General features: G+C 42.5%; 1 non-coding gene across 1 annotated transcript; it reads right to left on the reverse strand.

Annotated features, from left to right (window-relative positions):
- Positions 1-27605: 27605 nt before the first annotated feature.
- Trnat-ugu (transfer RNA threonine (anticodon UGU)) lies at positions 27606-27680 on the reverse strand. The gene has a single exon. It is a non-coding gene; the product is annotated as a tRNA-Thr (tRNA).
- Between the last annotated feature and the right edge of the window lie 44409 nt (positions 27681-72089).

Consider the following 72089-nt stretch of genomic DNA (forward strand, 5'->3'; position numbering starts at 1 on the left):
GCATGTCCTGACTTTGCCCCGCACCCGTTGAGGCTGTTGCCCTTTCTGCACTTGCCCGAGGCCATCTAACCTAAAAAACCGCCCAGCCCACGCCACACAACCCCTGCTACCCGTGTAGCCGCTTGTTGCGTGTAGTGGACTCCTGACCTATCCAGCGGAACCCGAAACCCCACCACCCTATGGCGCAAGTCGAGGAATCTGCAGCCCACATGGTCGCAGAACCGTCTCAACCTCTGATTCAGACCCTCCACTCGGCTCTGTACCAAAGGTCCGCAGTCAGTCCTGTCGACGATGCTGCAGATGGTGAGTTCTGCTTTCATCCCGCTAGCGAGACTGGCTGTCTTCACCAAATCAGATAGCCGCCGGAAGCCAGAGAGGATTTCCTCCGATCCATAGCGACACACATCATTGGTGCCAACATGAGCGACCACCTGCAGATGGGTGCACCCTGTACCCTTCATGGCATCTGGAAGGACCCTTTCCACATCTGGAATGACTCCCCCCGGTATGCACACGGAGTGCACTTTGGTTTTCTTCCCCTCCCTTGCTGCCATATCCCTAAGGGGCCCCATTACGCGCCTGACGTTGGAGCTCCCAACTACCAGTAAGCCCACCCTCTGCGACTGCCCGGATCTTGCAGACTGAGGGGCAACCTCTGGAACAGGACAAGCAGCCATGTCAGGCTGAAGATCAGTATCAGCCTGAGACAGAGCCTGAAACCGGTTCGTCAGACAAACTGGAGAGGCCTTCCGTTCAGCCCTCCGGAATGTCTTTCGCCCCCTGCCACACCTTGAGACGACCTCCCACTCTACCACAGGTGAGGGATCAGCCTCAATGCGGGCAGTATCCCGGGCAACCACAGTCGTAGTCCGATCGGGGGATGCGTGGGACGAGCTGGCCGTCCCCGACAAACCCCCATCCGGACCCCCACAGTGATGCCCATTGGCAACAGCCTCAAGCTGTGTGACCGAAGCCAACACTGCCTGAAGCTGGGAGCGAAGGGATGCCAACTCAGCCTGCATCCGAACACAGCAGTTGCAGTCCCTATCCATGCTAAAAACTGTGCAAAGAACGTCTGAACTAATCTACAGAGAGCGCAAACAAAACGACACAAAATTGAAGCGGTTATTAAAATACAAGATTGCCTAGTAAATGCAGTAATGCTGCCACTTGTGCACTGCTGACACACTGCTCGGCGGCGGAAGGAGACTACGCGATTTAACACTATTCGAGTGTTGAAAAGTAATACCTCAGAATTTCTCATGTCAAACCTCTTAAAGATTTTAAAGTAAAACAAACTTTACTAACATTCCACATTTGTATTTTTCTGCCACATATTTATTTCACAACATAATCATCCTGACGACAAACACATTTCTCACAACGAGAGACTAGTTTCCCTAGCATCACTGTAGAATGTCTGACTTTGTTGACAGGACTACAACCTCACCTCTGCTTCCACTGCTTCATCACTATCAAAGTGAAGTCCTCGGAGATGTACTTTAAGTTTTGGAAACATGAAAATCGCATGGGGCTCAGTGAGAACTCTATAGAGGATGATCGATGACAGTCAGTCCAAGGCGCCAGACTGATGCAGATGTCGCAGCACTCGTGTGTGGTTTGGTATTGTAATACTGAAGGAGAGAATACTCCATGAGTAGACGAAATCTTCGAATTCGTGCTTTCAGAAACTCGATAACAGCACACTGTGTCTAACGCGCTGACATAGTTATGTTACACACCACCAAGCTACACGCAAAATTCAGAGCTCTCTAGTGGCAGAGAATTGCATCTTCTGTCATCGAAGAAGGAGAGATGATCGAGTAATAGACATGACATGTAATACCTCAACCAATATTGGAACAGAATAAAACATTCTGAGGCATTACTTTCAGCATGCACTCATAATTGTTATTTCATGATGATAATTAGAACTTCGTAACTAACCCTCATATATACTTACTACCTTTGAATGACAATTTCTAAATCTGTGTCATTTATCATGTAACAGCAATTCATCGATCTTCACTTAGTACTCATCAGCCTCAACTGCCACTTTTCACAATAGTCATATGTCTCATAAACCATTTTGTAATCCAATGTCATTCTCTGTAGACTTCACTAGACGGTCAGTGACACTTTCACCTGCAACCAGTCAGAGGGATAACACAATGGGTTGTTCACTCCAGATTTAAAGAATGTATATGTCAGTACAATCAAGTGGTGATCTAATACCGTTACGTACACAGATGGAACATGTGCTAGTCAAGAATGACTAATTACGCGTATGTGAGTATGAGGTTAAAGGAATGAAATTAAATTTACTGTTCAACTCAAAATTAATAAGGCTGCGCTCATATATTCGCCCTCTACTTCCTCTCAAGCATGAAGCAAGGAGGATCACAAAAATTGAACAAAAATTATTCTCTGAGATTACATATATTTTCCAGAGCTCTAAAGTACCAATATTTTGAATAATAAGTATGCATGTAATTAGAGATGCACTCAGTCACAGTAAATATAGGATGAGTCAAAAAGAACTCTACAACATTGGAGTGACACAGAAATTTTTTAAGATAACATACAGAATCGATAGATGTGATATTTTGTAGCAAACAACCTCAAGTTTCACATAAAAGTGTAAGTGCCATTTTGATTCGATATGACTAATATTTGTGATGCAGCAAACATCACACTTGTATTCAACTTCTTTCCACATTTGTTGGTGCAAATCAGGCGTAACTTGTGAAAAGGTAGCAAAGTTTCGATTTTTCAGGTCGGCTAAATCGTTTAGTATGTGCGGACATACATACAGCCTTTGACAAAACCCCAGAGAAAGAAATACAGTGGTGTCATGTCTGGAGAGTGAAGTGGCCAAGCGTTTGGCCCTTCGTGGACCGTCCACTGACCTGGGAAGCGATTATCGAGGAAACCCCGAACTTGAGGAAATGAAGTGGTGCACCGTTTTGCTGGTAGGAAACCATCCCATCTCGATCATGTTCATCTATATGTGGAATTAAAAAGTTTTCAAACATATTCAGACACACATTATAGGTGACAGTTTTCTCCACGAAGAAGAAAGGGCCATCCACTTTCAATTTGCTAAGGGCACAAAATAGATTAATTTTGGGGCTGTAACAAACGTGTTCCAGATTTGGATGTAGATTTTTGCTGCCGCGTATTCTGCAGCTGTGGGTGTTCACCACGTCATTGATATCAAAGGTTGACTCATCGCTGAAGATTACAGTGTTCAGGAACGTCTCATAGTCCTCTATTGATGCAACATTTCCGCACAGGATTCCCCATGCCCTGTGCCATTGTGAATCTGTGTGGTTTCATGTGTAAACGTCTTCGTAGTACTCTCATTACAGTCTTTTATGGAATGTCAATTTCACGAGAGGCACGTCATGTTGATTTTTGTGGACTGCACGCAAAGATCCCCCTAACCTGTTCGATCCTATCATCAGAATGCGGGTGATATGGTGATTTATCATGTCACAGTGAACAATCCGCCTCAACAAGGTTCTTATGCCAGGGGTAAATTGAGGGCCAGCTTGGAGGTTCTTTTGCGCAGCGTTTTTCAACCTGTGGGCCGAGACCATTGGGGGTCGCAAAGACTTGCCCAGAGGGTCAAGGTCACATGAGAAAGCAGTTGCAGCATGGTTGGTAACGTATGTTTCATGACAATCATCTGCTGTGGTATAAATGTCACACAGAAGTGACAAAGTTTTGTGAAAGCACCTTTCAAATTCGCTCTCGTTCAGATCTGGTATTCATTTATAATAATGAATATGAATTTAATTTAAACCTGTTGGAGAGTTCAAATATGCAAACACTTGCACCTATGAGAAGCAACGCGATGTCTATCGATCTTTCCCACTTCTGCGGAATGGAACTAGGGCGGCGAGAGTCACTAAGTCTTGAACAGATAATATTTACCTCTGACAGGTTTGCAAGGAGAGGGACAGCACATCAACTTCCGGGCTGGGACGGTGGGGCACTGGCAGCGTCTTGTGTACTGCTGATAACTTAGTTTACGTGACAATAACATGCTGTGATAACAATATGACACGGAACGAGAACAATTTGTGAAAGCGCATTTAAAAGATGCTCACGTTCAAATGTGATACAAAATGGCTGTAACAACACGCACACAGCTCACATGAAAGATTTGGCACCACGGTTACTAGAATGCATTTCAGTAACAAGCTTCGAACCAAACAATGGATCGCTAGGATTGGCAGCAGTGAACAAAGCACGAAATACTGCAATTTCTACCGAGTGGATATAGGATGCCTGAGCTCAGCTCAGACTTTAATTGTGGTGATTGCCGTGAAGTGAATCATTGTTTTTTCGATGCTGCTTTATAAAAGAGTTGAAAAATATCTGACAAAGAACTAGTACCATCATTTGTAAATATAGTACATATTCTCGCAATTAATTAAAAAGAAACGTTGTCTTCTTTTAAAACTGAATGAAAGTAAATGAAATAACCATCGTGCTACATGTCTCAAAACTTGGGGCTCTGTAATACAAAAACATTAGTCTACGGAAAATGGTATTTATTTTTTATTAAAATTATGTAATTACTTGTTTAACATTAATTCTGAATTGAGCATAATGTAGATTGTTTTATAATAAATACACCGCATTACCGATAAATAAACGCAAAACTGGATACTGTTTTCAGGGGCCGACCGATAACTAAACGAAGAAGAGCCAGGAAGCAACAGTGAGAAAGTCGAAAAAAGATCTTGTTTACAAATTGACTATACAGTAGGACCTCGTTTAACGAGGGTTATTCACTTCTGAGCCTTACCTGCAATGCGAAACACTCGTTATGCGAAACATGTTTTTCTGTTGGAATTGGCGGCTGAGGTGACCGAGCGGTTCTAGGCGCTACAGTCTGGAACCGCGCAGGTTCGAATCCTGCCTCGGGCATGGATGTGTGTGATGTCCTTAGGTTAGTTAGGTTTAAGTAGTTCTAAGTTCTGGGGGACTGATGACCTCAGCAGTTAAGTCCCATAGTGCTCAGAGCCATTTGATCCATCTGAATCTGTTGGAATTCACGTAAGAAAGGATAATGCATTCCATTCCGAAAAAATACTAAAACAGCTTAAAAAAGGTACATCCTTTTTTATAAGAAGTCGTCTAAAGACATTTGTTTTTACCTTCTCCTCAAAATGAGTCAAACACAGAAGACAGCTAGTTCCTACGTATTGGTTAATGAGCAACTTTATTGAATTTGTGTTGGTTAACGACGACATATCTGAAATTGAATTCATATAGAGGTATTTCAAGGCCATGAAGTAACATGAGTCTTGATTGCAACACCGTCGCAGAGAATTTGGCAATATAGTCGAGGAGACCCGAGCGGAGGTATCGATTACAATAACTGCAACACAAGGGGTGTCGCTAACAGTACAGCTGAATACTACATTGTCGGCAGCGTTGTCCCTGTCAGAGCGTCTAATGTACTTTGTTCTTCGTAATAATAATAAAAATAATAATGATAATAACACTGATGTAAAACATCATGCTCTTTTTTCCTCCATGTTTTCTGTTATTTCATTGTCATTTCTTTCCCGCGGAGCATAAGCCATACTGTTAAGAGTAAAATTAATAACAATAATGGTACGATCCAGTGATTAAATGCAAATTCACAGCGCTTTATCGGCACAACTGCAATTTGACGCCTAACGACTAATGTCTCTCATTTGCATTATTAAAAAGCATGCTTGACACTTATTAAGATTTAATTGTTTTGAACAGTTTTTATTCATAGGGCGACAGCAGCGATATCTGCCACGGGTGCCACTTAGCCAGATGAAAGTAAGCAAGGGCTATAGGTACTAGACTACAATATAAATACAACAGTTTCAATGAGAAGGCTGTGCCTGTTTATTTATTAATAATTTGTCAAATCGTGGTTCTATTTTTGAGACACAAATCATCAAATCATTTTCTAGTTGAAGTTTATTTCTCTTTGTAGTAGTTTTTATCTTCACGATTGAAGAGAACGCTAACTCACAAAGGTAGGAAGTGGCGAATGACACTAATAATTTCAAAGCTTCCTTTGCTGTCTGCGGATACTCTTCTCTTCATCCTGAAGACGTCAATCTTTTGCGAATTAAGTTCCATTTTAAGCATCCTGTCAGCTGCTAGATCTATAAAATATTTAGGTGGTTAAAAAGCTATGCAAGGAATGCTAATTTTAATAGACAAACAGGGTCACAAAAGTAACTCGTATATCCAGATTTAGAATATTGAAAGAACATTAACAATTCACCTTTTAGTCCCAGAACTCTTGTCAATTTGTCAATACCTTTTCTTTGGAAAGTCACCTGACCTCTGTGTAATACAGGAGGTTTTGATGGAGCGAACTCATGTCTTCACAAATGATCCTAAACAGCCGAGTTTGCAACGCTTTACCATTAACAGAGTTTATAACTTTGGTTACCTCTTTAAGCACATAATTTAGTCAGAAGTTAGAATCGTGGCTGCCAGAGCTTGTCGGAGAAAGCAGTGTGTCCACGAAAAATTTGACATTATTGATTTTAATTTCGCGACGAGCCCACTTTTACTGTCAGTCATAGCTTTAGCACCATCACTACCAATGGCGATACGTTTTGTCCAATTAATCTCTTAGTTGCGAGTGCTTTCTAAAAACATGCCATACAGACACTGGCCAGTAGTGTTCGCAAGGAGTCCTTTGCAAAATAAAATGTGTTCCATGATACTTTCATCTGATTCAAAGCGTACAAATACTATAAATTGAACACATTCTGAAACATCAGTAGATTCATCAAACTGCAAAGCAAAATGTAGATCTTCTTTAATTTTTCGACTGTTCTCGAATGTCACCGGCCATATCGTTTATTCTGCGTTCAATGGTATTATCAGAAAGTGGTATGCTTTTTAGCTTGTTTGCCTCTTGCTGTACCAACATAATTTCAACCATATCCAGGGCTGCTGGCAAATACGATTCTCTGCATCTGTATGCGACTTCCTTGTTTTAGCGACTCGGAATGCGACTCGGTAGCTTGATAGTAACGCTTTCTCGTTGACACTGGATACCTAAAATCAGATAATAAATATTGTTAAATCAGAAAAACGAATAAAAAATGAGAAACATTAACAGTATTTTAAATCAACAAATAACATTACTATTTTATTACCTGAATCATAGTAGTTTTCTGCTGGTTAAGTGTTTTCAGTTTCCTTTCGAAGAAATCCAACCGTTTATCAGCTTTCTTGGAATGTTTAGTTGAGAGGTGACGCAGAAGCTTTGATGTCTTCATACTCTCACGTGACAATACATCGCCGCAAATTACACATTGGTGTTTAATGTTCACGACAGTAAAACCATACTTCAGATAACTGTCTTCAGGAAGTCTATTTTTTTGTTTTTGTTTTGTTTTGATTCGCTTCCTCCACTGCCACTTGTATTAGACGTAGAGGACTGCACATATCTTTTAATAAACTTGTCCATTTTATGCTCGCTCAGAGCGAAGCGCAAAGACAATAATCACGTCCATACTTGGTTCAAATGGCTCTGAGCACTATAGGACTTGACTTCTGATGTCATCAGTCCCCTAGAACTTAGAACTACTTAAACCTAACTAACCTAAGGACATCACACACATCCATGCTGAGGCATACTTGCTGGTGTTCTCGGACAACTGATGTAGTGGCCGGCCGGTGTGGCCGAGCGGTTCTAGGCGCTTCAGTCTGGAACCGCGCGACCGCTACGGTCGCAGGTTCGAATCCTGCCTCGGGCATGGATCTGTGTGATGTCCTTAGGTTAGTTAGGTTTAAGTAGTTCTAAGTTCTAGGGGACTGATGACCTCAGAAGTTAAGTCCCATAGTGCTCAGAGCCATTTGAACCATTTGAACTGATGTAGTGACCGAAAACGCGTGGCTATGCCCCCGCTGACACCTTCTCACCCATACGTCTCTACTGCGCCAAAGAATATAATTATATCTCTGCCCACAGAGGACTGCGACCTCTTTTCACATTGCACTTGACTTATCGATTAGTATAATATCAATAGAAAGAAAATTAAATACGTTGGCTTTGAAATCGCCGACATACTTTTATTATGATTCTGGTGGTCACCACAATATTTTTACTTGGAAAATGGGGTAGCGTATTCAAAAAGGCTTAAAAACACTGCTTGACGTGTGCGGTGCGAAATTTGTTCCAAACAGTTGCTGCAGAGTTCGTTTCTTGAAACCAAAACACACAGAGTGCACACTCCGCACCACTGAAAATAGGCATTTTACCTGTGCGCTGCGCTGGCGCTCCTCATGACGCAATGGGGTACTGATGCACTGCGTGAGTCAAACTTGAGGTTGCTCGCTGCAAAATGACACTATCGATTATGCAAGTTATCTCAATAAATTTCTGTATCATTCCAAAGTTGTAAAGTCCTTTTTGAATAGCTCTGTACACTGTCACGCCCAACCCATGCCACTAGCATGGTATTTATTTAATTTTCCAGCGTTCTTACTCTCGGATGGTATTGTAAACAAACTAGCCGTAAATACACGTACACCAGCTGTCAGATTTGAGTTCGATGACTGCTGCGGTTCTTGACGAATCTGTACAAAGCACATTTTCGACACGTTCGCGTCCTCGCTGTATAATGGCGGTTGGCAGGTCTGCCTACTTCAGAATTCTTTACCACATGGGGAGTCAGAAGCTCCGGAACATACTAAATTCACTGAATGAATATAGGCGGTTATAACAACTATTTTACAAATCAATAGAAAAATTGAATGGAACGATGTTGAATAAACTTTACCTTCATTTGTTAGTACTGTTGCGGTGACAATGCTGTCGGTGTAACGCAGTATTACAATGGATAAACATTTTATTTGTAAGAGGGGAATAGTAGATCATTGTTGTAGTTGAGAGCCTGATTCTATTTAGCAGTCTGTTACCAAAATCTTTGCTTTGGGTGGACCTTTCCTCGTTCTAGAATTCCGAGATGGTGTGGCGAAAATGACGCGCGATGCTTGTGTTTGATGATTCTGCGTTCATAATAATATCTTCAAGTCAGTAAAATATCTGTTCCATGTAATGATACGATTATTACTCTATCACAGCTGTCTTCATGAATTTCATGTCCTTGGCATGCTTTTCAAGAATTTGTACGATTTGAAACACGCGGTACTGAGGTATTTACGTAGTATATTTGTAAACAAGGGCGTCGCCAGGAAGGCTCGGGTCTGGGCGGGGGGGAGCGGGGGGGAATGGAGGAGGACGAGAGGAAGAGAAGAACAAGGGAAGCGAGAAATCCTAGTACAATGATTAAAGCAGAAATTTGTTTAATGACAAGCAATATTATAAAAAATTAAAATGAATTTCACAAATTAGTAAAAGTTAATGAAATTCAGTTAAACCATGAACGCCTCGGATTTTTTATAAATTCTTCGAACGTGCTACCACTCAAATTCTCTTCATTGTCAAGAATAACATTTCTGAGAATATTCACCATGGCTAAACCACTCAGGCAGTTTTCTGATATTGTGCTCCTCAACCAGGTTTTGGTTCTCCTTCAACTGCTGAAAGATCGTTCCTCGGGGATGGAAATGAAAATTTTTCATGCTTTTCGTGTTTCAGGGAAGAAGTTTTCCATTTCTTTCAGGATATCAAGAACAACTGGCTCCCCTGGGTTCTTTTAGTACTGTCACAATTTTCGCCAAACTTTAGTTTCACATTTTACGTTCGATAAATCACAAAATTTGGCGAAGGTTTCACAAATCTTCCATTAAATATCGTTCGACAAGGTCATCATTTACTTATGATTTAATTGAGATAAAGCTAATACTAGCGTATTTTCGCCAGCAAAACGCACTCCAAGAGTTAGTAAATCCTCCCCAGAATTCTGATGGACTTTGTGTTCGGGTTTGCTTCGATCTTGCTCTCTCCCAGCTATGCGTGGCATGGTTTATTTATAGTCCGAACAGAGTTTTTCAGCAATAACAGTAGCATTCTTCTTAATTTCGTTTGTGCCTCTTTTAGGATTATCACGATGAGTCATCAACAATTACAAAATTAATTTGATATGCTGCAGGTCATGGCTTGCGTCCAAGAGCAGTAAAAAAACAAACCCTTGATGTACATTTTGTGCAAGATTGGTTGAACACGATTGTCTTTTCCGGCCATCGTCAAAGAACCGTCAGATCCCAAAACAACGCATTTCACAGGGTCAAGATTTTCTTTTGCCGAAACGTCACCGATGGTTGTTCAATCGATTTACCGTCTAGAGTTTTCATTCAGATAAATTCAACAAATATTTCTTAGATTTTTTCGGATTCTTCATCGGAATACCGGAGCCCAATTGATAATTGTTCAGTTCCATAAACATCAGCTGTTTCATCTGCTAATACGGTTCTACCCTTTTCACTTTCTTTGTAATATCTGCCTTTAGCACATCTCCACAAACCGTAATAACGTCACTTCCGACAACATACTTTCTTTTTCCCACGGTCAGTATGATTCTTCAGAGCCACGTTTCCTGCTTCAGGTCGTTCCTTGTATAATCCTTCCATAATTACTTCTCCATAATGCTTACCTCTCAGAGCTAAGTCGCATGTCCTACAAAATGTAAAGTAAGAAGTAATAGATTTAATAATTTTCCTGTTTTCTTCTAGATTTTTCTGGGAGTATTTATTAATTTGTGCTTCCATTGGAATGTTTGCAAGAAGTTCTCCAGCAGCTTCCAGAGTCATTCTATGGCAGAGGGTTTTTATGTGATTCTTGCAATGCTCGTGTACATCTTTGAACTTCAGAATGGCCTTACGATAAAAAAAATCCTAATAGGCCCCTAACAGAATTACAATTCGGCGGACACAACGTAAAGTATTTACAAGAAGCCAGGAGCATGCCGGGAGTACATCAGCCGCGGCGACTAAATTCCCAATCAGGAATGACTGAATTTTCGATTTAAATGCGTGGTGTCTTTCATGAAGTTATAAGATCCTGGAGTGGTCCAACAACTTTCGAGCAGTTCTTTCTTCCGTTATGTCGATAAGACTGACGCTCGATTAACATATCGACCAATACTAATTACGTAGTAGTCATCGAGTGTAGAATCCGTAACTGGGTCCAATTCTAAACCTGTAAAAGAATACCTGTATTACAGATCGCCGTGGAACAGAACAGGAAAAGGCTAATTCTATCATGAACTATCGCTATCACATTACGGTATGAGAAAACTGGAAGTCAGTGACTGCCAGTGGTTTCCCCAAAACCCTATTGCAAACATATGTTTTGAAGTAATAGATTTTGAGGGGTCATCCACGCAGTCATTAGAAGATAGGGCGCCGCACCAGTGTTTTGAGTTAGTTTTCGAGACAGCATCCCCTGTTGCGAAATCCAGGTTTTCACCGTTCTCTACATCTTCATCCTCCTAGGAGCTGTCAGTGCGAAATTTACTGAAAAATAAAAATGGACAATACACACAAAATAAATGATATTTTATTATAATGTTTCCCAGTTAAGTGTTTTATCTAACATATCACCGGGTCCGCTTCCTAACTTTCTAGCACAAGATATGTTGGAAAGTATTTTTTCCTTGTTTTTGTAGCACTTGGTAAAATAATGTTGAATTTGTTAAGGTAGGGCTAAAAACAGTTTTGAATTTTTAATTGTTCTGTTCTTACCACAATGAAAGATCTGTTAGAGTAGACATTCCGATAATTTCCTAGAGCGAATAAAAAAAACATGACAGCAGTTTATTGTGAATGTGGTATGGATGGACACATACGTGTCCACCACTTTTATTCATATTGAGAAGTTTTTCGGGTTTAAATTAAAAGTGTCAAAGCAGTAGACAAACAATTCCATCCTGCCCCTAAGATCTCTCTCTCGTTGTTACATTTCTACCAACACCTACACCACACACCAACCAACTTCTAAGGTAGAAATGTAGAAATGATACACGGACATAGCGACGTTTACTGAAAGTTCATTCTAGGAACAATCATGTTCAAATATACTGGACTGTTTATTAGTAGTAATGAATACGAAATTAAGTTTGCGATGGTATAACTCAATGAGCTATTCTGAAAGTGCGACAACTTTTAATTTTAAGTGTTCACCTCAGGGAGAGGGACGAGAGGAAAGGATCAAGCCATTTTACACCATTTCGTACAGTACTTACAATGCAGATACGTACAGAGGTCACGTATTGCAGTAGTGTACCTACACCGTGCCAGAGATTGTTATCGCAAGTATTGACAGGAGTGAGAAAAGGCAGGAGAAGAACTGTGGAGGGGTGAGTTCTTTAAAAAGGTACCATACTGTACACGCTGAACACGCAGTTACAGTCCTGGAACTGCTAGCTCGCTGATGTAGTCAGCAGCGGAAAACAAATGTCATAGCTACGAAGTCTTCCGAACCGAATTGTACAGAATACACATACGATACGTGTCTCGAATAGAAATAGGGGGAAAACGCCTGCTCTACAAGCACAGACAATATATATATATATATATACAGGGCGTTTCAAAAAGAAAGAGCAGATTTCAAACATTTATTTCTCAAAAACTACAAATGATAGAAACACAATTCCAACGGTCCTTCACTCAATATGAGTACCAAATGTTACACAACAAATATCAAAACTGTACCTCAATATGAGCACCATTTGTTACACGACAAATATCAAACCGGTATCTCATTTCTTGCCACACACGACGCAACTGGTCTTTAGTTACCGAATTCACGGCCGCAACAATTCGATGTCGTACCTCTTGAAGAGTAGCGGGCATAGGTGGGACATAAACACAGTCCTTTATGTACCCCCACAAATAAAAATCGCAGGGAGTAAGGTCTGGTGACCTGGGAGGCCACAGACGATGACATTGATCTTGTGCTCCTGCTCTTCCAATCCACCGTCCTGGAATGGTGTTATTTAGGTACCGTCGTACAGGTTCAGAGAAGTGTGGTGGGGCGCCATCTTGCATGAAGATGAAGTGATTTGAATCTTCCTGAAGTTGAGGAAATAGCCAGTTTTCTAACATGTCCAGGTAAATGGTTCCTGTGATAGTTTTCTCCATGAAAAAGAAAGGTCCATAAACTTTGTTTACCGAAATTGCACAAAAGACGTTAACCTTTGGTGAGTCTCTTTCATGTTGAATAACGTCCCTCGGAGTTTCACTCGCCCAAATTCGTACGTTATGCCGATTAACTTTACCAGAAATGTGAAACGTTGATTCATCTGAAAAAATTAATCGTTCGGCAAAATTGTCCTCTTCCATGTCCTGTAGAATTGCAGTTGAAAATTCGAACCTTTTGTTGTGGTCGTCAGGACGCAATGCTTGCAATAACTGCAGTTTGTACGGCTTCATGTGCAGACGGTTACTCAGAACGCGCCATACCGTTGTTTTAGACATGTTTAGTTCGTGACTTGCCCGTGTCGTGGATTTTCTAGGGCTCCTTTCGTAAGCTGTATGGCGGCTGTTTGTTGAATTGACGGCGGAATGCACGTTGCACACCAACAATGGACTCTAACTTTGCAAATTGCAGCACACAAAATGATCGTTCCTGTGGTGTCGTCGCCATTTTCCTACAAACAAACGCCAGCGCCACTGCGGATTTGCATGGAACTTCTGCGCGGACCATTGAAAAACTTTGAACCTTTCTCTGACAAGAAACGTTTGAATTGTGTTTCTATCATTTGTAGTTTTTGAGAAATAAATGTTTGAAATCTGCTCTTTCTTTTTGAAACGCCCTGTATACATATATATATATATATATATATATATATATATATATATATATATATATATATATATATATATACTCCTGGAAATGGAAAAAAGAACACATTGACACCAGTGTGTCAGACCCACCATACTTGCTCCGGACACTGCGAGAGGGCTGTACAAGCAATGATCACACTCACGGCACAGCGGACACACCAGGAACCGCGGTGTTGGCCGTCGAATGGCGCTAGCTGCGCAGCATTTGTGCACCGCCGCCGTCAGTGTCAGCCAGTTTGCCGTGGCATACGGAGCTCCATCGCAGTCTTTAACACTGGTAGCATGCAGCGACAGCGTGGACGTGAACCGTATGTGCAGTTGACGGACTTTGAGCGAGGGCGTATAGTGGGCATGCGGGAGGCCGGGTGGACGTACCGCCGAATTGCTCAACACGTGGGGCGTGAGGTCTCCACAGTACATCGATGTTGTCGCCAGTGGTCGGCGGAAGGTGCACGTGCCCGTCGACCTGGGACCGGACCGCAGCGACGCACGGATGCACGCCAAGACCGTAGGATCCTACGCAGTGCCGTAGGGGACCGCACCGCCACTTCCCAGCAAATTAGGGACACTGTTGCTCCTGGGGTATCGGCGAGGACCATTCGCAACCGTCTCCATGAAGCTGGGCTACGGTCCCGCACACCGTTACGCCGTCTTCCGCTCACGCCCCAACATCGTGCAGCCCGCCTCCAGTGGTGTCGCGACAGGCGTGAATGGAGGGGCGAATGGAGACGTGTCGTCTTCAGCGATGAGAGTCGCTTCTGCCTTGGTGCCAATGATGGTCGTATGCGTGTTTGGCGCCGTGCAGGTGAGCGCCACAATCAGGACTGCATACGACCGAGGCACACAGGGCCAACACCCGGCATCATGGTGTGGGGAGCGATCTCCTACACTGGCCGTACACCACTGGTGATCGTCGAGGGGACACTGAATAGTGCACGGTACATCCAAACCGTCATCGAACCCATCGTTCTACCATTCCTAGACCGGCAAGGGAACTTGCTGTTCCAACAGGACAATGCACGTCCGCATGTATCCCGTGCCACGTGCCACCCAACGTGCTCTAGAAGGTGCAAGTCAACTACCCTGGCCAGCAAGATCTCCGGATCTGTCCCCCATTGAGCATGTTTGGGACTGGATGAAGCGTCGTCTCACGCGGTCTGCACGTCCAGCACGAACGCTGGTCCAACTGAGGCGCCAAGTGGAAATGGCATGGCAAGCCGTTCCACAGGACTACATCCAGCATCTCTACGATCGTCTCCATGGGAGAATAGCAGCCTGCATTGCTGCGAAAGGTGGATATACACTGTACTAGTGCCGACATTGTGCATGCTCTGTTGCCTGTGTCTATGTGCCTGTGGTTCTGTGATGTATCTGACCCCAGGAATGTGTCAATAAAGTTTCCCCTTCCTGGGACAATGAATTCACGGTGTTCTTATTTCAATTTCCAGGAGTGTATATCGGGGCGGTTAGTAGACCCGCAACCGAGCGCCTCCCCAGGTGGCGGATAGGGGAATGCCTCCTAGATATAGGTGGTACCGAGGAAATGAAATACTCGGGGCGGACCAAAACTACTAGTAGCGTCTGTTCCCACAGTGGGCGGCTACAAAAGGCGTCTGCTCCACATGTCAGTGGCGGCCTCAACCAATCTTCTGATCTAGAAAGTCAGGTTGTAGTCGGCAGCATGCCATACATCCAACTACTAAACATCATGATGGTACAACGAGAAAAATCTCATTACCCCGGGCCCCAGTAAATAGACTGGGATCGTCGTGAGCATCGGATTCCGGGGGCTCACGGACATCATGAGAAGAATCGGAGCTTTTCAAACTCCCTCAAGACCAAACGCAAACATTACATCGGCACGCTCAACGTGAACACACTGATGAAGACAGGAAAGATGAAACAACTGACAGACTCTCCCGAAAAATTTCAAATCAAAATATGTGCACTGCAAAAAACACGATTCACAGACGAAGACCATTTCAACACGGAGAATTTCAGAATATACAAAGGAAAACCACCGAGACAACTGAAAAACCTAAGGCTTTTTGGCACAGGATTTGCAGTACACAGGTCCATCACGGACAGCATAATCGACTTTTCGTCACCAAAAGAAAGAATCAGCACCATCACAGTGAAATCAGCCAATAAATTCTACACAATTATCAACGCACATGCACCGACTAATGACTACAACAGGAAAAACCCGGACGAAACTGATGACTTCTGGACGACAATGGAAGAAACTATCAGAAAAATTCCTGCACATAGAGTCACAATAATACTGAGAGACTTCAACGCCAAACTCGGAAAAGAAAAGATATACCGACATATCACAGGAAAACATACTCCACACAAGGACACCAACAAAAATGGAAAACATCTGATAGATTTTTGCAAAAGCCACGACCTCGCCATTATGTCAACAAAATTCAAGAAACCAACACGAAAACTTACCACATGGAAATTCCCCAGCGGAAAGCAAGAGCTACAAATCGACCACGTAATAGTCCAGAAAGACTCACAAAAAGAAATTTTGAACATAGACACCCGTAAAGGCTACTTCGACTCAGACCACCACCTACTACAGATCAGGATTCGTCTTTTGCCCAAGAAAAAGCTCCAGAAGAACAAAATTGTTAGACCAGATCCAGAATACGTTACTTTAAACCAGACACAAATATTACAAAAAATTAAAATGCAGAAAACGACAGACTGGACACAACTTTCACGGAGAATCCGAGAGGCCATGAAACTAGCACAAGCACCACGCACACGGAAACACCGTTGGTGGAACCACACATGTGACCAAGCTATTGACCAACGAATCAGTGCATGGAAAAAATTTAGTAGCCATAAATCCCAAGAGAATTGGATGAACTTCTTGAAAACACAGAAGCAATCAAGCAAAATCATTCGCAGTGAAAAACGACAGTATGACAAACGGCGACTGACAGAGATCGAATCGGACTTCATGAAGATCAATACAAGAAACTTCTACAGAACGTTCAGAGAAAATATGACTGGATATCAACCACCCAACTTGTGCTTCAGAAGACCGGATGGAACCCCTAGAAACCAATACCAAAAACAATTGTGACATTCTGGCAAAGTACTTTGAAAAACTGCTCAACACGGACCCCCCTATGGAAGAAATGATGACAGAAACGAGCACATACAATCCAGATAGTGAACCTCCAACTCTAGAAGAAGTTAAAGAAATAATCAAGTCACTCAAGAATCGTAGAGCACCAGGAGAAGATGGCATAATCGCGGAAATCTGGAAGTTACAAGATCCAGAACTCACCAAAGACATCCACAGAATCTTGGAAGACGTCTGGAAGACAATGAAAATTCCTGACGACTGGAAAACTGCCCTGATACGCCCACTACACAAAAAAGGTGACAAGACTGACCCGAACAACTACAGAGGAATATCCCTACTACCGGTCACATACAAGATCCTCTCTAAAGCTTTACTGAGCAGACTAGAATGCCAGACCGACCACTAGATTGGGGAATACCAAGCAGGCTTCCGTAAAGGGCGGTCTTGTGCGGAACAAATTTGGAACCTGAAAATGATTTTACAACACAAACAGAACCTGATCATTACCTTTGTTGACTTCAAAAAGGCGTACGACTCTATCGACCGGAAAACTCTCTTCAAAATTCTAGCAGAATACAAAGTAGACAACAAAACACGGGCTATCATAGAGCAAACTTTAACCAACACGACCTCCAAAGTAAAGTTCTGTGGGGAACTATCAGAGCCCTTTGAAATTCGCACAGGTGTCCGACAAGGCGATGGCCTCTCACCTCTCCTTTTCAATCTGGTGTTGGATAAGGTCATAAAAGAATGGGAAACATCACAACAGGGGATAACCTTAGGAAACCTACAGATTAAATGCCTGGCTTTTGCAGACGATTTGGCGATTGTCACGAAAGGTATAAAGGAAACAAAAGACGCTATTGAAAAACTGCACGAAATCGCTTCCAAAACTGGACTACAGATCTCTTACGAAAAGACACAGTTCATGAGCACAAAGAAACTCTCATCTCTGAACACAAAATATGGCACGATTTACAAAACGGCAAACTTCAAATACCTCGGTGAAACACTACAAATGAGTGGACATAACAGAGACTCAAACGAAGAAAGAAAGACTAAACTGGACAAGGCATACAAAGTAGTGTGGAATCATTACAACAAGAAGTCTATCTCACAAAAAGCCAAATTACGCCATTACGACACGGTGGTGCTCCCCGAGGCACTATATGCAGCAGAGACCACACTAATCCTAGGGCATACACGTATCAGACAATTAGAAAAAGTAGAACGGAAAATACTTAGGAAAATATTTGGCGCAACTAACAACAACGGAATATGGATCAAGAAACCTACAGAGGAACTGTACAAACATACAGAGACAATCACAGAAAAGATTAGAAAACGCAGAATACAATTCTATGAACACCTATACAGAATGCCATCACACAGGCTGACCAAGCAGATCTTTGACTGGGTAACCACTAGAAACAACAAATGGGTGGAATAGGTAGAAAACGACCTGAACCAACTCAACGTAACAGCAGACACAATAAACGACAGAATAAAATTCAGAAACATCATTAAGAAAAGTAAACTACATGAGATATAATGTGACAAACGAACAGGCATAAAATGGACCGAAGAACGCAAGCAAGATCACAGCCAGAAGATGAAAGAAACATGGGCAACCAAAAAGGCAATCAAGATGAAGCCGAAGACACAAAGCCGACAAGAAGCATGGACAGAGGACCGGAAACAGAAACACAGCGAGCGAATGAGGGAAGTTTGGGCAGCAAGGAAGGCAGCAAAAGGAACTGGCCATGTAGTTTAGTCCAAATGCGCTCTTTAAGGGCAAAACACCAATAATAATAATAATATATATACATGCGCGCGTGTGCGAGTTTTACTGTAACCCTTGCTTAAAATTCTTCAACTGAAGTAGATCCATGAATTAATTTACTGATATATTTAAGAAAGCTTACTGACATTTGTTTCCCTAACAAATATTTCAGATATTATTACGTTATATCTCAAAATCACCTGAATCTCAATCATCTTGTACAAGAACACGAACTATTGGATACAGCAAATGGTTACATCTTCATTAACATTCACTGGCGAAGCTATAGGTTTATATTAGCTCGGCTTAATAATCATAAAATTCATATGTGACTTTCCAAAAAAGTTTCTGATATTCATGTTGTGTAGTTGTAAATTTGTTTCTATTGGTGAAACTTGAAACGCAAACCTATTACTTAACCTAACTGATCTGAATGCGTTGTTAGCCACAGTAAAAACTGTTTCACCGCAGTATTACTGATTCAGTTTCATGACATCTTTTTCGTAAACTCATGTACTATTTTTTACCTTTGATTGCAGCAAACGAAGTTCTTGCCCACAAGGGAAGAGAGGAGTGTCATGTGCAGCACATCCAATGCGTGAAGACTGTGCCTACATCATAGCTTGCAGAATCCTATTGGTTACCGAATTAAACGGTATTTAATTTCGAATTACTTGCTGCACACCAGAAACCGATGAGTGTCTACATCTGAGCTTAATTCCAGCAGTGATGCTCAATTTTTTACATTTTGGAAGTATGAAAAAGCGTAGCGTGCGCTAAAAAAACTGAGACCTACTCTTTCATGTCCGTCTGTGCTTGTGCAATAGCTCACCGACCACAAAGAACTCTCAACGGAAGACATTAGTGTGCAGGGACTTAACGACTTACATTGGAAGTTTAAATACATACATGCCTAGTAAACTGAACTAAATGAACTCCAAAACTTAACACTTAAGTTTGCCATACTATCAGCCATAGATCAGGTCACACTGTTGTGATGTCATATCAACAAAGTCCATAATAGAAATCATTAGAAGTGAAATGACATGTCTGTACACGTCTGTACACTTTCAAAGTACATTATTTAGAAGATTACTTATAAGTACCTTTAAAATCATTTGTCACGTTATTTCAATGAATGAGACACGTGAATTACGATTACATAAACCGTTTACTTCATTAAATTTGGTGAAGTGGAGATGTTGTCATCTGTAAGTTTAGTTAGCGAAATTAATCTCTATGTTATTCAAAATCTAATACCCTGACTGACTGATGAAGGTTTCTCAGGTCTCCAGCAGGGTGTTAGCGTTGATATCTCGCAACGTTTCGGGAAGTGTCATTCTACACATCTTCTGGCGAAGTCATTTCGCCAGAAGATGGGCAGTATGACACTTCCCGAAACGTCGCGAGATATCAACGCTACCACCCGGCTGGAGACCCGAGAAACCTTCATCAATAGTTTACGCCGGGAAAGCCTACAGTCACATATCCTGACTGACTGACACATCATCACCCAACCTAAACCGCTAAGGACAGAAACTTGAAATTTGGAGACGTCGTTTAAGTAAGGATGTTTTGAAATTACAACCCTAAGGGGATAAAATGATGGAGGTAGGTTTTTTTAAAAAATGTCGCTATTAAGGCCATTTTGAAGCTAGACTACGAAAAATGGTATTTGGTTTCTCGGTCAGAAATAAAGAAATACGTGTTTCATCATTTTTGGAAATTTAACCTTAGGGGGCGAGAAATAGTGGGTGAAAGATTTATTTGGAAATATATCATTATTAAAAAATACGAAAGTATTTTTAAAGTTTCATCTATGAACATCGGTATTTGACTTTCCGGTTACAAATAAAAAAATTAGTGTTTTAGTGTTTTTGGAAACTGAACCCCTAATTGGGTGAAACAGGGGATGAAATTTTTTACGAAAATATTTTGTTATGAAAACTTTAAAAATGCTTTTTAAAGCCAAATCTATGAAAATTTAAATTTGGCTTCTCAGTTAGAAATAAAAAATATGTGTTTCACTGTTTTTGGAAATTCAACCCATATGGGGGTGAAAGGGGGATGTGGGTTTTATGGAAATATTTCACTGTGCAAGCATTTCTGATGCTAAATCTACGAAAATTTGTATTTGGCCTCTTAGTTAGAAATAAAACATATGCAAGTCGCTGTATTTGGAAATTCAGTCCCTAAGGGGGTGAAATAGGGTTGAAACTTTTTATTAAAATATGACATGGCGAAAGCGTTTCTAAATCTAAACCTTTGAAAATTGGCTTCTCGATCATAGATGAAAACATACGTGTTCACTGTTTTTCGAAATTCAGTCGCTAAGGTGGTAAATAGGGTCAAAGCGATACACTGACTCACAATCGCGCAGCCAAACCGCTAAGGATAGAAAGTTGAAGTTTTGAGAGGATGTGGATCTGTACTGTAGGCATCGTTTAATAAGAAATTGTCCGGAATTCCACTCCTAAGGGAAAAAATAGAGGATGAAAGGCTTTTTCAAAGTATGTCGCTATTAAGAGAATATTGAAGCTAGAACTGCGAAGACTACCATTTGGTCTCTCTGTCAGAAAGTAAAAAATCGTGTTTCAGGATTTTTGGAAATTCAACCACTAAGGTGGTAAAATAGTGGGTGAAAGTTTTTTTGAAAATAAATAATTACTAAAGAACTACTAAAAGATTTTTAAGGCTACAGTTTTGACAACTGGTATTTCAGTTCTCGGTTAGAAATTAAAAAATAGTTCTTCAGTTTTTCTGGAAATTCAACCCTTAAGGGCGTGCAATAGGGGACGAAAATTTTAAAGAAAATATTTCGTTACACTAAAAAAATTGTAAAGCTAAATTTATGAAAATTGGTCTTTCACTTCTCAGTTAGATATAAATAAATATTCGTTAGGAAATGAAAGTTGCTATGGAAATATCTCCACAAGAACTCAAAAGGCATGATTAACAAAAATTTTGGACTCCAGCTACCAGAATCGCTTTTTGGTCAGAAGTACATTCGGAAAAGATCATGGCTTGTGTCCGAAGACTCGAATTTGAGATACACAGCGTATTTTATTTTCATTCTTCCGTCAAAGTAATCTTCCCCCTCTGATGACGCCCATATCATACTTCGTGGCATCGCGAAGAAGTTTCAGTTTACTGTGAGACGCGACGCAGTTCATGGCTTGTTCACATCAAGACACAGTCTCCGAAATGTTCAAATCTGATGTATACATGCATTGTTTCACCAGTGACCCACTGACTTTCGTGCATTGCACGTCCGAAAATGTCTAAGTTCGCCCAGCAATAAAAATACATCTCACAGTTCACAGTTTGCTCTTCAGAAATCACTGCCTCTCAGCAGTTCGCTTTGATAGGGTGCACACATTAATTTAAACATTTTATCCGTATCCTCGCATACGAAAGCCAACCCAACAGTTACATCGTCAAGACAACAATCAGAGTCTCCGTTTCATCGATCCTAAAATTATACCATAGTCTTACCAGTTTCTCTGGTCGAAACAGACTCTTCTGTAGCAAAGATACAATAGCCCAGCGTCTGGGAGTGAGTGTCCTGTGAATCTGGTCAGTTGTTAGGGTTTTACTGTCGTGAGCGTTGAAGAAAGCAGGAAACTTGAGTAGACGGACGTCCAAAGTGGAATCCGGATGCTTGATCGCCTAAAGCCGATCTGCAGCAGATCGGACAACAGACGACAATGTTGGTGCGGCCACAACTGTTCCGGAGCCCATTGTTGAACGTGGCTTCCGCAGTGGACGATCCCAACGTGTTCCCATGTAAACATAATGATATTGTCAATTACGACGGAAATGGGCACGGTATCATCGAGACTGGTACTTGAATCAGTGGAAACATGTCGCCTGATCTGATTAATCAAGTTTATTATTATTTCAGGTCGAGGACTGTATCACCCAGGTGAATGGCTGCTAAAATAGGCTAAGGGTTAAATCCAATGTTTTCGTTGCCTTGCTCTACGAGAACATACTTCTGTCATCTGGCTGTGTGTGAGTGTTTCAGTTTCATCTGATAATGGTGACTTGAAATATCGTAAAGCAGTTGTGTCACAAAACATTCAAAGCCAGACGCCATGTCACAGAAACGTTTTCTCAAGAAAATGTGAATTACATTTGCGCTCTTACATGATTATGTAACACGCCACGGATGCTGGCCGATGCGGACAGTATTACGGTATGGGGGACATTCCTCTGCCTATGATTGTAAAGGAAGGCATGGTGACAGCTGTGGACCAAGTGAATTTTACTGCATCCTCCATGTTTGATGTCACCTCCAACGCCGATGGCATCTTCCGGTAAGATAACTGTCCCCGCCACAAGACCAGAATAGTGCTACACTGAGATCGTGATAATGACTGACGTCGGTACCTTGGCCACCACATTCTCCCGATCTGTTCTCGAAGGCACACATCTGGGATGGTACTGAGTGTCAGTTCCATGCCCGTAAACCAGTGGAGCATAATCTACGGGATTTATGTGATCTATGTATAGACATACATTGGTATGTACCTCTGGAATCCTAGTAGGACCTGTCGAAACCATACGACGCAAAATCCATGCTATATTGCGTTCTAAAGGTTGACCAACACGCTATCAAACAGATGACCATAAGGCTTTGTCTCGTCATTTTATATTGCTACCGGAGAAGACGTTGTAGTCGAAAGCGAAAAAAAAAGGCTTTCTACTGACTACTGGCCAACTATGCGTGTACGTGTTGTATGAGTCGAGAAGAAACTATACAAGCCCGGAGGATAACTGGCGCTACAATACTATGGAACATAAAAACAAAACATCAGAAATAAAGTGAATGCTCTCCAGGGCTCTTGTTGTACCCATGGCATATTACGTCGTCAAATTTTAAAACAAATGTGGCATTAAAGAAAAAGCGCAATCACAGACGAAAGGAGACGTCGTAAATGATACAGACATTATAAAATTTTCTCGGGTGATCTGCCATTTGGCGGTGTCGTCTTGTCTCAATATGTGAACGAGTTTCGTGCGCGTCGACTTCAAGAGAAATGATAAAATCGTTGGAATACGCCGAGGAAGCCTGCAATCGCATGTAACATACAGATGCTCCAAAGGAACTGTTTTTGTAGGCTGCATTCACTAAGAGGACAAACGGGAGGCATAACAAGTAGAAGATGTACTCTCTCAATTTGCATACTGAAAACTGTGAATGTGTTACAATGTACATAATTATTGATTAAGTGAGATTGTGAACGTTTTTATTTGTAAAATAAAATTTTATAAACATAAATTTTGTCAAGTGCTAGACTATAGATCAAAACGTCTCGGATTGGGCCCACGATCAGTGCCAGGAATTATCGCTGTCATTTATCACGTCTTTCACCTTTGGTAATAATTTATGTGAAAAATGGAAAAATGCCAAGTTGCATCGCTGTTAACCGTCCACGACAAAGTCTTGGAGTCTCAATAAACTGGATAAGCAGCCTGAAATGTAACGCAAGGCGTATAGCCTTCAAAAGACCCGTACTCAGTAAAGCATTCTGGTGTTGAAACTAACCTTCGTCTTGATCTACATCTACATAAATACTCCGCAATCCACCATACCGTGCGTGGCGGAGGGTACCTCGTACCACAACTAGCATCTTCTCTCCCTGTTCCACTCCCAAATAGAACGAGGGGAAAATGACTGCCTATATGCCTCTGTACGAGCCCTAATCTCTCTTATCTTATCTTTGTGGTCTTTCCGCGAAATATAAGTTGGCGGCAGTAAAATTGTAAAGCAGTCAGCCTCAAATGCTGGTTCCCTAAATTTCCTCAGTAGCGATTCACGAAAAGAACACCTCCTTTCCTCCAGAGACTCCCACCCAAGTTCCTGAAGCATTTCCGTAACACTCGCGTGATGATCAAACCTATCAGTTGTAAGTAGGCTGTTTATGTTTTCTTACCGGCAACGTTACGTAGCGCTCGGTATGAAAATCACTGGCTGTGCTGTGTGCAGTCTGTGGCTAGTTTGCATTGTTGTCTGCCATTGTAGTGTTGGGCAGCGGCAGCTGGATGTGAACAGCGCGTAGCGTTGCGCAGTTGGAGGTGAGCCGCCAGCAGTGGTGGATGTGGGGAGAGAAATGGCGGAGTTTTGAAATTTGTAAAAATGGATGTCATGAGCTGCTGTATATATTATGACTTTTGATGACTATTAAGGTAAATACATTGTTTGTTCTCTATTAAAATCTTTCATTTGCTAACTATCCCTATCAGTAGTTAGTGCCTTCCGTAGTTTGAATCTTTTATTTAGCTGGCAGTAGTGGCGCTCGCTGTATTGCAGTAGTTTGAGTAATGAAGATTTTTGTGAGGTAAGTGAGTTGTGAAAGGTATAGAAATTACTATTATGATGAATGATCAGGACTATCTTTATGGACTGTGAGAAAATTTTAGCTTTTGACCAACATTGTATAAATAAGTGTGTGCATTCGATATCTTTGTTATTGTAATTATGAAAAATTTTTATCAAATCATTATTGGCCACTGCCCAAAACAATTTGTAAAATTTTTTGTGGGGAGCATGGGGGCTATGTAAGTAGGCTGTTTATGTTTTCTTATCGGCAACGTTACGTAGCGCTCGGTATGAAAATCACTGGCTGTGCTGTGTGCAGTCTGTGGCTAGTTTGCATTGTTGTCTGCCATTGTAGTGTTGGGCAGCTGCAGCTGGATGTGAACAGCGCGTAGCGTTGCGCAGTTGGAGGTGAGCCGCCAGCAGTGGTGGATGTGGGGAGAGAAATGGCGGAGTTTTGAAATTTGTAAAAATGGATGTCATGAGCTGCTGTATATATTATGACTTTTGATGACTATTAAGGTAAATACATTGTTTGTTCTCTATTAAAATCTTTCATTTGCTAACTATCCCTATCAGTAGTTAGTGCCTTCCGTAGTTTGAATCTTTTATTTAGCTGGCAGTAGTGGCGCTCGCTGTATTGCAGTAGTTTGAGTAATGAAGATTTTTGTGAGGTAAGTGATTTGTGAAAGGTATAGGAATTACTATTATGATGAATGATCAGGACTATCTTTATGGACTGTGAGAAAATTTTAGCTTTTGACCAACATTGTATAAATAAGTGTGTGCATTTGATATCTTTGTTATTGTAATTATGAAAAATTTTTATCAAATCATTATTGGCCACTGCCCAAAACAATTTGTAAAATTTTTTGTGGGGAGCATGGGGGCTATGTAAGTAGGCTGTTTATGTTTTCTTATCGGCAACGTTACGTAGCGCTCGGTATGAAAATCACTGGCTGTGCTGTGTGCAGTCTGTGGCTAGTTTGCATTGTTGTCTGCCATTGTAGTGTTGGGCAGCGGCAGCTGGATGTGAACAGCGCGTAGCGTTGCGCAGTTGGAGGTGAGCCGCCAGCAGTGGTGGATGTGGGGAGAGAAATGGCGGAGTTTTGAAATTTGTAAAAATGGATGTCATGAGTTGCTGTATATATTATAACTTTTGATGACTATTAAGGTAAATACATTGTTTGTTCTCTATTAAAATCTTTCATTTGCTAACTATCCCTATCAGTAGTTAGTGCCTTCTGTAGTTTGAATCTTTTATTTAGCTGGCAGTAGTGGCGCTCGCTGTATTGCAGTAGTTCGAGTAATGAAGATTTTTGTGAGGTAAGTGATTTGTGAAAGGTATAGGTTAATGTTAGTCAGGGCCATTCTTTTGTAGGGATTTTTGAAAGTCAGATTGCGTTGCGCTAAAAATAGTGTGTGTCAGTTTAAGCACAGTCATGTATAATTGTTATAAGGGGACGTTTCACAGTAACAAATCCAGCAGCCTGCCTCTGGATTGCTTCTATGTCCTCCCTCAATCCGACCTGATAGGGATCCCAAACGCTCGAGCAGTACTCAAGAATAGGTCGTATTAGTGTTTTATAAGAGGTCTCCTTTACAGATGAGCCACATCTTCCCAAAATAAAGTAATTTTATAACTTTTTTGACTGAACAGGTACTCGTACTTCTCTTTCATTTCACACAAACTCGCCTCGTCCACATTAATCTTGATTTTAAAAAGAATGTAGCAAGCTGGCAACCCAATCACGAACAAATACGGTAAAACGTTAACATGGAGCAGAAAATCAGTTGTGGAAGATACAAATAGGCAATCAGGCAGTCATAACCGCATTTGCAGAATCGATATTCGAGTGTCTGCAACAACAACCAGAAGCGGAAATGGGAAAACAGCTAACGAAAAACTGTTCTGGGAGCCGCATATATGCAGACGCATACCGAAAACAAAATTCACCCCAGGAGACATCGTTGTAATAATTCTGTAACACCACCGCTAGGATTGATAATTGCCTCAACTGACCAGAGAGAGAGCCCGCAACATTCTTAAGGTGCGCCTTATACAACGGAAGTCATTCATAGATGATTAGATCCTGCAGAGTTACTGAATGCAGGTTATATTGACTGCAGCATTTCACCCGCTGTTTCAAATACACTCTTAAGACAAAAAATGCGACGCATCACGAAGAAATTAATCGAACGGGACAGAAAACGGTAGAAGTGACATACAAATACAGACAAACAAATGATTACAATTCCTGAAAGATTGGATGATTTATTCAAGAGAAAGAGCTTCATAGACTGAGCAAGTCAATAACAAGTTCGTCAACCTCTGGCCCTTATGCATTAAGTTATCCGGCTTGGGACTGATTGAGTTGTTGGATGCCCTCCTGAGGGATATAGTCCAAATTCTGTCCAGTTGGCGCGTTAGATCGTGTAAATCCAGAGATGGTAAGAGGGCCCTGCCCATAATGCTCCAAGCATTCTCAACTGGGAGAGATCTGGTGACCTTGCTGGCCAAGATAGGGTTTGGCATGGATGAAGACAAGCTATAGGAACGAAATTAGAATTATATTAATACCGTCAGCTGCGCACGGGCGTTGATATAGATCAATGTGTGCCCCGACCGGGACTCGAACCCGGGATCTCCTGCTTACATGGCAGACGCTCTATCCATCTGAGCCACCGAGGGCACAGATGATAGTGCGACTGCAGGGACCATCTCGCGCACGCCTCCCGCGAGACTCACATTCTCACCTTGTATGTCCACACACTACATTCGTAGTGTCCCACTCCAACACACTCATTGCTCGTGGAAGACATTCTTCCAAGTCCCGTAAGAGTTCGGGGAATATGTGTGCATCCGCACAGAAGAAGAAGGTCATGGCCGGTATCGCCAGAACTATATACTTATATGGATATGGTGTCTGTTCTTTCGGAACTCTCGCCTTGTGCAGGCAGGCATTATCTCGTTCAAATGTAAGCCCAAGATGGCTTATCATGAAGGGCAACAAAACGATGATCTAATACTCCAATTGGACAGAATCTGTCACGATATCCGCCATGAGGGCATCCAACAACAAGTGCCAAGCCGAAGAATAAGCGCCGGCCGGAGTGGCCGAGCGGTTCTAGGCGCTACAGTCTGGAACCGAACTGCTGCTACGGTCGCAGGTTCGAATCCTGCCTCGGGCATGGATGTGTTTGATGTCCTTGGGTTAGTTAGGTTTAAGTAGTTCTAAGTTCTAGGGGACTGATGACCTCCGATGTTAAGTCCCATAGTGCTCAGAGCCATTTGAACCATTTGAACAGAAGATCGATTTTCTTTTACAATCCATACTGACCATTGAACTGAACTATAATGTAATTTACTAAAATAACTGCGGTATTCTCCAATCAAAATGGATAAAATAATTTCTGTGACACCTTGTATATTCAGTCAGATCTGGATAAGATTTCGAAGTGCTGCTGAGACTGGCAACTAGGTTTAAATGTTCAGAAATATAAAATTATGCACTTCACATAACGAAAAACCTTAGTATCCTGTGACTATAATATCAATGAGTCACAATTATTGGAACTGATAATCTCATACAAATACCTAGTTTGTTGGGACATAAAATGGAATGGGGAAACGCAAGCACTCTACAAAGGTGGTTGCTTATGAATCATTCGTACGACCCATCCTAGAATATTGCTCTAGTGTGTCTGGGGCCCGTACCAGATAACACTGACAGGGGATGACGAACGTATACAGGAATGGCAGTGCGAACTATCACAGGTTTGTCTGATTCGCGGGACAGATTCAAAGAGATGCCGAAGAAACTGTACTGGTAGACTCTTGAAGATACACGTAACCTATCCCAAGAAAGCCTATTTACAAAGTTCCAGAAACCAGCTTTAAAGGATGACTCAGAATATACTGCAACGCCCTACATATCGCTCACAAAGGGATCGTGAGTATAAGATTACAATAATTACAGCATGCATAGTCATCCCTTCCGTGATCCATACATGAATGAAACGGGAAAAACCCTAAAAACTAGTATAATGAGACGTACCTTCTGCTGTGGACTTCACAGTGGTTTGCTGACTATAGATGTAGATGCACGAGGGGCGTTCAGTAAGTGATGCAACACTTTCTTTCTGACAGTGAGTTGATTTTAGTCCGGATTCCAACAGACCATATCATTCCCAACTCTTTTGTCTACAAAACCCTATTTTTCAACATAATCTCGGTTCAACTCGACGGGCTTTCCCCACCTTACTGGGAGAGTCTTCATTTCCGCACGGCACAACTCTACTGGTCGGCGTCGGAGCAGTCGTTTTGTTGCATCAGTAACCAACCTCCCCATCATCCACGTACTGTTGCCTGCGGAGTGCATCCTTCTTTGGCTCAGAAAGATGCAAGTCGGAAGGTTCGAGATCTGGGCTGTAGGGTGAATGAGGAAGAACACTCCAACGAAGCTTTGTGAGCTCCTCTCCGGTGTGCAGACTTGTATGAGGCCTTGTGCTGTCATGGAGAAGGAGTGCTTTTGAAGTTTTGTGGCGACGGACACGCTGAAGTCGTTTCTTCAATTTTCAGTGGGTATCTCCGTATAGTACAGAGTTTATCGTTGCACCACGAGGGCGGACATCAAGTAGAATACCCCCTTCAGAGTCCCAGAAGTCGCCGTGACATTACGGGCTGAGGGTGCGGCTTTGAACTTTTTCCTCGGAGGACAGGTGGTGTGGCGCCACTCCATGGATTGCATTTTGTTTCCGCTTCGAAATGATTATACATGTTTCATCGCCTATGACGATGTTCAACAAAAAACTGTCACGATCAGCTTCTGTGCAAAAAATTCCACGCAATGGTCCATCGTTGCTCTTTGTGGTCTGTACTTATCTTTGAGTATACCTATTGCTGAACGAGTGTGTCAGCACTACCAAAAGAGAGATCTAGGTGAGCAGCGGGTTGTTTGATTGTGATCCGCCGATCACCTCGAATGAGTGTGTCCACATGTTTCAATATTGGAGGAATAACGGCTGTGTGCGGCCGGCACGCCCGCGGAAGATCGAACATGTTAACGCCACCTTGTTGCGATGACGACAGATACCTCGCCCAAAGACTCACCCCGCTTTTGTTCACTGGCAGATCTGCGTACACATTTTGGTTGGTTGGTTTTTTGGTTTAAAAGAGGGGGTAGGGACCAAACTGCGAGGTCATTGGTTCCCTTGTTCCCGGTAAAATAATTACACAAGGGAAAGAAGAAAACAAAGGAGATGTACAGCACAATAACAGAAGAATTGAAGAACCAGAAGAACGTCATAAGGACAACCAACACTACTATGGACAAAAGAGGAAAAGAACCACAGAGAGAAGCAAGAAACAGGTAGAAGGGACAAAAACAAGAGAGCAGATGACCGTGGCAGGCCGACCACGAGAATAAAAAAGCCAGCCACTCTGTGACACATTAAATCATCCATCCTAAAAGAATTACAGTGGAGAACACAAAGGGACGAAGGACATGCGCTAAAACTTATACAGAATGATAAAACCCACCGTCACATATAAAACGTAAAACTGAACTAGCCGATGAGGCGTTGTCAGCTAAAATTAATGACAACGAGTCCGGTAACTGAAGAGTCCATTACAGGGCAGACAAAGATGGACAGCTCACCAAGATATGGGCCATTGTCAGCCGGGCGCCGCACCAACACTTAGGTGGGTCATCACAGCGCAGGAGGTAGCCGTGTGTCACCCAAGTGTGACCAATGCGGAGCCGGCAGAGAACTACAGATACCCTGTGAGAGGTCCGCATGGAGGACTGCCACACTTTTGTAGTCTCCTTAATGGCACGCAGTTTGTTGTGCATGCTGAAGTTATGCCATTTCGTCTCCCAAAGCCGCAAAACCTTGCAGCGTAGTACTGAACGCAGGTCAGTTGCAGAGAAGCCGATCTCCATAAGCGGTTTCCTCATAGCCTGTTTGGCCAGCCTGTCGGCAAGTTCATTGTCTGGGATTCCAACGCCACCTGGGGTCCAGACAAACACCACGGAAAGACTGGACCGTTCCAGGGCATAGTCCTAGATAATCGCTACCGAAGTATGACAAGAGTTGTAACCTCCCCACAAAATTTTATAAATAATAATAATATGAATACGATTCTAATTTTAGTGTAACCTCAGAACAGCATTGGTTCCCATTTATAACCTCCCTACAGAAATTCATTCACATTTAACCTCCACACAAAATTTGTTTCCCATTTAATGCACCCACAAAATTCTTTTCTCATTTAATGTAAGCTCGAAACAGAAAAATTCCTAAACCTCGTAATGTAAAATAAGTTCAGTAACCTCGTAAATTTTGGACGACAGCAGTGCTGCGTCACGGCCCTGTAAGATCATTCTGAATAAAAAAAGGAAAAATTCTTACCTCAATAAAATTGCCGAATATATCTGCTCTTACAATAAATTTTTCCGGCACAGCTCTGTGCAATGCTGGCCGATAGATTTGTCATTTATGAAAGGAAATAAGTGATTTTTTTTTTTTTGCAACAACCGGAATGATCACGGATTGGAGAAATTAGTAAATTCTTCAAATTGAAATGAATGCTTGTTAAAAAAATTACTTTATATGACAAAGATTATTATTAGGACATTTTTAAAACATTTACATGGGAGTTCAGATAACATTACTAGATACGCGCGATGTTACTTTTTACCTTATACAATAATACTCAGGCTCCGGCATCGCTGCACCGCGACCGGCCCAGCCAACACGATACACTATTCCAGACCAGAGCAGACTGCAGACTAGCCATTAGCAACAACTTACTGCTACAGCTACACAGTTCCTACTCAGTCAACACTGCTCTCTGGTCAGCGATTCTCTTATACCTTGCATATCGCAGGCAGCGCATGGGCAATACATCGAAATTATATCTGCTCGGACCTCTTACATAACCCTCCACTAGGGGGGGGGGGGGGGCAAAAATTTGGCAGCGATGGTGAGTCAATTGGACTTGCCATGAGCAACAAATTTTTCTTAATTAACTAAGTTTACATTCACAGAGTATATACATGTATATAAGTGCAGAACATAAAATGAAATAAAATAGAGTGCACATGCACTGAGTACAGAACATATCAAGAAATCACAAAATGTATATGCAATGAGTACAAAACATATTAACAAATGACATAAAGTGCACACGCACTGTATATATTTCTACCATTTTACAAGAACTAGTATACGTAATGAGTATAAAACATGTTAACAAATGACATAAAGTGCACATGCAGTGTATATATTTCTACCATTTTACAAGAACTAGTATATGCAATGAGTACAAAACATATTAACAAATGACATAAAGTGCACACGCACTGTGTGTATATATATATATATATATATATATACATATATATATATATATATATATATATATATATATATATATATATAACCATTTTATAAGAACTAGGAAAGGAAAGGGAAGGATTGCATCATGGTTGTAGCACAGTAGGTTGCACATAGCTGCACTGAAAGTCCATATCTTTCTACAGAGGCACAACACCAAGTGAGACAATCTGAAGTTCTCTTCCCTGAAGTATTAATCAGTGTAGCCAAGACACTGAAATGTCGTATTAATATTCAGTGTTATCATTTTGGTAGTACATTAGGTACACCAAACAGTGGGACCATAATAACATCTCCATTGTTCAAGGTGGTGGACAGCATGATGTGTCAACACCACACTCTTGCAGAATCCATACTCTTTCACCAATGTAGAATTAGTGCAAAAACCAAGTATAGTGCTCCATGATCATGAGGATGGACAGGACAAACGGTTATTGAAGTAATTTCTGGTAATTAGGTCAGAAGGTGAAGGACATTAAGTCTTATGCTAGTCATCATTGAGAATTACACTAGTCTTATCAACCGATCTGAGAAATTGTTGGCACTCATTGCCTAGTTACTAAACATTTCTGTACTACGTATGAAGTATTACAAAATATTATTCATAAGTCATCTGATTACAGTGAACATTGGTACTCATTGGCCAGTTACTAAACATTTTTATGCATTGTTCAGAAGTCATCATTCAAAACAAGAGTTTTAATGGCATAGCATTAACATAATTTATCTAGTTATAGTAATCATTGGCACTCATTGGCCAGTTACAAACCATCAGAAGTCATCATTCAAAACAAGAGTTAATTAATGGCATAGAATTAACATAATTCATCTAGTTATAGTAATCATTGGCACTCATTGGCCAGTTACAAACCATCAGAAGTCATCATTCAAAACAGGAGCTAATGAGTGTAGCATCAAGCTACTGGTATTCATATATAATAGCATGTAAGTGACATAAGGCAAATTTAAAATATAAGAAACAGTGGCATTCATTGGCCAGTTACAAAGTATTCATATAGTTTTATAAAACATTATTCAGTATTATTCAAAAGTCATCATTCAAAATGAGAGTTAATTATCGGCATAGCATTTATAGAGTATAACAAAAATATTATTTACAGAAATTATTGGCATAGCATTTATACATTGTTACAAAACATCATTCAGTATTACTCAGAACTCATCATTCAAGTGACATAGGACATATTTTAAATGTAACACACTGTAACTCTTACTCAAGGTCTGTGGTTAGAAAACATCATTCAGTATTACTCAGAACTCTCTTAAACTGGTAGCATTATTTGGGACTGGTAATACATTTTTTTTGTGCTAGCAATGCATTGCGTTGGGATCAATAATTAATTGCTGGGGCATAAAAAGATTTGCTTTTGACTTATTGCTGCAAATAAGGATTAGTAAAATCATTCGTCATGACTCAGCTATAGCAAGGTTATGAGACAAGTAGAATATATGTGATCACATTCATGAATGACACACACAAATGGGTAAAAAAAATGCAAGTACTAGAACAGGTTTAATAACTAACTGCTTATAGCACATTAATTTCATGAATAGCTTCTCCTAGAAAAAAATACAAAATGGATTATTGAGCTGAAAGAAGAAACGCATATTACGCTGAAAAGTAGTGAACTTCGAATTAACAGGTAATGAAACGTGTACTCAATATGTATGTACTCTAGCTGTCCTTTCCAAAACATTCAGCCATTATACCATGCGATATAAGACATACTGTCAAAACGAACCGCAACAAATACTTAAATAACTATATTGCATCTCTTAACTAATAGTAAATACATGAACTTCATCATTCTTCCCATCTGCAAGGAAAAACTTCATTATTCATATTACCATAACTTCATTACTATCATCACCTGCAAAGAAAAACTTCATTATTCATATTAGCATATTCTTCATATAACTATTCATATCTATTCATTATCATCTGCAAAAAAGACACTTCATTATTCATTATTCATATTACCATTTACTTCATACAACTATTCCTAGTATAGAGTTTCTTATTTCTAGCATATTTTATCACTAAAACTAAGATGTGTAGTTCTGTCTGACAGCCTGCATCAATCGCCTCGTATTCTGAAAGAAAAATAATTAGTTAAGACTGCTATCATACGATGTGTATAGTATATTCTTGTTAATGCTTGTTAATTCTGATCCATTTACTCTTCGTGAAGAGGTATTGCATCTTCTTTCGTTCATTCCGAAGGTGAAATTCCCATTTCATAGTAATCCACTGTGGTCTGTTTAATTTATTTCTTTTACACGTTATTGCTTTCTGAAAATGATGAGTGAGGATTAATATCTTGCATTTAAATCATATACCCATTAAATAAAAACTGGTTTCTAGTGATATAATTAAGCATACAGCATAGCATGACAGAAAACGTAATATGTCAAAAACATTTCAGGCGCAAAAATGTACTCACAGTATCATAATCTAGTAGCAAAAAAAATGTAAAATAGTCACGATGTTGAGATATCATAAGGAAAAACGTCAAAGTCAACAGGTGTTTGTTATATCTTAAAGATTTCGTAGTGCATACAAACAAAACAGGAAAACAATCATACATACACGAAAAATGGAAAATGTGCACAGTCTGATATATAACGACAAGAAATGACTATCTTTGTGTTCAGCTTGTATGTTGTGTAGTTGATAGAGGCGAGAGTTGAAGACTTTAATGGAGACAGAATTTGATAAAATTAATATGTCACTAGATATAATTGCATAATTGGTCATAAAATATGAAATTTTATCTGAAAAAATGTGCACGGTCTGATGTGTAACGACAAGAAAAGCGACCTGCTAACCTTACCTTGCCGGGCACTTGCCAAGAAAAAATATGATAATCATCAGTAAGTAGTCACATAAATATAATTGCATCATTGGTCATATAAATATCAGAAAATGGCATTACAGTGTGATAAATCATAAAGTATGTTCATTCAATAAAGGGTTTAATATTGGACACATGGTGATTGCCTTTACTTTTTCTGGTTCTCAGAGTTTCGACGTGTACTACATTGGTGTGAGGAGTGCTGCGAATTCTATATGGACCTGCGTATAGCAGCTCAAATTTACTACATCTACTCTTTCCTCTTCTTGGATAAATAATGTGTGCGTACTAATATCTTCTGTCCAAGGTGAAAGTCCCGGCGTGTACAAACCTGTTTTTGCTGTCTTCTCCGGCGCTCTGCGGCACGTTTGATGTTGTTCAGCGCAATGTCAATTATTTCATGATGTCGTAGTCGACGAGATGTAGGAAAGGATACTAATTCTTTAGTTTTGTTAGATGGTTCAACATTTTTCATTATAACAGTCGGAGATAGCATAGTAGATTCATTTGGTATCGAGTTAATTACATCCTGGAATGACAGTATGTGTGTATCCCAAACAATATGTTTTTTATGGCAGTATATTCTACATAGTTTACCAATTTCTTTCATTAGTCGTTCACAAGGTTTCGAAGAAGCATGATACTTGGATATATAGATCGGAGAAATGTTTCTTGTTCGTAACATACGTGTCCATATAGCAGATTGAAACTGTGGTCCATTGTCGGAAATTACTTTCGATACATGTCCTACATGAAATAGAAAATGTTTTACAAATGCTTTCGAAACAAATTTAGCAGTAGCTTTGCGTAACGGAGTGAAGGTAACAAATTTCGAAGTGAGTTCAACAGCGACAAAGATGTAGCAAAAACCTCTATTAGTTCTGGGAATCGGACCAAAAATATCTACAGCGGCCATGTGTCTCAATTTAACAGGTACAATGGGATGTAATGGAGGAATATGTGAAGTCGTATCTGACTTAGCTTTCTGGCAGATTTTACATGACGCTAAAACTCGTCGAATACGTTTCTCCATGTTGGCAAACTAACAGTTCTGTCTCAGTATAAGAAAACATTTTCTGGCTCCATAATGTGCGTAACTTAAATGAGTATACCAAATTAATTTGTTAACCAGTTCGTCAGGAATGCATAATAACCAATTGTTGCTGTCAGGGTGAGAGCGGCGAAACAGAATGTTATTGCGTACAGTGCAATGGTTTCTGATGGTAACATTATTTCTATCTTGCCAAAGGTGTTTCATTTCTTTCCATACGTTGTCTTTACTCTGATCTTGTGCTATGTCTTGTAATGACGATGAAATGAAATTTTAAAATGCGACTTGTTGAATATACATGACGCTAAAATTTGCTTGGCAGAAGTTGGTTGCGATGTCTTGCTGATTGTTGATGAGAGAACGGGATAGTGCGTCTGCTACAATATTTTGTGCACCGGGAATGTGAACAATTGTAAAATTAAATTCCTGTAAATAAAGTTTCCATCTGCTTAACCTGTCGCGTGTAAATTTTGCGGAAAGTAAAAACTGTATAACTCTATGATCTGCGTAAACGGTATTGTGTCTTCCATAAAGAAAATGCCGAAATCTCGTAAATGCCCATACAACACATAATGTTTCAAGTTCTGTGACAGAATAATTGCGTTCAGCAGGTGACAGAATGCGACTCGCAAAGGCGATGTTTTTAATTACTGTAGTACCATCTTCTTCAATTTCCTGAAAAATGTGTACGCCTAGAGCGGTGTTAGAACTGTCGGTGGCAATGGAAAAATTTCTAGTAAGATCTGGATGTTATAAAAGTGGTGCATTCAACAAAGCTTGTTTCAGATTGACAAATTCAGAATGTGCTTGGCTATCCCAGGACCAAATAGTGTTTTTACCTGTCAATTGATATAATCTAGGGGTGTCTAAAGCAGAGTAATGAATAAATTTACGAAACAAGTTAATGAAACCCAAAAAGCTGCGTAGTTGTTTCTTTGTCGTAGGAACAGTAATGTGTTTCTTCGTCGTAGGAACAGTAATGTCACGTAAAGCTTGAAGTTTTTCCGGGTCAGGCGCAATGCCTTCTGCTGAAATTACATGTCCAAGAAATTATATAGAAGTTTTGCCAAAGTGCGATTTACTGAGATTAACTGTGAGTCCTTGTGCACGAAAAGTTCGTAACAGTTGTTCAAGAATCAGATTGTGTTCAGACCAGTTAGCTTCTGCAATAAGAATGTCGTCTACATACGTTGTGATCCTGTCTTTCAATTCTGTCGGAAGTATAGTACTCAATCCGCGAATAAATGCTGCTGAAGAAATAGTTAAACCGAACGGTAATTTACAAAATTGATAACAGTCACCAAAACAGAGAAAAGCCGTATACTTTCTGCAGTCCGGATGGAGCTGAATCTGCCAAAATCCCGATTTCAAATCTAATGTGGAATAAATAGCAGTACCATGAAATTTCTATAGAAGTTCTTCTAGTGTCTGTGGGTGATCTATTTCATTAACAATAATGTCATTGATGTGACGCGAATCAAGTGCGAGGCGAAGTGAACCATCCTTTTTCTTAACAATATGGAGCGAGTTTATGTACGGACTAACTGCCGATTCAATAATTCCTTTGTCAAGCATAGCTTGCAATTCTTTCTTAACTTGTTCTCTGTGAATATACGGAATGGAATAATGTTTGGCTTTAAACGTGTCGTGCTGTTTAACTTGAAATTCATACATAAAACCGGATATAGTACCAGGGATGTTGTCAAAAACTGGAGCTTGCTGTAAAAGAATTTTGCGTAGTTGCGTGCGTTCGTCGTCTGTATTTGCACTGCTCTGTTTAACTTTATCAGAAATCATCTGTATAACGTCATAGTCGGCTTCGTCTGGAGTATTATAGTTGTGTACGTACGTATCTGTGAACAATGTGGAATGACGGTCTATGTTACGTGATGCGGAAATGACCTCTGTACGATTAATTGTTTGTTCTTCTGCAAATAAAGAGTGCTGAAATTCTAATGCCAGTTGTACATTTTCATCCTTTAACATTAAATAGGAGTTTTGAAAGTCAATAATTGCCGCATGTTGTACCAGAAAATTCGTACCTAAAATAACGTCTGTTGTCAATAAGGGAACAATCCAAAAATTTGAGTGAAATGTATGACCTGCAATACAAAATGATAAATGTGTCTGTAATTTTACATCTACTCCTTTACCAGATACTGCTCCTTTTACTTTAGTTTTGCCTAATGGTAACGTAGGATAGGTATCCTCTTTGTTACATTCGTTGAAAGTTTCCTCATTTATAACTGACATAGGTGATCCAGAATCGATTACTGCTGAAAATTTGGATGATCTAATCTTTACTTCAATGACAGGGTGAGAAATGGTTTTTTGAATAACTGGTTTTTCCTGCAAAAGAGTGTCTCGGATGTCGTCAAAAGTAATAACATTTTCGTGAACAAAATTCTCTGTGTCAAAAGTATTGCTTGCGTTGCTGGAAGATGCAATCTGTACTGTATCTAGTCAAATTCTATCTGACGTGCTATTATTTGCAGGAGGATGCTGTGGCATTTCAACTACTTGTACTGTTCTGTTATTTCTTCCTGACGTATTACGTTCGGGATGATATCTACTGTCTGGTTCATTCATGATAATCTGTTGTTGCGGGTGAATTTGTTGCTGGTAAGACCGACTGTTATTAAACGTACGCTGAAAATTGTGCTCATTACTTTTACGTCTGTCATGATAGTCATTTCTATACGGTGCATTGCGATATGAGTTGAAATGGTGTGTTTTCTGTACGTGCTGATTTCCTTGTTGCTGTGCGTTGCTATTTGGTGTGGCCGACGCTATACGTGTAGGCGGCGAAACATTAAAGCTTGGTTGACCTTGCAGACTGCATTGTTGGTTAGGTATGCTAACCGGTTGGTTTTGTTGCTGTTGTTGGGAAAAAACCCCTATTGTTACCAAAATGTGGTTCCTGTTGCTGATCATTTTAACGATACTGATAATTAAAATCTTGTCTGTTATTGAAGTTCTGGTGGTTCTTGAGTGTCTAATGAAAATTGTCACTTTCGGTAAAACTTGTCATATCAGGTTTTCTTTACACGTTTCTAATCCTAGATAGGTCGATAGTTGAAGAGCTGTTTTGATAGATATAAAGGATAGTAGAAGAGAAGGCAGCAGTGCAGAAAACTAAAGATGAAATAGCACCACTACGGCTCGGGGCCCTGTGCACGCTACGGCACATATTCAACGAAGTGTAATGAATCCCCTGAGGTCAATTACGCGCTACAAATAAATTTTAGTTTCTGCGTTACAGGCAATGCCGGTGAAAATTCAAAAGCAAGTTGTTGTATCCAATCCAATTCTAGTTTCTGCGTTACAGGCCAAGCTGATGAAAATACAAAAGCAAATTGTCGTATCCAGTCCAAAGCGTGAATCTGTGTTCTGTCATTATTAAGCACTTTAAATTTCCTAACAGATAGAAAGTGTTTGTAATAAAAATTATCGTCTCTGTATGTCTGAACAGGTTCAGGATTGTATGATAATCTATTTATCTGTGTCTGTTCGGATTCTAAGTCACGTAGTCTCTGCAAATTACTTAAATTATACTGACTGTGTGAGTGTGAGATATGTTCAGAATTTGGCGTATGCTGTGACGTGTTAGAGACTGCAACACTTTTCATCTCTGTCACTTTAAAACGTTCGCCAATTTGGCTGTTCTATTTTTCAAATTTCTTATCGACTTTCGCATCCAGACTGTGTGAACGTTCTGATGATATTAATTTAAACTCGTCGTGTAACTGTGTTGCTTTTTCAGAACATTGTTTAGCAACTACACTACTTTCACCTGTAAGTAATTTCGTTGTGGCTACATGTGTATTCCTTAATTCTTGTGCAACAGATCTAATTTATTCACTACTGTTCCTAGCACAAGTCTAAGTATCCTCACGTAATTGTTCTTTAGTATCATGTCATTGCGCGGCAACGACTGTAATCTGTTCACTAAGTTGTTTGTTCTGTTCGTTAAGATTGTCGTGTTTTTCATTCGACAGTTTGAAACTTTCATTAAGTCGTTTGCACGATTCAGTAAGTTGTTTGAAATGGTTGTCGTATTTTTCATTGAGTTGTTTGCACGATTCATTAAGTTGTTTATAATTGTTGTCTAGTTTTTTCTTATACTGTTTGAGATTTTCATTAAGTTGTAGCATTAATGCTATAACTTGATCCATGCCAATATTACCTACTCTATTCTCTGTGCTGTTTGATGGCGTATCTGCATTTGTCACGTTTTCTGTAATCATTTGGTCATTCTGTAATTCTTGAAAAGATTTGCCAATTGAATGTGCACTGTTGGTCACTACACTGGGATCAAATAAACTTGACATGTTTTGTGAATATTGTTCACCTTCGTTAGAAACAATTATCTGTTCACTACGTAAATTTTGCAAATTAGGCGTGTCAAACTGGACAGCGTTCATTGTAACGGAACGTGCCGCGTCATCAATTAGTAACATTTAAACTCTGGACATATTTGCATTTGTTTGCCCATCATTAGGATCAAAATCAATATTAGTGATCGGTACGCACTGATTGTCTGTAAATGGAGGATTATCATTATTACACTGAGTGTCGCAAGTATTATCGGACAAATTATTCGAGTCGACTATTTCACTCATTGCACATCGCGATATACTGTTAACAGTTTTTCGCGGTATTTTTCACAAATCAAAATTAACCACAAAATGAAACAAAGACAAAGCGAAATGGAACAAACACCATTACAACAAAGAGCAATAAATTGCCGATGATCTGCGAAAGAAAAAGTGACAAATTATTAAATGCGTTGTGCCAGATGCAAACTACATTTAAGTAAATAAGAGCAGATATATGACTACTTCTCAGAGATTCACAAAGAAATACGATCCTGGCCGGTTGTCGCCAAGTGTAACCTCCCCACAAAATTAAATAACTAATAATAATATGAATATGATTCTAATTTTAGTGTAACCTCAGAACAAAATTGGTTCCCATTTATAACCTCCCTACAGAAATTCATTCACATTTAACCTCCACACAAAATTTGTTTCCCATTTAATGTACCCACAAAATTCTTTTCCCATTTAATGTAAGCTCGAAACAGAAAAATTCCTAAACCTCGTAATAAAAAATAAATTCAGTAACCTGGTAAATTTTGGACGACAGCAGTGCTGCGTCACGGCCTTGTAAGATCATTCTGAATAAAAAAAGGAAAAATTCTTACCTCAATAAAATTGCCGAATATATCTGCTCTTACAATAAATTTTTCCGGCACAGCTCTGTGCAATGCTGGCCGATAGATTTGTCATTTATGAAAGGAAACAAGTAATTTTTTTTTTTGGAACAATCGGAATTAGTAAATTCTTTAAATTTAAATGAATGCTTGTTAAAAGAATTACTTTATATGACAAAGATTATTATTAGGACATTTTTAAAACATTTACATGGGAGTTCAGATAACATTACTAGATATGCGCGACGCTGCTTTTTACCTTATACAATAATACTCAGGCTCCGGCATCACTGCACCGCGACCGGACCAGCCAACACGATACACTATTCCAGACCAGAGCAGACTGCAGACTAGCCACTAGCAACAACTTACAGCTACAGCTACACAGTTCCTACTCAGTCAACACTGCTCTCTGGTCAGCGATTTTCTTATACCTTGCATATCGCAGGCAGCACATGAGCAATACATCGAAATTACATCTGCTCGGACCTCTTACAGGGTAGCACTGGTCGATAGCTTGTAGGCTGCTCAAGGAGTCAGTATACAGAAGAAATGACTCCCCAGGGCATGAATGGATGTGCACAAGAGCATGAGATATAGCCACCAGCTCAGCAGTGAAAACACTGCAGCCATCAGGCAAGGAATGCTGTTTGATATGTCCTCCATGGACATACGGGAAGCCGACGTGACCATAAGCCATCGAGCCATCAGTGTAAACCACTTTGTGTCCTCGGTACATGTCAAGAATCAAGAGGAAGTGGCAGTGGAGAGCCACGAGGTTAACTGAGTCCTTAGGGCAATGTGAAAGGTCCAGCCATAGCTGCGGCCTAAGTGTATACCACGGTGGTATATGTGAATGAACGTCAAGTATAGGTGGTAAAGGCAAGGACTCCAGTTTGGAAACAAGGGATCGGACATGAACTGCAATTGGAAGCCCTGACCTGGGCCGCCGATGTGGGAGATGAACCGCCATGGGTGGGAAAAGGAGACGGTGATTCAGATGCGCAGGAGAACTACGAACGTGTGCAAGGTATCTGGCCAGCGGTTGTGCATGCCTAAACTGTAATGGAGGGACTCCAGCCTCCACAAGGAAGCTGGTCACTGGACTCGTCCCAAAAGCTCCTGTCGCTAGGTGAACACCACAGTGGTGCACTGGGTCGAGTAAACGCAACGCTGAGGGCGCCGCCGAACTATAAACCGGACTCCCATAGTCAAGGCGGAATTGAATAAGAGCTCTATAGAGCTGCAGCAGCGTAGAGTTATCTGCACCCCTGTTGGTGTTGCTTAGACAGCGGAAGGTATTGAGGTGCTGGCAGCACTTCCGCTTAAGCTGACGGAGGTGAGAAAGCCAAGTCAATTAGGGGTCGAAAACCAATCCTAAGAATCGATATGTCTCCACTACAGTGAGTGGATCGTCATTAAGGTAAAGTTCTGGTTCTGGATGAACAATATGACGCCGACAGAAGTACATAACACACTACTTTGCGGCTGAAAACTGGAAACCGTTGTCTAGAGCCCATGACTGCGCCTTGTGTATGGCACCCTGTAGGCATCGCTCAGCAACACCAGTACTGGTGGAGCAGTATGAAATGCAGAAGTTGTCTGCATACAGGGAAGGTGAGACGGACGGCCTTACAGCTGCTGCTAGACCATTAATGGTCACTAAAACTAGAGAGATACTCAATACAGAGCCCTGCGGGACCACATTCTCCTGGATATGGGGGGATCTATGGGAGTCACCAACATGGACACGGAAAGTACGAATTGACAGGAAATTTAGGATAAAAATCAGGAGTGAGCCTCGGAGACCACACGTATAATGTGGTAAGGATATGATGTCGCCAGGTCGTGTCATATGCTTTTCGTAAGTCAAAAAAGATGGCAACCAGATGTTGGCGTCTGGAAAAGGCTGTTTGGATGGCAGACTCGAGGGACACAAGGTTATCAGTAGTAGAGCGACCCTGGCGGAAGCCACGCTGACATGGAGCCAGTAGGCCACGTGACCCCAGGACCCAGCCCAACCGCCAATACACCATACATTCCAGCAGCTTACAAAGAACGTTGGTGAGGCTGATGGGCCGATAGCTATCCACATCAAGCGGCTTTTGACCGCGTTTGAGCACCAGAATGATGGATCTCTTCCGCCATTGCGATGGAAAGACGCTATAGCACCAGATTCGGTTGAAGATGATGAGATGTCGCCTGTAGCAAGATGAGAGATGTTTAATCGTCTGACTATGGAACCGATTCGGCCCAGGAGCTGTGTCGGGGCAACGTGCAAGGGCACTGAGGAGCTCTCACTCTGTAAATGGGGCGTTATAGGATTCACTGTGGCGTATAGTGAACGAGAAGACTTTCCCTTCCAGCCACCGTTTGAGAGTGCGAAAGGCTGGGAGATAATTCTCCGCCGCAGAGGCTCGAGCCTAGTGCTCAGCAAAGTGCTCGGCAACGCGCTGGCGTCGTTAGATTACATGCCATTTATGTTAACACTGGGAACACCTGGTGGGGTCTGGTACCCGAAAACACGTTTGATCTTTGCCCAGACTTGAGAAGGTGACGTGTGGCACCTACTGGTCGAAACATATTTCTCCCAACACTCCTGCTTCCGTCGTTTGATGAGGTGGCGAACGCGGGTACGGAGCTATTTAAAGGATATGAGGTGCTCCAGGGAAGGGTGCTGCTTATGCCGCTGTAGAGCTCGCCGACGCTCCGTAATTGCTTCATCGAGTTCGGGCGACCACCAAGGAACTGCCTTTCGCCAGAGCATCCTAAAGCATGAGGGATCGTGTTTTCTGCCACAGAAACGATTGTTGTAGTCACCTGCTCAACCGTAACATCGCTATTCCCGTGTCGAGGTCGAACTGTGAGAGTACTGTCTCTTCCAGTAAGCACAGTGCACCTCACAAGGGATTATGGGTATTAAAATCTTCCAAAAGTAGGAAAGGTTTAGGGATTTGGTCAATTGGTGCAGTTAATACATTCAGGGATACGGCACCATCTGGAGGAAGATACACATTGCAGATAGTTATTTCCTGCATTGTCTTTATTCTGACAGCCACAGCTTCAAGAGGGGTCTGAAATGACACAGGTTCACTACAGACTGAGTTTAGACATAAACGCAAACTCCACCTGACACTCGATTATAGTCGCTACGGTTCCTGTAGTAGCCCTCGTAGCCAAGGAGGGAAGGGGTCCACATTACTGGGAACCAGGTTTCCTGTAGGACAATGCAGAAAGCAGGCGTAAAACTTATCAATTGCCGTATCTCAACCAGACGACGGAAAAAACCGCCGCAATTCCACTGGAGGATGACGTCATCGTGAGACTGCGAAGGCATGGAACATTCAATGAGGCCGTTTACACCTCAGGGTCACTTGCTGCCACTGACCTTTTGCCTGAGAGGTCTATATCCATTGTGTCTGAGAATCTCTCTGCATTTGACACAGATGGGAGGCGAAGCACATGTAGTATTGGGATGTGATGGTCGTTCCACAATCTTGACATGTGATGCTGGAAGTACAGTGGGAACACATATGGCCGAACTTCCAGCACTTAAAGCAGTGCATCAGGGGAGGGATATATGGCTTGACGTCACAGCAGTTGATCATCACCTTGACCTTCTCAGGCAATGTGTCACCCTCAAAGGTCAAGATGAAAACACCGGTGGCAACCTGATTATCCCTTGGATCCCAACGGATGCTCCGGACGAAATGAACACCTCGCTGCTCTAAATTGGCGCGCAGCTCGTTGACAGACTGCAAAAGAAGGTCCCTGTGGAATATAATACCCTGGACCATATTTAAGCTGTTATGGGGTGTGATGGTAACAGAAACATCCCCTAACTTGTAACAAGCGAGTAATGCCCATGACTGGATAGAGGATACTGTTTTTATGAAGACTGACCCAGAGTGTATTTTGAACAAGCCCTCCACCTTCCCAAACTTGTCTACCAAATGTTCCACAAAAAACTAAGGCTTCAAGGACATGAAAGATTCCCCGTCAACTCTCATACATACAAGGTACCAAGGCGTATAAGCTTCACTGCCATCCTTAGCCTGGCGTTCCTCCCATGGTGTGGCCAGTGAGGGGAACGATTTGAGGTCATATTTCTTAGCATTGAAGTTAGACTTTGCCCGCTTAGAGACTGCTGGCGGCGGACCACCAGCAAAAGATAACGTAGTACGCTTCATGGCATGTCATCCGCCCCGATGCCACCCACTCCGACCAGGGACCATATCCACATGTGCCACTCAGCCTCAGCAAGGGCCATCTGGCAGGATGGCCATTGCTGGGAGTCCCGATGCCCCAGGGAGATGGGCATCCACTCCATGACATATGAGGAATGAGGGGAGATAACGGCGCAGGCATCAGCAGAGCGATCGTTGTGTTGTCAGGGGGCTACAACCAACAGGGTACATGGTGGCCCCACCACAATGGACTGACTCCCGTGCTGGACATGAGGTGCTAAGAAGTCTATAGTCATCGTCGGCGCAGAAAGCGATACTGCTTAGTGCATGTTGGAAAACGCACCCAGGAAGGTGTCCTCGCCCAAGAGATGGAGAATAGCGGGACTGCAACGCGACGACGAGAAAGAGGGCTAAGGATCTCAATGGATGATGGACACGATGCACAACGTAAGGTGTCCTTCCCAAACTGGCTCGCTCTTCGGGAAAATTTAGATAGATGGAAGTCAAACCCGACAGGGGACTATCACATAAAGGCCGAAACGTGTGAAACTCCTTTTAGTCGCCTCTTACGACAGGCAGCAATACCTTGGGCCTAATCTAACCCCCAGACCTGTAGAGGGTGTACACATTCTGCAAGCACCTATAAATATCTGAGATGCTCAGGTTTTCCGTCAAGAGAAACTCAAGGACAGTTCCCAACATTGGAACGCATCTCCGTTACAAACGCCATTTTGGCTGGTTCATATATCTCCGCGACCTATCTGAACTTCATGAAACTGTTGGAGCCGAAGAGGGAATATTCGACGATGTCCGACAAACTCATTTTTTCACAGAAATTGTCCGAGAAAAAGATGTTGCATTTACTTATCATCACTGGTAGATGGCGGTGTGCACGTCGAAACACGATATCGCATTTCAGATGGTATACCTCCTCTCCACGTGCTCTGAATGCATACAACCGTTTGGATCGTACACGCCACTTAACTGGCATGACTTACGCCAGCAGTGAACGGTCGCGTGACCGCGTGATACCAACCCTGCACCTACAGCGCTTCAATGTGACCAGTGTGCTATTTTAACAGCATGTAGCTTGTACGATTAGCTTTGGAATTGTTCCATGACCAACCATGAGCGGCGTTGGAAAAACTGCATACAAAACTCGGATCTGAGAGCTCCAAGTAAATGTAGTGTCTGGCGGACATATGGGCAGTGTGGGAGATGCAGTCGGACGACTCCGTCGGTGATAGGATATGGCGAAACGTGTCTGCTGCACTGCTCGGTCACCGGTGCGCGCGCCTCCCTGAACTATGTCCTGCACTGCGCTGGTAGCAGCCATTACTCGTCGGCGGCCGCGGTGCGAATCCCGGCGGCGCTGTGGCGGCCGTGTGTCACGGGCGTCCGATTGCGCCATTATCATTCAAACCGCGTTACCCTGGACAGGCTGAGTCGTATTAACACGTCGGCCTAATTGTGTTCCGACACTGCTAATTTCAATTAGCGCCATTAGTGTAATGAGCTAATGTAGTAAATACTGTTTCAGCACCGTCGATGATTGATAACGACGACCCGGCGCCATCGATCAGTGACGACTGCCTGCACATCGCTCACCTCATGGCCGCGTGCGCACCCCCTCCTGCAATTCTGCGTCAATCTGCACTTCAAGTTCTCTCTTTCTGGTACACACGAGTAGTTACTCATTTCAAGGCGAAAGAAAGGTCATTCGTAATCCACGCGCGTTAAAATGATAAGAATTTGACCGACAACTGAAGGGTAAAATAGACCACTGGTATTGCGCCGAAGTGCGACGTTAAACGTACTGTTGAGAGAAATACATTGTCACATTTGCCATATGTATCTTTGTGACATTGAGGGAGAGCATAAATGCACTTCATTTACGTAGAGTTTCAAAATGTATTTCTCTTTAGACTGAAAAGTATCGAGAGATTCATTTTAAGAATATTATGATTATGTCTACCAACAATACAGGGTGTCCACATGAAATCTCCCTGATTTTCAAATGCAGTTTAAAGAAATAATAAAAGTAAAAAAAGCTATGAGACGTAGATATTGCGGTCTGCAGTATCACGTAAGGTACCTCAGAAAGTTTTGTACAAAACATCAGTGCATTTCCACAGGGGCTCCCTCCGTATTCCGTAAAATGTCTAGACGATATGTTACTCTATCTCAGTCCACGTGCGCATAAGCCTGTATGGCGTGATAGTGGTTATTGCGTCCACAATCCTTCCGTGGAGATCGCCAAGGTCACGTATAGGTAAAGCATACACAGTGTCTTCGTATAATCCTACAGGAAAAAAATCCAGAGGGGCTATGACCAGAAAATGCAGTAGCCACTTGTTGGTCCATCACGTCCTTTCCATTGCTGTGGAAATATTCGCTACAGGAAGTCACGAATATGTAAACTCCAGTGCTGTGTTGCACCATCCTCCTGGAAGATCACATTTGGCTGAAAGTGAAGAAACCAAGGCACTGCATGTTGCTCGAGCAAGTGCAGACCAAAGGTTCCTATTACAGTTTTCTCGAAGAACAAAAATGGTCCAACTGTGCTGTTTTCCGTCAGCCACACATTCACATTTTCGCTCTCGCTTACATGTTTCTGAAAAAGCACGTATGAATGTTGCACTAACTAACCTTCCCACAGGTATGGAAGGTTGCTTCTCCAGAGAAAACGACATTACCTAGATTGTTGGGATTTTTTCCGGACCGTGGAACATCTAAAAAGCAGATTCTTGGCGAAGCTACACAGAAGAGGCAAAGAAACTGGTACGTCTGTCTAACATTGTGTAGGGCCCCCGTGAGCACGCAGAAGTGCCGCAGCACGACGTAGCATGGACTCGACAAATGCCTGAAGAAGCGGTAGTGGGAACTGACACTATGAATTCTGCAGGGTTTGGCCATACATTCCTAAGCGTACGAGGGGGTGGAGATCTCTTCTGAACAGCACGTTGCAAGGCATCCCAGATATGCTCAATAATGTTCATATCTGGATAGTTTGGTGGCCAACGGCAGTGTTTAAACTCAGAAGAGTGTTCCTGGAGCCGCTCTGTATCAATTCAGGACGTGTGGGGTGTCGTATTGTCCTGCTGGAATTGCCCAAGTCCTTCGGAATGCACAATGGGCATGAATGGATGCAGGTGATCAGACAGGATGCTTACGTATGTGTCACCCGTCAGAGTCGTATCTGGACGTACCAGGGATCCCATATCACTCCAACTGCACGCGCCCCACACCATTACAGACTCTCCACCAGCTTCAACAGTCGCCTCCTGACATGCAGGGTCCATGGATTCATGAGGTTGTATCCATCCGCTCGATACAATTTGAAATGAGACTCGTCCGACCAGGCAACATGTTTCCATTCATCAACAGTCCAATGTTGGTGTTGACGGGTCCAGGTGAGGCGTAAAGCTTTGTGTCGTGCAGTCATCAAGGGTACACGAGTGGGCCTTCGGCTTCCAAAGCCGATATCGAATGTGTTTCGTTGAATAGTTCGCACGCTGACACTTGTTGATGACCCAGCATTGAAATCTGCAGTAATTAGCGGATGCGTTGCACTTCTGTCACGTGCAACAATTCTCTTCAGTCGTCGTTGGAACACGCTGTTCCATTTAACGTAGTTGGGGAATGAAAGACTGGGTCCATATTGTCTGGTAGACAGATAAATGAGTTGAATATTCCCTTTATTTTACAGTTTAAGAGCAAATAGTCCGCCAGTACCTTGCGCGAAGTATGCTTCATGCTTCCTGTTCAGTGGTGGCAGGCGACGGCGCCACTGCAGACGTGGAAAGCAGCCAGACAGGAGAAACAGACAACTGTATAAATAACGCGGCCTTTCAAATTGGCACCCTCCTTTCGACAAGGCTGCAGCTTCGGCAGATACAAAGCAGAAACCATCCACGAATTAAAACATTTCTTAAGATTTGACAAACTTTTACAGTACCCTTGAAGAGCTAGCAACTTTCCTGAAACTCTATAAATAACCGCCTTCAATAATTTAATTCAAGCTTTGATTGACAGCGTACTTAAATTGTAATCTTTCAGAATTTTGCCAGGGCAGAATCACCACCGGACACAGAAACAGAACTAACACAAGGCAATAAAAGCATGTAGTGAACACGTGTCGATATGGTCAAGAACAAATGACGACTGACTGGTCAACGTTAACTACAAAGGTTGGTTGGTTCACACCCAACAGTTTGAATAGTAATTAAACTTCTGATAGAATCATCCGAGCACCAACAACGTTTCGTTATGTTATTATGCAATTAGTGCTTCTTCTAGTACAGTCTTAAGATAGCTCTTAGCGTAATAATGATTATCGCTAAGCAGACGGTACTAGTCATTAATACTAAATTTTACTTAGACTATCGGGCACTCACCGGTTTATTCCTAGGGGGCACTAGCCTGTGATGTACGCAAATTTTACATTCGTTATCTGTTGGGATTGGCCCTCCTCTAACCCACAGATATATTACGTCGGATAAAATAGTTCTTAAAGTACAACTTCGGCTGGATCTAGACAGTGGTCGCTTAGTACGCGTACGCTTACTAAGCCCTGTTCGCCAGTAAACCATTTGCACTAGGGCGTCTATTTCTTAAGACCCAGTGGGAACTAAACCCGGCATGTAATCCGTGCTGACTGACATAAATGCGGTGCGTAACAACCAGTGGGAACAAACTGACAAAATTTGCACGGAAGACTGAATGACTGCAATAAACCAAGCAGCCGCATCCAGACAACAACAAATTTTTCCCCACACAGGCGTGCACTCACTCTCTTAAGATTTCTCACCCCAAATGAAACTAGATAAAACAAATAACCACAACAGACCAAGATACGTATAACAGAATCCTAACCGCCTCAAGTCCCTCAGACATAACATTTGCAACGGGTCTCCTGCAGATAACAGACGGTGGACGCTTGCCCTGAATAGCAGTTCGCGCAATGATGATGTGACAACACTAACTACGATGCTGGCTTCTCAAATCACAAACAGCCAACAGATCATGACAAAGTGCAGGACACCTCTTCACCGATCGACGGTGTGCACAGAAAGCACAACAACCGCATTTAAAGAATACAATCGCGCTCCGATGCCAATGTCCATAATACGTCATCAACCAACACTAATCGATAAATGTAACTAGCTGACAAATGCCACTAACAAGTAAGCTCCCAGGCGGACTGCATGCGACACTAAAACTAAATGATAGAAACTCAACTTACGTAGTTGTGAAAATAACACCATCCAGCAACTGGATCTCCCAGTACTTGATATTGTTTGTAAATTTGTGGGAAGATCTTATGCTACCGAACTGCTTAGGTCATCGGTCCCTAAGCTTACACACTACTTAATCTAACTTAAACTAACTTACGCTGTGGACTACACACACACCCATGCCCGACGGAGGACTCGAACTTCCGACGGGGGCAGCCGCGCGGACCGTGACACGGCGCCTGAGACCGCGCGGCTACGCGCGGCATGCTTGATATCATGCACGCCGATTGACTTGAATGAGACCATAATGTACGTATCCGAAACAAAAACTCGTTCTAATGTACAAATAACACCACCAAACCAACTCTATTTTCCAAAACGAGATGACTGTATGCTCCGGGAAACGCACTCACACACATATTGACTTGCATGAGACTATAATGTAAATACCCGAAACACCGAACTCGCGGAATCGTGAAAATCACACCAACGAACAAACCCTCCTTCCCAAGACGAGATGATGGAATGTTCTGGGAAAACGTACTAACGCACAAATTAACCTCATTCGCATGGAGGCCAGCAAGATCTTTCCTAACTTAGAGGCAAGTTCTAAACAAGAAGGGCGACTTCGTCTAATGTATACGACTCACGTCAGTCTACATTCACCACTGGGCCTCTGGATATGCATTCTTCCTCATACTAAGTCCGCAAGTGCGCTGTCCCACTTACAACACCACCAGCAAAAACAATACCGCAAGTGCACTGTCCTACTTGCGGTACCAGGAAAACCAATTTACCTGACTTAAATACCGGGTGATCAAAAAGTCAGTATAAATTTGATAACTTAATAAACCACGGAATAATGTAGATAGAGAGGTAAAAATTGACACACATGCTTGGAATGACATGGGGTTTTATTAGAACCAAAAAAACAAAGTTCACAAAATTTCCGACAGATGGCGCTGGACAGCAAAACGTCAGTCACTGCGCATGACAATCGTGTATTAAAGGAGCTGTAATGAGAAGGAGAACCAGATGCGCCAGCAGTCGCAGCATGTTGACGTTACCTGAAAAGGCGCTTTTAGTGAAGCTGTATTATCAGAATGGGGAATGTGCTAGTTCAGCGTTACGATCCTATCGCCATAGGAAGGGGATTCGAACGGGTAAAGGTCCGTTGACAAATGCAGCTGTGGCGAGAATGATTTCGAAGTTCGAAGCCATGGGTTGTTTTGACGATAGACCCCATAGTGGCCGACCGAGCACAAGGCGTAATGCTACTGAGACAGGTAAGGAAGAAATGGAGACTGTAGCGGGTTCGTCTATGCACGGGGAAGTCAGCGCTCGTGAAGTCGCACGTCGCACCGCCATTCCATACACTACTGTTTGGTTGGCACTTAGGCGTAACCTCCGATGCTATCTGTACAAAATCCATCGTCATCATGAACTGTTACCTGGCGGTTTAGTGAAACGGAGGGCATTTGCGGTGTGGGCCCTTCAAAAGGTGGCGGAAGATGACGATTGGTTGAGTAACGTGTTGTGGGCCGACGAGGCGCATTTCACGCTCCGAGGGCCTGTCAGCGCCCACAACTGCAGAATTTGGGCTACCGAAAATCCTAGAACTGTCGTGGAAACTCCATTGCACGACGGGAAAGTCACGGTATGGGTTGGATTTACCATATCTACCGTTATCCGGCCTTTTTCTTCGAGGAAATGCGTGATTCTGGTTTTGTAACTGCTACCGTGACGGGTCAGAGGTACGCCGATATGTTGCAGAATCATATCATCCTCAGCCTGGCTGATAAACACCTGCTGGAACGTACGATGTTTATGCAGGATGGCGCTCCACCCCATATTGCTAGACGCGTGAAAGATCTCTTGCGCGCGTCGTTTGGTGATGATCGTGTGCTCAGCCGCCACTCTCGTTATGCTTGGCCTCCCAGGTCCACAGACCTCAGTCCGTGCGATTGTTGGCTTTGGGGTTACCTGAAGTCGCAAGTGTATCGTAATCGAACGACATCTCTAGGGATGCTGGAAGACAACATCCGACGCCCATGCCTCACCATAACTCCGGACATGCTTTACAATGCTGTTCACAACATTATTCCTCAACTACAGCTATTGTTGAGGAATGATGGTGGACATATTGAGCATTTCCTGTAAAGAACATCATCTTTGCTTTGTCTTACTTTGTTATGCTAATTATTGCCATCTGTCGGACTTTTTTGAACTTTTGTATTTTTTTGGTTCTAATAAAACCCCATGTCATTCCAAGCATGTGGGCCAATTTGTACCTCTCTATCTACATTATTCCGTGATTTATTCAGTTTTCAAATTTATACTGACTTTTTGATCACCCGGTACTTGCCACGTACTACATCGGCGGTTAATCGCAAAGCGTACTACTTCACAGCGTGGCAGGTGATATCGGCTGATCACCGCATCCGCACTACATTGTGGGACGATTGCACGACTCGCCAGAGCCCATCACGCGCTACAGGAAAACCGCCGCAGAGCTCACCACAACTTCACTGAGATGAAAAAAGTCATGGTCTGCCTCCCAACATCGTGTCGAACCTCCTTTTGCTCGGCGTATTGCACCAACTCGACGAAACATAGACTCAATAAGTCGTTGGAGATCCCCTTCAGAAGAGTTGAGCCATACTGTCTGTATAGATGTCCATAATTGCGAAAAAGGTACCAGTGCAGGAGTTTGTGTACCAACTGACTTATCGATTATGCCCAATAAATGTTCGATGGGATGTCAGGCGATCTGCGTGGCCGAATCATAGCTCGAATTGTCCACAATGTTCTTCAAACCAACTACGAACAACTGCGGCCGGGTGACATGGAACATTGCAATCCACGAAAATTCCATCGTTGTTTGGGTACAAGAAATCCACGAATGGCTACAAATGGTCTCCTAACGTAACCATTGCCAGTCGATGATTGGTTCAATTGGGTCAGATGACCCAGTCCATTGCATATAAACAAAGCCTGTACCTTTATGGAACCACCACCAGCATGCACAGTGCCTTATTAACAACTGGGGTCGATTGCTTCGTGGGATCTGCGCCACACTTGAACCCTACATCAGCACTTACCAACCAAAATCGGGATCCATCTGGTAATGGTTTTTCAGTCGTCTAGCATTCAATCAATATGGTCGCGGGCACCGGAGAGGCGCTACAGGCGCTGTCGTGCTGTTACCAAAGGCTGCGTCTGCTGCCAAAGCCCATTGACGCCACATTTCGACGCCCTGTCCTAACTGCTATATTCGTCGTACGTTACACATTGATTTCTACGGTGATTTCATGCACTGTTGCAACTCCTCCCAAACACCTTTGCTCTCGATCGTTAGTGAAGGCCGTCGGCCACTGCGTTGTCCGTGATGAGAGGTAATGCCAGAAATTTGGTATTTTCAACACACTCTTGACACACTGGATCTCACAATATTGAATTCCCTAACGATTTTCGAAACGGACTGTTCCATGCGTCTAGCTCCAACTACCATTCCGCGCTCAATGTCTGTTAATTCCCATCGTGCTACCAGAATCACGTGGAAAATTTTTTCGTATGAATCACCTGAGTACAAATCACTGCTCTGCCAATGCACTGCACATTTATACCTTGTGTACGAGATACTACCGCCATCTATACATAAGCATATAGCTGTCCTATGACTTTTGTAACCTCAGTGTAAATTTTCTGGTAAGCTTATCACTGTCTAAATCATACGTCAGAAATTATACAGTGGAATTATCACCGAGTTTTGCACTACCTTTGACACAATTAATATTTCTCTTATCCGAACAATTGAAACATGCTTTTAAAAGTATTGCCTCCTCCAGATTTACTGAACTCCTACAGTGAACCAACAATGACCTAACTAATATCACTTCATCCATCCTTACTATTAGGGGCGACAGGACGACAGCCGATGTAGATATAGCCAGTAATAAATAAATCAACAGCTTTATTTTCATCTTTGATTTATTCCAGAGGCAATCGTTCTCGGGGTTCTATCATACCAACATAAGGCTACCTTCGGCAACACAGTGGGTGAGCTGGTATTTCCAGACAAAATACCATGCGAAAGCGAACCAGTATCCGCTCCAGCATATGTAATTCGCCTGTACAGTAAGCAAGCCGAGTCCTAATACTCTTTACTAGTATACAGCCGTGTTACATACGCATGATGTTTTGCATGATATTTTGTCTGGCAATATAAACTCAGCCACTGTTCCCACAGAGCACGTCATTATGGCATAATGGGGGGGGGGGTGGTTTATGGGCGCTCAACATCGAGGTCATCAGCGTGGCATAATGGAATGCTGAAAGAGATTGTCTCTGGAATAAATCAGAGATGAAAAGACAACTGTTGCTGTATTTATTGCTTGTTATCTGACCTAACTGCTTCATCTGTTATGTGGGTTGTTGGACAGGCGAAACGCTCTCAGACTTCAAGAAGAATGTAATCATTCCCAGTCTAGAGTGGTCGGGTGGAAACGCTACCGTCGGTTCCGTTTGATACTATCTGCTGTTTACTTTCTCAAAGCTTGTAATAAATATGCAAGTGACACAGTATCTCAGTCTTTCACTATTATTAGGAGTCTCTGAGTGAAGGATAAATGGGATAATGAATTTATTTATGATCTATTGATATCTCTTAATGCACTTTCCCTCCTGTAAACATTTATGAATATGTGGATAGATGGATTACTTTATTTTAAAAGCTCCGCGAGGACAAGAGACTGAATTCCGCCCTGAATGAGCTATACCACTCCTGCAGTAACTTGGTAGTCATAGAGCTAACGGAGGACACAGAGCGTTTCAGAGATATTACGTTGCTTGGAATGACTCTGCCCTGGAGTTTGCAGGACAGGTAACTTCCATATATCCCCTCCTCTTAGCGAAAGTCTGCGGACCCACTGGCACGGTTCTGCTGGCTATCGTCAAGTGGATATTTCAGTCTATTCTGACTTTAGTGCCGCAGTTCAGCAGTTATTATCGTTGTTATATTTCGATTCTATTTAATCAACTTTCGCCTGTCGAAGGCGTCTTAGTGAGACAGTCTTTGTCTATGAGAGAATGCTCATACACGTATTTAAAAGATCAATAAACATACACTACTGGTCATTAAAATTGCTACACCAAGAAGAAACGCAGATGATAAACGGGTATTCATTGGACAAATATGTTATACTAGAACTGACATGTGTTTACATTTTCACGCAATTTGGGTGCATAGATCCTGAGAAATCAGTACCCAGAACAACCATCTCTGGCCGTAATAACAGCCTTGATACGCCTGGGCATTGAGTCAAACAGAGGTTGGATGGCGTGTACAGGTACAGCCGCACATGAAGCTTCGACACGATACCACAGTTCATCGAGAGAAGTGACTGCCGTATTGTGACGAGCCAGTTGCTCGGCGACCATTGACCAGACGTTTTCAATTTGAGAGAGATCTGGAGAATGTGCTGGCCAGGGCAGCAGTCGAACATTTTCTGTATCCAGAAAGGCCCGTACAGGACCTGCAACATGCGGTCGTGCATTGTCCTGCTGAAATGCAGGGTTTCGCAGGGATCGAATGAAGGGTAGAGCCACGGGTAGTAAAACATCTGAAATGTAATGTCCACTGTTCAAAGTGCCGTCAATGCGAACAAGAGGTGACCGAGACGTGTAACCAATGGCACCCCATACCATCACGCCGGGAAATACGCCACTATGGTGATGACGAATACACGCTTCCAATGTGCGTTCACCGCGATGTCGCTAAGCACGGATGCGACCATCATGATGCTGTAAACAGAGCCTGGATTCATCCGAAAAAATGACGTTTTGCCATTCGTGCACCCAGGTTCGTCGTCGAGTACACCATCGCAGTCGCTCCTGTCTGTGATGCAGCGTCAAGAGTAACCGTAGCCATGGTCTCCGAGCTGATAGTCCATGCTGCTGCACACGTCGTCGAACTGTTCGTGCAGATGGTTGTTGTCTTGCAAACGTCCCCATGTGTTGACGCAGGGATCGAGACGTGGCTGCACGATCCGTTACAGCCATGCGGATAAGATGCCTGTCATCTCAACTGCTAGTGATACGAGGCTGTTGGGATCCAGCACGGCGTGCCGTATTACCCTCCTGATCCCACTGATCCCATATTCTGCTAACAGTCATTGGATCTCGGCCAACGCGAGCAGCAATGTCGCGATACGATAAACCGATAGTGTAGTGCTTCATGCTTTAGCTCATTTCTGAATTCAAACACGTGTTTGTTCGGAAAACTAATAAGATAGTATATATATAAAATTTCGTGTGACTTCAATAGGTATTCTGATCATTTGTTGAAGAGCGCACCACATGGCACAGTGTTCGAGCGAACCTCATACTGAAGAGTTCAAGTGACCGCATCATCGCCTTAAGCATTTGCATTTATTTATTTCGTGACCGTCTTTCCGGGAATATTTGTCCCCGAGCTAAGTGATTTTCGTTTGATGCTGCTACTAACTACGGTAAGAAATGGTTAAAATGGCTCTGAGCACTATGGGACTTAACATCTGAGGTCATCAGTCCCCTAGAACTTAGGACTGCTTAAACCTAGCTAATCTAACACACATCCATGCCCGGGGCAGGATTCGAACCTGCGACCGTAGCAGTCGCGCGGTTCCGGACTGAAGCGCCGCGAACCGCTCGGCCACCGCGGCTGGCAACTACGGTAAGAGCTCTGCTCTTGTGGCTGCTACAGCCTTGAAAGAAAAGAGCACGTTAAAAAACGAATGAACTGAGGTCAGGATACACATTTAAATTGCAAAATTACATCAGTTCAGCAACAAAAAACAGATCACAAAAGAATTCGCCGACGAAGACTTCATTAAAATTTCGTTTATGTCATCTTTTGTTCAAATTAGCACGGCCTACTGCTATTCATATTCGTAATCACCGGTGTAAGGACGTCTGGACGTACTGAAGAGATTCTTTCGATATCATTACACACTGCACATGTTGAAAAATGCGATGTTTTCAATCCTCTTGGGTCCTCGAAAGTGGGTATAACCTTCATGTATGAGTTAACAGCAGATAAAAATGTACACTGGCGTCGAATTAGGCGAACGTGCTGGCCAACTCATAACGCCTTCACATCATATCCAGCGACCAGTTACAGATGAGTGGGCGCTTTCCTAGCCACAGTCGAGTAGTGAACCGGGCACCCATCGTTCTGGTTCCACATACATGTACTTATTTCAATTGGTACTCCCTCTAGGAGAGCTGCTGGTTCTTCGATAAGAAAATGTGCGCATCTTTTACCCGTTGAGGTCTCTTGCATGGTGTAAGGACCAATCTCTTTCTGTCCAATAATTTAGCACCAAACGTTCACATTCCATTGCCTCTCATGTTCAAACCGCCTCTGCCAGTGCGGATTGTCTGCAGCCTGATGACACGTATATCTTACATTCAGATTTCCATGGTTTGTAAAGGTGAATTCATCGGTAAAGAGAATTTTTTGAAGAAAGAATCTATTGTCTCAATGTCACATCAGGACCTCGCAGTGCAATTACACGTCTTTTTCAGTTCTGCTGGTTTATCTGCTGGTGAAGAGCCACTCGAAACGGATGGAAGCTGTTTGCGCTCTAAATGCAAACAACGCTGGTCTGACTTATTCCACAGCCACTCGTGATTTCCCTGAAGCTAAGAAGCAAGAAAAGCGATACAACCTGAGTCTTTAGTTTATGTCACGGAAAAATACGAGGGTTGTTTGACAAATCAGGCAAGTTTCCATGAAAGAATGGAATATTTTTGTTGCGTTTTGTGGTTAGTAAGCTTGATTATTCCAAGGATCGTATACAGAATTCCAATAAAGTACAGGATACAGTTCATTGTTGACAGTCTTCTGAATGTGTCGACTGCGACTGAAACTGGAGAAAACCGAGTTGTTTGTAGAGCTGAACTACTGTACAGATCAAAACAGAACTGGATGAAGTTCATACGGACTCTGCACCATCATTAAAGACCACTTAGTTTTCGATTAATGAATTGAAATGTGGTCGGACAAGCACCAAAGACGAAACACGCTTCTATTGTCCAGTTGAGGTCACCACAAAAGATAACATTGATAAAATGCACTGTATGGTAATGAAAGGACGCCGAATAGAAATTGCTGAGGTAGACGAGACTGTAGAAATCTCTAATGAATGACTGCATAATAGCCTGCACGGAGAATTGACTATGAAGAAGCCATGTGGGAGGTGGGTGCCGCGATTGCTCACTGTCGACCAAAAGTGCATCCAGCACAACGTTTCAGTACAATGTCTGGCCATGTTTAATCTTAGTCCACAAGACGTTTCGCGCCGATCTGTGACTGCTGATGAAACCTGGATCCACCATTACAGACAAGGGTCAAAACGGCAGCCAAAAGAATGGACAAAGGCTGTTTGAAAGTGCACCGAAGAAGCGAAAGGCCTTTTGGTCAGCTGACAAGGTGATGGCCACTGGTTTTCGGCTTCTAAATGCCAGAACAATAAGTGAACCTTTTGTATCCCGCCTGGTAGGTGGCGTGTGGGTCTGCTCCTGGAGCAGGAAAAGGTGAAGTACTGCGGTACTGAGTATAAGTTAAAACTCTTTTACTGGTGTATGAACATGAACAAATCATATTGCTTAACTGTGGCTGAGATGAGCTCGTAGGTGCGAAGCCGCACAGGCATCAGCGATAACAGCTACGAGTAGTTGGACAAACTATCATTGAAGTAAGTGAAGTAACAAAGCTAGCCCCCTATGTAGAAACTAAGTTGCTTGGTCGTCTATTCGTGATCAAATCGACTGAATCTGGAGCGGCGCTCGTAGAGCTGCACAGCGCCGCCTAGAGGGCGCTGTCGTCTGTGTCGATGTCGTAGTGCCAACCTACGAACTTGCATCTACGCCGTGGCATCGTAGCTGTCGATACCACAGAACCCTATTATGCTTAGTTGTTGGATGGATCTTTTGAAATATCAGTGGGCTGAATAAAGACTAAGGTTAGCCCCCCCCCCCCCCCCCCCCCCCCCGTCGGAGGTTCGAGTCCTCTCTCAGACGTACGTGTGTGTGTGTGTGTGTGTGTGTGTGTGTGTGTGTGGTCCTTAGAGTAAGTCAGTGTAAGTTAGATTAAATACTGAGTAAGCTTAGGGACCGATGACCTTAGCAGTTTGGTCCCATAAGACCTTACCAGAAATTTCCAATTTTTACCAAGGATGGCACGCAAAAAAGTGATCTTTCGTCAGGGTAACGCACCATCCAGCACATCAGCGATAACAAAGGCCAAAGTGCATGAATTGGGCTTAGAACTGGTTACTACCCAAATTCTAATCCCCAGACTTGGCACAAAGTGACTTTTTCCTTTACTCTAACTTGAAACTTTGGCTTGCTAGAAGAACTTTTCATCGAGTGAGGAAGTAATAGTTGCTGTCAACCAGTATTTTGCAGAGTCCGCAGAACCCACTTTTCCGTTGGGATGAAAAATTTGGAGGTCGAAGTGCGTAAGCCCACAAAGGAGACTATGTCGACAAGTGAATTGTTTACGAAACAAACATTTTTCCTTGCTTTTTTACCAGGCTTATCAGACCACCCTCGCACATGTGAATTCCGCCAACGCGAACCAAAAATATAATAGAATTCACTGCCAACAATACTTCCTTGAAATTTAAAGGAAGCTTATGCTATTTCAATAGAAGCTTGATTGAAGTAATTCCTTACGTTGAGTTCTCTCAAGTATAGCATTTTTGAATTGTGACACCGCTCTTGCCAGGGCTCATTATAGTTTTTGACCAATAGCTGTTAGAACATCTATTTTGTTTGCCCCATTCGTTGCAAGCATGTTCCTTGCCCTAGCGTCGTGTTCTAGTGACCTTCCAATTAAAAATTTCTTGCAGATGTGCTGAATTGTCATTCTTACTGAATCTATATTCTCCATAAAGTGTCTTATCTAGTTTCTCTTGGTTTGTGGTAGATATTTATCTTTACGAACTAACCAGCACTCGAAACATATGAACGACGCAGAGAGAATGAAAGCTTTACTTTTTTTTTTCTTTATTGAATTTCAATTCTCCCCGAAGGGGGGTGGGCTGGCAGCAGCTTAGTATGCCGCTCTTCAGCCTACAGATTTTGTGACAAAGATCAAGAGAACAAATAATAAAAAACAGGCGATAAAATCGGAGACTTAAAGAGTAACATGGAGAAAAGAAATCGTGGAACTTAAAATAAACAACAGAGAGATGATGATGCTAATAAAAATACATACGAAGCAGGCAGGGAAAACAATAGACAGACAATTAAAAAAAACACGGCGACAGTCTGGATTTTGTTCGCAAAAGACATAAAATTCACACCTAGCGACAGCATGGTTTCTGTTCGCAACACGAGAAAGACAAACAACACTGAATAGTCACTGGAACACTGCACTAAAAAGTTGGCAAATGTGACATGCCACAGTCGAGAGCAGGTGGGGGGAAACTGGACAGAAGATGGGAAAACAAAAAAGGGGGGAAAGGAGAGTAAAAGCGAAGGGGGGAACCGGGAAAGGAGCTGATGGAGGATGAGGACCCATAAGAGGGGTGGGGGGCAGACGCGAAAGCTTTACTTCCGATGTCTCCCTTTTATACCGGTATAGCGATGGTGCACCACTGGTCCTATCTCATTCAGCGTCCAGCATTTCCTTATTTAGACAAAAAATCACAAACTCCCGCATAAGACAGCAGTTTTGTGTTGAGAACAAATAAATCCTTAGTTCTAAACATTGTAATTACTCTGGAACTAGTTATCGTATCCTGAAGAGAGAAACGTCGTTGAATTCGTCTCTTTTGCAACTACGATATTAGCAGCAGAAATTCTTATGGTTTCATTTGGAAAAGCGAAGGTGATATCCTAATCTGAGCCATTAATAAGGTTACGAAATAAAGTTACTCGTCATTAAGTGAGGTCTTTCCCACAATTCATCTGCGTAGAAACAGAATTACGTTATCTTAATCAGTTCCGGAAATATTTGAGTTGAACAGATTAGATAAATCACCCTGTACGTCGTGAACTGCGTCTATCACACTACCTTGAAGTGCGCGAGAAAATACCTTCGCTTCTGAGTATGCCTCTCCCTTTGCGTACAACTGCTTTCACAGTGAGACCAACCTTAAGTTAATGTCTCAAAAGCTGCTCAGTGGCTGCTCCGTGACACCATCACGGTATTGGAGTGTGCTACCCCCTGTTGTCAAGATAAACAACTCGCTGCCAGCTCAGGCAATACGTTTGGCGCGGGAAGGCAACAAAGGCATTCAGCTGCACAGTGTTGCCGGAGTTGGCTGTTGCTGAGGATCGTGAGGTGACATTGTGTTTTCCGCTGTATTATCGTCTGAGCCGGCGTAGTTCTGGTAAGTTACGAAAGGTTATGCATGGTAGAGTAGACTAATATTTAGGTTTACTCCATTTCTTGCATAGTTTTTATGTAAACACAAAAAAATGTGTGGTTTCGCTATGGAACCACTGTGACACATCGGTTAGTGAGGGCTGCTCTTTGTTGTAGGTGCAGTGTGTTGAATCATGGCTTCTAGAGGAAGATTCAAAGCAGGTGAACTGAATACCGAAATGCTGATGCAAATACTTGATGACATACTACGCGATACTGTGTCTTGCATATCAGATAGTGACAGTGACGAATACAAATTTCTGAAGCAGCAAACCGACTTCGTTTTGATGATGAAGCTGTACTATATTCTGTAACCGGATATGACCCTCCAAATGGAGAGCAAGATGTGCTGGAAACAGCTGATGCTGCTGTTGTATGGTAACAGTTTCCAATTTCCAGAGGTCCAAAATAGTTTTGTGGTGATACAGGCAGTAATATTCAAGAAGACAAAGAAACACCAACAAACATTTTTCTAACACTATTCCCCTTAGAGCAATTACAAATGATAGTGTATGAAAAATCTATATGCAATGCGAAACCTGGGTCGCTCAACAAATTTTATGCATACAAATGAAGACGAAATACACAGATTTCTTGCAATAAATCCACTAGTGGGCATAAAGAAATCATCCAGTTACAAGGATTACTGGTCTTCTGATCCTGCAATACGAGATACGTATATTTCTGCAAAATTTTCAGGCACCTAAATGACAATGACAAACTACCGAAGAAAGGAGACGTCTATGACAAATTATATGACGTACGCCCTCTTCTAACACAATTTGAGATATATACTGGAACGGTGGGAAATAGTGTAGAAAAAAAATTTAGGTGCTAGAGTAGTCAAAACTATGAAAGTCTACATGGTTTGGGTCACAAGGTATTTGTCGATAATTATTTTATTTCGTTACCTCTCATGAAGCACCTCCTGCAACATCAAGTGTATGCATGTGAAACTGTTGGGGAAGCTGGGATGCCTATATATTTCACCAGTGAAAAGACAATGGGTAGGGGAGACTTCCAGTTCAGGTGTTCTGCGACAGGAATTGTTGCTGTGTTGTGGAAGGATAAAAAAGGAATCTTGTTTTTCGCCAATTATCACAGCATAGAGGACATGTCAACAGCCACAATGTATGGTACAGTCACTCTAATTTCAAGTCCACAATTAGTCAAGAATTACAACAACCATATGGATGAGACGCCCTGCTCAACCCGGAGGACAGATCACGTAGTTTAAATTGTGGAAAGGGGCCAAAATAAGCGGCTGTTAGCTACACTCGAACTTACAAGTTTATTTATTTGACCAAACATTACAAGAGCCAAGAAAATTTAGAAAAAACACAGCATTAATTTTTTTTTGAACTTAACTGGCTGAATGCGCCATACAGTCTCATGCCTTAAGGGCAAGACCATATTAATTTAAAATCGGCTGAAAACCAATAACTTAAGACTCAAACCAAAATCAGAAATTTAAAAGGCAGAAGGCCTTATCTTAAATCAGTTCTTTCAGTTAGGCTGAAGGCCTAAACAATCTCACACCTTAAGAGCAAAAAACTTTAATTTAAAAAAATAAAACCGGCTGAATGCCCATCTCTGAAGACTCAAACCAAAAATTTTTAAAAGGCAAAAGGCCTTATCTTAAAACAGTTCTTTAATTAGGCTCAAGACTCAAACGATCTGACGTCTTAAGGGCAAATCAACCTTAATCTAAAAATCGGCTAGAAGCCATACAAGTACAAACAACAAGAACAAATAAGAAAAGGCAGTACACCCACGGCGCTCAGAAGTTTCCAAGGGTCAGTCTGGAATTCAAACACTAACGCCTGCTTAGGTGAGACAGGCAGTCGGCCCAACCATTCTCGATCCGACGACAACCAAACAGACAGACTGTCAACGGACCCACCGGCAAGATAACTTGCGCTCCACCCGACCAGCACACAACAGGGAGTTCAATGGAACAACGTAGAAGGTATTGGTGCCCACAACCAATTATACATTGAGCTGTCAAACTACACACCGTGCTGGACAGCGACAACACGATGGGGAAAATACACTGCCTGAATTTACGTCAACGGCCAGGGCAGGTAACCAGAACGTTAACGGCCACAAGGCAGAAGATTCCGCTGGTGCACTTCAGTTCAAAATAACCAAGTACAGTTAAACTCCACCGGAGGGTGGGTAAAATTTGCCAACCTGAAAAAACACGTTGTTGCTCACGGGAATGTCCCAACAGCCGACAACGAAATCCAAATGACACAATGTGAACAGTCGCGACATGCTGGAGATTAAGTCAAAACTCAACTTTCGTGTCCAGGATCGGTGAGCCATGGACCTCGTAGCAATGGGAACAGCACTACACCCTCCGACCCCGCGTGGACACCGCCAGTGGCCTGGCCAAAATACGCGCCGCGGAGATTTCCTCGCTGCTCCACGCCAACCGACCAACTTTTCGCACACAGCAAAGCCGGAAACTATAAGCGCCAGGCCAAAGATAGTACAAGGTGCGAATATCGATACACACCGCTGCTGCCACGCGAGGAGAGAGAGGGTAACAGCATAATCGCGATAACTGTGGGAGACTAAACACAGAATAGCAATCAAAGTTTAATCCAACGCATAAAATGAGCCAGCCATGGCTAAATGGGTTATGTGGATAAAGCAGATATGTTCAAATCCATGTATGAAATTGACAGAAAATGTAAAAAGTGGTGGCATCGTATACTGTGTCACTTTGTAGATGTAACTGTTGCCAACTCGTACTTGACCTTCAATGACAGATGTCAAGAGAGCAGATCCACGTCACTCAAAGAGTTTCACGTTGCAGTCATTGCAGGTCCGATAGGATCTACAAAGTTGTCTCCCAGTAGAGGAAAGAGAGTACAAAAAAGATCCCTCTTTCAAGCCCTATTTAGCACCAGAGAAACGTTTTGATAATGCAAAAGACTTACCTGTGAGAGACACATCCCATAGATGTGCACTTCGTAGCACAGCAGCTAAGCCTCATCGCACGAAATGGAGTTGTGAAATATGTGGCGTAGGTCTCTGCGTCGGTAATGTGAAAAACTGTTTTGCTTTGTATCACAAAACGTATTGAGTACTTTACGTCAGAACTTATTGTATTGGACCGGTGGTTTCACTACGTAAACACTTCTTATAAAAAAAAAATGTGTGAACACTCGAGTACTTTTCTCACTTTATACTGGGTGTTTGGGGAGGAAAGGTCAATATTTTACACAGTGATAGTATAAGCAATACTGAACAAAAAATGTTATATGAACATAAGTCCACAAATGCTTCGTTAGGGAGGTATGGGTATTGAAAGGAACTTTAATTCTGCAAAATTGATGTGCACAACGTGAACGTATACGGAATACAACTGGACCGTAACGTGATTTTCTCGAAAACAATGTTACAGAGAAGTACAGTAGTGTTACTCATTTTTACATAATGTTTATTTACTTTGCATTTAATACATAATCCATTAAACATGTATGTTACAAGTATTCAGTTGAAAAAGACGTATCATGTCTTTTACAATCGGCTTTAACACTTATCTTACAGATGCTGTACAGTTCACAGAACTGGTTCGAATATCCTACCATAAACATCAATGTAGTTTTGCGCTCTAGGGATAACATGTATTGCTTGTTCAATTGCGTTTGGTTGGTTCCTAATCAATTCAGCAGCATCCATGATGCGACGAAGCAGTTCATCTTATGTATTTACCTTCACTTTGTGCGCCTATGATTTCATCCTACCCCATAAACAGAAATCTAAATGTGTAAGGTCAGGCGTTCTTGGAGGTCAGTTAATAGCATCGCCACAGCCAATCTAGCGATTAGGGTAGGTGCGGTTGAGATGGTCCCTCACACATAAGGTAACAAGTGGAGGGGCACCGTCATGTTGAAAGTACCTTCCAGTTTGCTTGGCTAAAGGAATGTCTTCCAATATTTCCACAAATGAATTTTCCAAAAAATGCAGGTACCTCTCTCCCATCAATCGCTGACTGATAGTAAATGGAGCTTCAAAAGGTTGCCGATCATGCTGCTCCAAACATTTATGGCAAAACGAACTAGGAAATTGCTATCCACTGAGGCGTGTGTATTTTCCCGTGACGAACGATGATTATTGCATGTGTTGTTTATTTCATGCCGTGAAAACTGGGCTTTGTCAGTGAATAGAATGTATGGAAGCAAGTGAGTATTTTCAGAATTGAAGTCGTTGGCAATGTGCCAACGAGGAGATTTTGGACAAGCTGTGTTTGAAATGGATACAGGTTTTTCGTATGTAATCTTTTCTGTACACGTGTCTCTGCGACATTCATACGCAGGGGCATTCTTCGTATGCTAGTACTGGGACTTTGCTCAGCACTTGCGATAATTTCTGCCTGCTCTTGCAAAGTTTGTTAACGTGCACACTCGGACGAAAAATGTTTATTTTGAAGAGAACATGTTGCACACAAAGTGATAAACACTACGGAAAACACCCTGCGATCAGGTAATTGTCGGGTCAGAAAGCGCCTGTGGTATTCTCCTCTTGCAGTGGTAGCACTACCGTCGCAGAAGCCAGAAACATACACCATATTTGCGTATTCCTCATTGCTATACACTTGTGGCATTGTCAGGAGCGTTTGCACGAACACAGTTAACACCATACACTACACAGCCAACCGACCCGTCGCTGGTACTACACAATGCAGCTTACACGGCACAACTGCGCAAACAACGGTTGATTGTACTACTTACTACGTAAATCACATGACCATAATACGAGGTATGTTGCATAGTGTAAACATGGCCTGTACCCGTGCATTGTTTGCAAGAAAATCACGTTACGGTCCAGCTGTATTGCGTATACGTTCACGTTGAACACTTAGTTTTGCAGAATTAAAGTTCCTTTCAATACCTATACCTCCCTAAAGAAGCATTTGCGGACCTACGTTCATATAACAGTTTTTGTGCAGAATTAGTTGTACTATCACTCCTTAAAATATTGTCACTGAAGAAACTGTGTAGCACAGTCACTGTACTGAAGTGGTTATAATACTAGACTGTTGACTGGAGGGTCGTGAGTCCAAAACTCAGCCGGCCGGTGTGGCCGAGCGGTTCTAGGCGCTTCAGTCTGGAACTGCGCGACCGCTACGGTCGCAGGTTCGAATCCTGCCTCGGGCATGGATGTATGTGATGTCCTTAGGTTGGTTAGGTTTAAGTAGTTCTAAGTCCTAGGGGACTGATGACCTCAGATGTTAAGTCCCATAGTGCTCAGAGCCATTTGAACCAATCCAAAACTCACCTGGACTGTAAACTTTTGATTTTTATATTCGGTTCGGGTACATTCTACAAGTATCCACAAATGTCAAGAATCGTTGTACTTGGATGTTCTGTAACTGTATATATACCGTATTTGTTCTGGCCGGAGGCAGCTCGCTCCGCGCTCCTGTATGTGCAAGTGCTGAATAAACCTTCGTTAAGTGAAGTTAGTGTTCATCATTCATCTAATTACACCTTCTTCTACGTGACATTCTGGTGGAGACGCTGGGTATTGGAACTTGTGGTACCGCACATTATCGACGACACTGTGGCTCCCATCAGGTCACGACAGAGCCGCCGTTTAAGTGGCGAAAAACCCGAGTTCGAGCCATATTCAACAGAACGCAATCTATCGGAGACAGAAGAAGAAGACGTTATGATGACAGCGACTGTGTGCCACCACATGAGACATCCTCCGGGTTCTCTGTGACGATGGCCAAGATCCAAACAAGTGGATGAAGGTATATGAGCATATATAGCTAAATGTAACAAATGGGATGACACCGTGTGTTTGGCTAACGTATTTTCTACTTGGAGGGCACTGACAAACAATGGTATGAGAACAACGAGGAGAAGTTCACAAGCTGGGAAGTATTCCAGGCAGAATTGCGCAAGTATCTGGGCGACACACAACGACAGAATTGCAAGGCTGAACATAAATTAAAGTGCAGGGCACAGCGTCCGGTAGAAACGGCAGCAACCTACATTCAACATGTCTTGGGGCTGTGTAAAATAGTGGATCCTAGAATGAAGGAGGAAGATAAGGTTGCACATTTCATGAAGGCTGCTGCTGAGAACATGTATCAAGCCCTACTCCTGAAGAAGGTATCGACAGCAGACGACTTAAGAAAATGGTGCCAATATATTGAGACATTGCATCAACAAAGAACTACACGCAAGAAGTTTGAACGGCTTCCAAATGTCGTATCGATGTCTGTGATGGAGGAAGGAGCTGATTTCACAGGTGTTCTTCGTCAGATAGTGAGAGAGGAAGTTCAGAAGGTACTTGGATTGCAAAGCAAGCAAAAAACCGAGACGCTTCAAGAGGTCAAAAGGGAGGAAGTGGAATGGACATTGAACCCAATCTCTTGTCCTTCATTTCTCTTTAAAATGATAAAAAAAATCTAGACCCAGGTGAAGTTATGTTCACACAATGCCGCATGAGGAACCAGTTTGGGCACCAAGGAAGACTGACGTTCGGAGGACCCAGGATAACCAACCAGTATGTTTCCACTGGGGATGACCGGGACATATGGTGCACTGTTATCGAGAATGGTGGCGGATATTTGATGACGCCCATGCCAGAAGACAGCAGACCAATCTTAACCGATGCCAACTCCAGGACGACGAAGATGAACAAGGAGATGTGGGTGCAGGACGACGTAGGTCATCATCGCTGCAAGCTTGCCGCTGGAGAGGACGCTCCCCAACACGCCGATCAAGGTCTCCACTGCCATTTAGAAGCTCCAGCCGATCATCCAGCAGCCACAGCCTTGGAAACTAAAGGCTGCGACCTTCCTTGGAGGTGAGGCAGCCAAAGAGAAAAATCCTCCGCCGTTGATGATAGGAAACTATGTCGATATCCTTATGGATGGCCGACCAGCCCAAGCTCTTGTGGACTCTGGCGCATCATATTCAGTCATTTCGGAAAAGTACCTTCTCCAGTTGCAGAAAACTGTATTCGTCGACTACAAAACATCTCTGCTGAAGGTGGCTAATGGGAAAATATGTAAAACCTACAGGAAGATGTGTCATTTGTGTGGATGTAAATGGCCACACACAGCCCTTAGAATTCATCGTCTTACAAAAGTGTAGTCATGATGTCATTATCGTATGGGACTTTTTGAAAGCTTGTCAGGCAATTATAGATTGTGGTCGCTCGAAGATTATGCTAGACAAGATGAGATACTGCGGACAGGAAGATGCGCATCCAAGTGTGTGGAGACTGTGTGCTGGATGAAGTGATCATTCCTGCAGTCAGCGCTAGAAAGGTAACAGTCATGTGTCATGCCACGCATCAACCCATGGATCTTGTAGTGGAATGTAAGAGAAGCATACCACTGACGAATGACTTGGTCATTCCAGCATCTGTCGTCTCGTTTAAGAACGGATTCGGTGAATTGTGGATAGTTAACTGACGCAGAGAACCGCAGATCCTTCCAAGATCCATGTGCGTAGCAAACGCTGAGCCGTTAACTGCCGAACAGTTGAGCGTCATAGAAACCTCCCATGCCTAGTCTGTGGGTGAAATTTGCGCTACCACTACAAGACAAGATCTTCTAGCTCGACTATCACCAAATCTCACTAAGGAACAATAGGAGAAGCTACTTGCCATTCTTCAAGAGTTCTTTGAATGCTTCGTTCCACAGGTTAAGAGCAAATTAGACAAATCGACGGTGAAGCACTGGATTAGCACTGGAGACCATCAACCAATAAGCCAGAGAGCACACTGTCAGAAATGGAACGTCGAATAATTCGCGACGAGGTAGAGAAAATGAAGAATGACATCATTCAGCCTTTGCAGAGTCCATAGTCGTCACCAGTACTCCTCGTCAGGAAGAAGGATGGCAGATGGCGCTTTTGCGTTGATTACAGGAAGCTTAATAAGATAACTGAAAAGGACGTTTACGCTCTTCCAAGAATTGACTATACACTAGATTGTCTGAAGGGGACTACGTTTTTTCTCAACCATGAACATGTACTTGGGATACTGGCAAATCTAAGTAGAACAGCCTGATCGTGAGAAAACTGCATTCATTACCCCTGTATGAGTTTAAGGTAATGCCTTTTAGTTTGTATAATGCACCAGCAACTTCTGAACGGCTGACGGATAATCTTCTAAGTCACCTGAAGTGGACGATGTGTCTTTGTAATTTAGATGACATTATAGCGTTCTCAGAGACATTTGATAAGCACATAAAAATACTGAGGGCCGTTCTTAAGTGTCTCCAATAAGGTGGACTGAAACTTAATCCAAGAAAGTGTCTCTTTGGAGCAAAAGAAATCAGAATACTTGGACACCTTGTGTCAAACGAATGTGTGCGGCCAGACCCAGAAAAAAGTGAGATCTCACTGCACTCCAGGATCTCTCTGCTGAGCAGAAGAAGGACGCCAAGATACCTCAAATTATGCTTGCGTTAAATCGGTCAGAGGATGTGAAAGCACAATTTAAGGTAGTTAATGGATTACTTTGCAAGAAAAACTTTGATCCGTGTGGAAAGAGGCCGCTACCAGTGATGCCTAAACACATGTTCTTAGATGTTCTACAGAAATTCCATGACACACCTGAGGTCGGATATTTACGATTTATGAAGACATACGATAGGATCCGCAAGAGATTTTTTTGGCCAGGTTTATTTAGAAGTGTCCGTCACTATGTGTCGCACTGTCGGGAGTGCCAGAGGAGAAAGGCAGTTTCTCAGAAACCACCCAGTCGACTTATACTAATTTCACCAGCCGAAGGGCCTTTCCAGCGTGTTTGGATTGACCTCCTCGGACGATTTCCATGTCTGGTAGTGGCAATAGATGGATTATTGTTTGCACTGATTAACTCTCACGCTATGCCATTACAAAAGCCGTGAAAACAGCTGAAGCATTCGAGGTAGCCAAATTCATCGTGGAAGACATTGCATTAAAACACGGTGCCCCAAGGTCGTTAATTACGGGTCGACGGAAAGCTTTTCAATCGAATCTTGTGACAGAGATAAACCGTCGGTGCAACATTACTTATCACATGATGACTGCCTACCATCTGCAAACTAACGAGCTTATAAGACCTTGGCCGACATGCTATCAGTGTTCTTCAGTGTTGAGCAAAGCAACTGGGATGAGGTGCTGCCTTTCGTGACGTTTGCCTACAACACTGGCAAACAAGACACCACAGGATTTACGCCGTTTTTCCTGGTGCATGGGCGTGAGGCGACTACGACGATGGACACTGTGTTTCCGTTACATCCTGATGACGTGGACGACGACATCGGCCGGGTTTTAACCAGAGCTGAGGAAGCTCGGCAGTTAGCTCGACTCCGCAGGCTGCAGGCTCAAGAAAACGATCGCCGAAGGTACGACGCGAGCCACCACTCTATTGTCTACCAGCCTAGTTACCTCGTCTGGATCTTCACTTCTGTTCGGAATGTTGGTCTCTCTGAGAAGCTCCTCAGGCGCTACTTTGAACCTTATAAGGTTGTAAGACACTTGTCTGATGTTACTCATGAAGTTGAAGATTTCGATCCTGACACAAGACGACGAAAGATCAGACATACGATCCACGTCCTTCGAACGAAGCCCTATAAGGATCCTGCAACCCAGGGTAAATTAGAAGCGCCAGAGACAGGCAACAAGCGGAAAGGTGACAAAGAGCGTAGCGGCAAGGGAAGTTCTAAGACGATCACCGCCAGGGCGAACATC

This window comes from Schistocerca cancellata, chromosome 5 (genome assembly GCF_023864275.1).
Source record: "Schistocerca cancellata isolate TAMUIC-IGC-003103 chromosome 5, iqSchCanc2.1, whole genome shotgun sequence".
Lineage (NCBI taxonomy): Eukaryota > Metazoa > Arthropoda > Insecta > Orthoptera > Acrididae > Schistocerca > Schistocerca cancellata.